The sequence below is a fragment of the Buteo buteo genome, chromosome 20 (genome assembly GCF_964188355.1).
Source record: "Buteo buteo chromosome 20, bButBut1.hap1.1, whole genome shotgun sequence".
In the NCBI taxonomy this organism is placed as follows: Eukaryota; Metazoa; Chordata; class Aves; order Accipitriformes; family Accipitridae; genus Buteo; species Buteo buteo.
Window position 1 is genome coordinate 7024337 of NC_134190.1, and position 72089 is coordinate 7096425.

Below are 72089 nucleotides of genomic sequence, written 5' to 3' on the forward strand. Positions count from 1 at the left end.
ATGGATGACAGCTTGCATTGATTCTTGTCTGTCTAATCTAAATTGATATAAGCCTGACTTCAAATGAACTAAGCCTATCTGAAGAGCATTATGCACTTGTTTAAGTTCATGAATTTAAAAGAAAACCTTTGACCAAAAGGTTGCAGGTTTCTCACAAAGACAAAACTCACAGCTCAATACTGATTTTGTCAGTTCTCTCATTAACCTTCACAACAGACAGCTGAGGAAAGTTATTTGGGGAGTGGAATGGTCAATACTTTGCCTAAGTAAATATATAGCACAGACAACCTAGAAAGAGATACTTATTTTGTGTGACAGCAATAAGAATGAGAAATAATGGGCCAAAGAATTCATCTAGATTACTTTCTTCATTCTAAGTAAGCTTTTCTATAGACAAAATGAACACCAAAGTAAGCCTAATGCTACATGAAAAGGCAAAGATATTACTTCTACCCACATTTTTTCACTGTTCTTAAACTCTTCAGAGCACCCAGTTCTGGCTCCTTTTAGAAACAAGTTGCTGAGCAGGACAGACCATTGATCTAACCCAGCACCGTCACACATCTGGGGCTGAGGGAACCATGCAGTGTTGAACCATACAAAGAGAACTACAGGAGAGAAGGAGAAAGTAAGCAAAGAGGAAATAGAAACACAGAGGACCAAGAGAGTGAGACTGCAGAGAAAGTCTTCTCAAGGGTTTGATAGGTATCTGATGTGCTTGCCTTGGGAGAAGAGAAGTTGGGAAATAACAAGGACCAAAAGCTGTGGTGCACAGAAGTTCACGTTCTGTGCAGTGCTTGTCTGCCAGTGTCCAGGCAGTGCCTGACACAGACGTCTCTGGGCATAGTCTGTTGTGTGTCCACACCTTCCACATTTTGGGAGAGCCTGAAGCAAGTGCCTCTGGCCCAGAAGCAATGTAGTCCAGTCAACTTGGGTTCAGCACCATGCTGTTCATCCAGCTGGTAAAGGAGATAGATTACTGCAAGCCTAGTTCTCCACTGCATCTTGCTGTGGTGACTGCAGTCCTACAGGGGCAATGTCCTCTAGGGTATGCAACATTTGCAGTTGCAGCAAAAACATTTCACCTGTTTCATTTCCTTCCGAAAAGCAGAAGGGCTGCTACGTGCGCGTGTCTGTGCAGATGGGAAAGCCAGCCAATTCAAAGTCACATGTGTATGTTTTTTAAAGGAAAATAACGAAGTTCACTTCTCTTTACAATTGTTTTTAATATTTTCCTTTCCAAGTGCTCATCGCGTGTGTTGGCTCAAGATCACATAATGCAAAATTTGCAAATTGTTTGCAGTGCTCAGCCTTCCATGCACATTTGTGAAGCACAGCCTGGTAAAATCCAACAACGAGCAGGAAAGAAATCTCGGGGAAAAAAATAATGTTTTCATACCTTAAAATTCCACTGGGGAGAGGGAAAAAACATCAAAAGTGCAAACAGCAAATCTTCCTGTTCACCACGGCTGTGTTCCAGCAGGCTGGTAGTTCCCACAGCTTCAAGAAGGGCATGTTAACCTGACAGAGAAAATGGCTACCATTTTCAGGTGCCAAATTACAACTGTCCTTGTGGTTTGAAAACCAGAAGCACAGTGCTTAGTTAAAGCAGGCAACTCTGCTCAAGCCTGGCAGAAGTGATAAAATACATAGTGGAACTTCAGAGAGTGAGCTCCTCTCTTTCTCTCCTACTCCCCTTTTTTGCTATATTTTTCCCCTGGTGGGTTGAGGTACCCAGTTGGAGCTCCCAAAATAGAGGAAATCCAGGCAGAAGTGCCTGTCCAAGTCTATCAGCAGCCTGCTGTGTTTCACTCCATCAGCGAAGCTTTGCCTCTGGGCTGAGATGTAAAAGTTCTTGGGGTTTTGCACTCCTTCCCGCCAGTCTTGGCCTGGTTTGTACTTTTGGAATAAATATAGAATAAAGAGCCTGTCCCTTTAATGCAGAGGCAGTGAGAAGGGCAAAACTGTTCCCAAGAAGTCAGTAAAAGTGGTAATGCCTATTAATGATTGCAGCAGAGTGCTTTTCAGTTGCCCTATTAAAGGAGCTCTTTGTCCTAATAAATACCAACGAAAAAGCTTGCTCTCAGAGCACCTTCCCTGTACTTTATTTATAATGAGTCTTCTAATGAGTACATAGTGTTTATGCTTCCTTGAGAGACTCATCACTCCCTCTCTCAGTCTGTTATTTAACATACAGTACTCCATGAAGGTGTCCCACTTCACCCCCAATGCCTCCCCACCCCCTCCCACACACAAACGTCCACGTACTGCTTGTTTCAAGGGCGTATGCAGCTCTGAAGGAAAAGTGAGCACTGGAAGAGAAGCGCACATCCCAAATGTTACGCACGACATGGCAGGAAGAGGAGCAGGCGACCCAAATTGTCAGTGTGGCAACGCGGGCCCACCAAGGACAGCTCTAAAGCAGTTCCTATGTGTATGTCTTCAGTCAGGAGTGTGCTTGCATCGGTATTTAAACAGGTCATACACCAGTCTGTTACACCTGGTAAAATACCTGGTAAACCACAGTAATCTGACTGTGTCGGCTGGGTATCCTAGCCCTTAGTACCTACTACTGACTAACAAGACCTAAAAGCACTCAGCCACTGAGATTCGTAGGTATCCTCCTGGTAGCAATATGAAAAAGCAAACCTGTTCCTCTTTGATGGTGGTTTTAGGGAGATTGTCGAGACAAAGAGCTCACTTGTCAAGTAGCATTTTTGCCAAAGCTCCTCATGGCTGTAATTTGCCACGGCACATTCTATATCTGGCTGTGTCCGGGTGTGACACGAGTTGAATTAATAACTCTGTGAGGCTTCACGTGGTTTTCTGTTGCCATTCGGAGTCATGCCTTGAGATTGTAGGATCCTACATGACACATCCCTAATGTGATCTTGTGACAGAATAGAAGTAATTTATGTTACCAGGGTGCCTGAGAAAAAAAAAGGAACCCATTATAAGGTTGTTACATTGCCTTAGGCCAGAAGATAGACTCTGAAGACTCTCTTTTATTCTCTGTGTTTTTCTTTTAAGCTTTGAAGCTAGGAGTAAAAGGGTTTCCCATCCTTAAGCATATCAATTCCCTATCCTCTTTCTAAGCCTCTGCAATGCCTGTTTCCACAGGAGACCAAAATTAGGCAGAAGAAGATTACATAAGGAGACTTGGTATCAATGTTTGACATTAAGATGAGTCTTATATTTGCTATCCATCATCAACAGAGCCCCATCAGCATAAAATCACACCAGCAGTATTTTTTGTGGTATCTAGCACTTTGGCATTTAGAAAGTCAAAATTGTGTTTGGGATTGAGTAATTCATGAGAATAAAGGGGCTCTTCGATCTGGAAGCATAAAAGAAAGATGCTCCTCAAAGATGCTTTTTCAGCGCTTCATGCAAGCAGGCAGACTCACGATTCACTTCATCTCCTCTGGAGGGTGCTCCACTACGTAGCTGGGCCCCAGTGGCAGGGAATGAGGGACTCCTAGTCCTCTCACACCTCATCTTGGGCTCTGAGATCTACACTGACCAGGAGAAAAAAGCTCCTGGATCAAACTGGGGTGTCCCATGTAGCAAAGGCTTGAACCTTTAGTTCTTCTGAAAATGAAGAAGCACTGGAAGCTGTCTTGGAATCAGTTAGGAAGAGATTTGAGCGCAGGCTTGAACCCTCCAGAAAGTGCACAACCAATTTCTATACCAGCCAAAACTTGCATACTGTGTTCACATTCAGCTTCGGATGTGACACAGCTCAATAATCCATCCTGGAGCTGACAAAAACCATCTGGTCCTTGTCTGGACCATGTTTCCAAGCAAGCAGAAGAGAAAATAAAGTACTCTGAGGAACAGATGATACCTTGCTGAGAAAAGAAAAAAATTATGTCTGTGAAGCATCTGCACTTCCCAGTGTCTGTTTACCCACCCTCTCTCTTCCCTTTTCTCTGGATGAGAAATAGGTTTCCAAAGAAACAGAACACCAGAGAGCTCACCTGGAGAGAAGGGAAGGTAACCAGATTTCTTCCTTTCTTATCACATAATTGGCCAGCATACCACCCAAAATAGGGCCCTGAATTTTTGTGAAGGACTGGTGAAGGACACCCACAGGATTCAACAAGGTGCGAGGGAGCAACCACAACTATGAGTCTCAAAACACAGCCACCCTGAGAGCTCTAGTGGCTCTTTCAAACTTAAAACGTGTGCTCCTTTTTATAACTGGCAATTACTGCTGACTCAGAAATCATGAGGACGAAATTAGAGATAAGATACACCTTCAGTCTGGGACCTTTCTTTCTTGCTTTTTGAGAGTTCTGATGCCCAGGGAGGCTTGGGTTTTACCCATTGCTGTATGAAAGTATGGCTCCAGGACAGCACTTGAGGTGCTTCAGTCCCTTCCCTTAGGAAACCAAGCGTGGCAAACAAGGCCCTGTGTGCTTTGAGAGATCCCAAACTACTGTTTTACTTGATGATATCACAGAGAGGTAGACACACAGCGAGCAAATAAATACACTTAAAGCAAAGTGTGTTTCCTATTCACTTTACAGTCAGACCTATCTAAGGGTCTAAGCCTTGACATTAAGTTTAGCCACTGACTAGCTTTTCAGTATGCATTGCACAGTAAGAGTTGTGCACTACCTTCAGAGCCCACTAAAAAGCTGTAAGCCCATTCCTATAATAGAGGACATTGAGATTTTGTTGTTAATTTCAACATAAGTAAAACTGTGCCCTAAACCAGTTGTAGGACAGCACTTGAGCATAATATATGCACAGTAAATGTATATACATTTTAATTATAAATCATACAAATGAGTTATGAGACTAAAAACAAATCTTTTTTTCTCAAGAATGAGAAGGGCACATTCATGGCTAATGTTTTGTTTGGCCATTATAAACAGCATTTGATGGTAGGCGTGTGCATACACACATGTGTGTTTCTGTGTGTAATGATACATTCTGAATCACTGAAATTGCATGGCCAAGTCTCCTACCTCCCAGCTTTTCCCCACAGCATGTTATCGCACAGTTCTGTGAAACTTGCCAAGTCCTGTGATTCTTGTATACTAGTTATTCTTTCATTACAAATACACTGCTTATAGCTAATGATTAGTTCGTATGAGTGAAGACTGTAACCAGTACCTAGCTCCCAGAATAGCAAGAAAAATTACTTTGGTGGGCTGCTTCCATCTGACAACATTTACAGTCTCTGCCCAGGAATATCTAAATTATTAGTAAAGCTAAATGCCTGAAAGAAGGTGGCTTGGATTATCTGCATTGAGCAGATCATGTGTTCACAACAGCAGAAGGGTGCTGCTTTCTTACAGCAGCTCTACCAAATGTCCAGTGAATCTTCTACACAGTAAATAAAATTCTTGATTGTAAAGATGGTGCTGGGAGGAGTTTATGCTCTCTGGCAATTGCATGTCAACTGTTCCAACTTATCAAAAGAAAAAAAAGCTGTCTTAATTGCTGTACTAGCTTACCCACGAGGAAAGCATCCATTTTAGCATCAATTTTTGCACAAAATCATCTACGGTGGTTCTTCAGGCCAAGATAAACTTTTATCTATCTAACTGCCACCAGAGGTTGTTTTTTTCCTATCAATTTACATCTGTTTCATCACCTATGCAAGCACTCAGTAGTTTGGGGTTTTTTTTTAAGGTATGGGTTTTGGCAGTGCCTTTCATTTTGTCTGGTTTTTTTGTATGAAACAGTAGTTTCTGCAGTTCCCCTGGAAGGAGGAGAAGGTAGTGGCTAATAGATGGAAAGGACACAACACCACCAATTTGATTTTCCTCCAGCAACATGAAGCTCTAGAAGTAACTATTCCAACTCTGTCTCTTTTCATTTCTTGCTGCTTGGGTGGTTGAGTGATAAGGGAGAGTTCTTGTTTTTTCCTCCTACTCCTATCTGCTGAAAGGGTTATATTTAAATAATGGATCCCTTAGTCCTGTCTGGTATGCAAGCTGATGCTTAAGTGGCTGCTTCTTTATTGTAAAGTTGATAACACAATTTTTAAATGCAGAGCCTTCACAGCAGGCAGCTGAATGGCTGGCCAGATGGTTGGGTTGTTATTTGGGAGTCCCTGAGCTAGCAACTCCTTAGTCATCAAGGTTCTCCAATTATTGTCATCTCCCACTTACATGTGTCTCCATTGATTCATATCAGTATCACAAAAGGCCATTTGTTGGACTTAACCCTAAGAAACAATGATGGCAAAAATGTATGGGGATAGCAATTCACGATGGCCAGAAGTGGCCTGTACCATTGGAACCAAGGTTTGCTGTTGGTTTTGTTGTTGTAGGTTCAGCAGTTCACAGTAAATGGCATTCAGCATCACTGGGGACCGAAAAAAAAAAAAAAAAAAAAAAGATATTTCAGCAGCAAGGCATTAGTACAGCCTTCTAAAAGCAAGACTGTCAGGGAACCACTTCTTAATCTCATTTGAATTCAAATGCAGCTTTACATGTGTTGGATGCATATGGTTTTTCACATTAAGATGTAAAGTTTATACAAATCCAAAGTGTGAATGGTTCCCCTGAGTGCTGATGACAAATATTCCAGTATCAACACTTAGCTGCTAAGCTTACCTTAAAACTTGCTGGGGTGATAAGCTGCTGGTAATTTCTCTGCCAGCGTTAGACAGGAAACAGCGGAGCTTCTGTGCACTTCTCACAGAGACTAACTGGAGCACAGGGCGTGTATGAACTATCCTTCTCCTGCTGTTCCAGCTGGCTGGTAATTCATGATTAAAGATCCACAACATGAGAAGTCAGAGCCCAGAATCATTGAAGGAAGTTGAAAACAAAAGGCTTGGAAGTACTGTGAGTAGACAGCAATGGTCTTAATGCAAAGGAACCATAAAAGTCAATTAATCCTTCTTGACTAGGAGTATAGATATCATTTTTTTTTTTTAATTACCCCACATATTCTGTCAGTAAGAGAAGTTCCGGCAAGATTTCTATAAAAGAAATGGCAAAAGAAGTGAGAAGGAGAAAAAAATATATATATAAACTTATCTCTACTTTTAAATGTCTCCTAGATATCTTGGTATTTCACTGATGGGCGTAGCAGAGATAAGAGAATGCCCAGTTTCCACAGATAACTTTATCTGGGGTAGTCACCACAGTGATCTCAGAGGAGACAAGGAGAATAAACAATTGAACTAATAGGGCTCTTCCCCCTGCAACTTCTTTAACTCCTGATGTTCCACAACACTTCATTGGGAATGACTGGGGCTTTTTATTAATGGAAATCTAAGACAGGTTTGTGGATGAAAACCTAGGGGATTTTAGCCAGAATCACAAGAGCCCAAATTATATCCCTGTATCAGGTTTCATTACAGGAAAGCTTAGGGAATTTTCCACAATGGAACCTAAAGGAATGAGTCCAAGCAACAGTTTAATACCAAAATAAGATAGTCAGTAGAAGAGGTATTAAAATACATCATCAAAATTAATAGTAAATCCCTACGTTCATGTGGTGTTACCCAAAAGTTCTGAAGAAACTCAAATATGGAAAACTGTTCTCCATCTCAGAGGTACAGAAAGTGCCAGAAGTGATGCCACTATTTAAAAAAAGGCTCTGCAGGTAAGGCAGTCCAGAAAACTAGAGACAATTTGTCTGATTTCCACACCAGATACATTACTTGCAACTGTGAAAAAGAAAGTAATTGGTTTACACATGGATAAATTCAATATAATGGCATCGTCAACAAAGCTTTTGAGAAAGAAAGTCACACCACAAAAATTTGTGAAGGTCGTCAGAGGATGAACAGATGGGAAAGGGTGATCTCACTGGTACAGTTTACTTGCATATCCAAAAAGTTTTTGATGAAGTCTTATAGCAAAAGATAAGATTCTCATGTGGAGTGGTAAATTGGTAAAAGATAGGAAGCAAAGGAATATATGAGCAGTTTTCATAGTGGAGGGAAGTCTAATGGAATCACACAGTGATGTGTACTGGGACTATATTCATAAAATAAGATGAAAAACTGGGTAAATAATGAAGTATGCTGATGATACTAAATAATTCAAGGCAGCAAAAATGCAATTTGTCTGCAAAGAGTTCAGAAATATCTCATGATATTGAGTGACTGGAAAATAACAGGGCAAAGTAAATTTGATTCTGACAGTTGTGAAATATCATACATTAAGAAAACAACATCTATGTGTGTATACATATACACAGTGTGTTCTGGCTGAGCTCTTGCCACTCAGGAAAGAAATATTGTGTCATGTGGACAAGGCTCTGAAAACAGCAGTTCAGCACCTATCATCTACTAAAGCAGCATATAAACTGTCAGGAATTACTGGGAAAGAAATGGAGGGCAAAAAAGAAAACATCATTATGCCATTGTATAAATGTTTTGTGTTGCTCCCACCACCACAAAGAGGAATTACTAGACTGAAATAAAGTACAGAGCAGGCAACTAGGATGACTGGGAGTTAGATAAAGCTTCCACGCAGGAGGAATGACGTCAAATCTACATTAGATAGTAATTGGGTGCTGAAGGGTGGACTGACAGATCAAAGCAATTGATGCTGAGAGCTCTACACCTGAAGGGAAAGCATTTCAGGCTCTATTTAGTTCAGTCACCTGGGCTGAATGTCCTTACCACACATGGGGTCCAAAGCTGACTGTGGAACCAGTTATTGGTTTGGACCCTTCGGTTTCTGGTAGGACTTGGAGCATGTTTACAGCAGCCCTGGAGCAGAGCTTCTAGTTTGGTACAGCCAAAAGCAACCAAGCAAGTAGTTGCTTCAGACCTCACATTGAACAAAAATGCTAATGTAGATACAGAGTGGTTGCATTTTTGCTTGGTTTTTTTTTTTTTTTTTAATTAGATAGGATTTTCTTGTTCAAAGCAGAAGGAAGGTGGTTGGAAATGGTTATAATAGAGGTCTATAAAATTAAAGATTACTTGGGAAAGGTAAAGAAGGAACAACGATTCCCTCTTTCTTCTAAAATAAGAAGTAAGGATACCAAATTAAATTATCAGGCAACAGGCTTAAAGCAAAAGGAAGTACTTTTTCACACACTCAATAATGAAATTGTGGAATACATTACACAGGATGCTTGCAAGGCCAAAACCATACATGAGTTCAAAAAGAAATTATACAAATTAATGGAAAAAAGGTCCATGACAGGTTAAACCTGGTGATGTAGATGCAATTTACAGGTCAGGAAGAGTCTCAGATTTTCTGAAGCTAGAACCACAGTGTGCATTGCTTATTCTCTCTCCATTACCAGCCACAGTCAGAGACATGATACTGCACTGGATCTTTTTTCTGGTCCTATATTCTTCTCAGGGAACTATATCCAAAAGTTGCTGTGAGCCTGGAAAACACAGTCTGCAAAGTTCAGCACAAAAATGTCAACAGATTTAAACCCTCACACGTTTGTGGTCTTCTAACAGCGATTCAGCTCTCCTCTTTGTGCCTTCTGATTTTAAGCTCTGTCTTACTATCACTGATGTGTATGCAACAGCTACTGTGTGCATGTTCACAGTGACTAACCCAGGCTTCACCTTGGCTGGAACACCCTTCAGATACCTCAATTCAGTTGAACTTTTTGAGCCTGAGAAGCAGTCTCTGAGAAGAGTGAAAATAGAGAAAAAATAGTAGCGAGCACCTTGGTTGTTCGGTAGCAAGTACTGTGGCTGAAAGAGCATCTGTAGAGTGGAATAAATGGTGCTGAGCATCCCATATCTGCACTATATGTGTTTGGCTGGGGGTTAATGTAAACTAGCTTGTTTGGTCCCAAGGATATGGATACTGCCACGCTAAGTGCACTGCTGGAGCACATACTGCAATTGAGTTTCATCCAAAAGGAATCCAGCTTGCATGGTCCAAGACCACTTCACAGTATGAACCAAAGAATAGTAGGAGTGTGGGGGCAGTCAGGAGATTTATTGCAGAAATGAATGCCTGATCCAAACTCAAATGCTAATGTGGTACACCCACGGACTACTACAAGAAGGCTTTGTAAGGGGCTATTGTCGATTTGCCGTAGGGTAGGAATTTAACGTACTGTGAACAATTAAAGTTTTCCAAATTATTTCCCTTCTTCTCCTTTCCCCTCCCTACAATTTACATTCTGATTGTGTCAACCCATTTATTTAGCAGTTAATTCATTGCTTGTAAGTCGAGAAATATGGCTCATTGAGCTTATAGACAATGTCATTTGTTTTCCCATTTTTTAAGCAAGGGCTTGAAATGTTTTGTCTTCATTTTAAATAAAGCTTCCTAGACATCATCAGGAAGTCATATGTGGTGGGGGCACACCCATGAGATTACATGATGCCACAACCACAACATGCAGCTCTTGACAACCTTTGTGCTAGACCCATAAAGCCCTGGGAGCTGAATGCTTGTATATCTTTACATTCAAAATGATGGCCTTGTCATGCAAGCTACTATATCTGTATATTACACAAGAATGTGTCTGGTTTCCAGAGTTATGAAGGTGGGGTGAGATAGGGAGTAAGCAGCCAGAGCTGAGATTCACCATATTCACTTCAGGGGCCAGTGTGTTTGCACTGGACAGAATTCAACCAGGTTTCTGTGGGTGACACTCTCATTGCTCATTAGCGACAGCAAACCTCAACAGAGGCTGATAAACCATTTGGAACCTGCCTTAATTTCAGGAGAGGTAAGTTAATGATATCAAGTTTTAGACCCTTCATCAGCAGCGTTTTATCTCTCTTTGCATGCACAAGCCAATATGCAATCTCTCTGCCCCAACATGGTCTTAGAAACAAAAAAAAATCCCATCACCAAACAGTAAAGCAAAATAAACACTAGCCTAGCACAATGTCTACATTTGATTCTAAATGCAATATAGAATAATTACCCCTGTATTTATTTTTTACTGAAGGCATAAGAAAAGCAGATATGCAGGTAAAGAAAGCATAATCCATTTTGATTTCAGTATCTCCTGGTTTGCAATATTTAATAATTCCTAGAAAAGGTAAGATGTGACCAACATGCCCATATGACATAAACAGTAGTGGGAACTATAGTTCTGTAATTCAGTACAAATGAGTCTAGTTTGGAGGCAATCGAAAGGCTGATGAGCTGCAGTTTACAGGGGAGAAGTCAGTGCAGCCAATGGTATTTAATAAAATATTCAAAAAAAGTACTTAACCTTGCTATGCCACCTCTTCATCTGAATGAAAACACATCCATATACAGAATTAAACCAATGTGCAGATCTTTATTGGTGAGATATACCACAATTCCTATTAGTCCCTCAGTAGTGCACCAGGATATGCAATCTGAAGGGAAGGCCAGAAGAGGGAAATTACTAATGATTGCATGCTAGAAGCATGCTATGAATGCACCTTTCCTCCCATTGAATGCTGAATTTTCTTTTAAGCTGCCAGCAGGTGAAGTAAATGACATTGCATTTACATTCTTGTGAAGACAAAAAATTATCTCTTTTAGCTTAAAAGTCATCACAGTTCTACTAAAATTTTCACAACAAATATAAAATCATTTGCTGTGTTAGTAATAATTCAAAGTTCTGACTGAATCTAATTTAAACTTTTCCTTGCAGCTATACTTCCAAGTTTCATACATTCACAGTTCATACTACCACATCAACCTACAATTCAGGTAAAACTAAAGTGGTGGAGCTCATGTGCAGCTAGTCTTCATTATTTCAAAAAAACCTCCAACTATCAATGATACCCAGGGAAAAAACTGTTGTGGTTTCAAAAAAAGGATGTTCCTCAAACTGTTTTTCAGGAGGTGCATTGGGTTGCAGCTTGACAACTTCTAGGACAATAAATAACAAAAAACCTGCTTTGTCCAACAGGATTTCAGAGCAAGTAACAGTATACCCATATTATTCAGGCACAGAGAACAAGAGCTTTCTGCCAAGATAATGTGTCCTGCTGTAATTTCACTTCCAACTGAATGCTGGATGTTTCTTGTTGTGGAAGGCAGCAGTAGCTTAGTGCACAGTGTTCACGATACTACGCTACTATTCCCAGTCACATATATGAGAGCTGTGAAGTTGAAAATCTGAATACTGTTTTGATAATACACTAAGGTCCTTAGGATGTTGTGATATTAAATTTACACTGAGAAGGAAAGCTGCTCTGAACCCAGGTTAGGGCTTAGCTGCTTCCACAATTTGCTTTCTCCTTTTTCAACCCCTCTCTACCCCAAACTTGCACCTTAAATGAAGGTCAAGTATTGAATCTGCAAAGATGAGACTGCTCTGTTTTCAGTCTCCTTTTGGAAGTAAATTCTCTTCTGTGTGATGTCTAAGTAGGTGGTACCATACTAAATGGCTTCGGCTTCATTAACATTATCTCCCTTCTCTTGTTATAGCCTGATCATAAACGTTCACAACAGTGCACTACAAAAAAGGTTGAGTTTTAATGACACTCTGAGGGTATGATATCTGATCACCAATCCCGCACTACATGTCTTTCTACAAAGAGCCTTGCAAATAGCCCCAGTGTTAAACATAAACTTTTTTATTAGAGCCCTATGTTCACCAATTCCTCATTGGAAGAAAAAGGCCCCAAAAAATCTTATAGAAGCAACACTCGGTAATATCCAGGATCTGACCTGGAGACAACATACATTTGTGAGATTCACTTAATTCCATGTTGCAAGTAATAGGAAGGGATGGTACCTACTCTTTCTCCCATTTCTAAATGCAAGTGCCCTCGTGGAAACAAGTAAATAAAATGGAGTCTTACTGAATACCTGCTGCTTCAATGACGGTTATCAATGTTACTCACCTTCCTATGCAGCCAGGTATTTATATGTTGTCAAAATGTAACTTTTTTTTTCCTGTGGATCCTATGGATCACCATTCAATTTATTTTTAAATTTAAAATTTAAAATTTACAAAGAGCAAAAAGATTATTTATTATCTTTGCACATCTGACTGATGAGGCTCTTATTATAACCCAAACCTTTAAACCTCTGAAGCAAAGTAACATCTTAAAAAAGGAAACAAAACCTCATCAGGATTCACATGCAAGAGTAGGAAGCTGATAGAGGCTGAATTTCTGAGTTGTATTCACAAAGCTGGCTGGAAGGAAATAGTTCTCTGCATTCTTTAGAAGATCAGCTCATGACAAATCCAAAGAGGAATGAACCTAGTGAGCTTGCTTCCTTTCTCATTTCTTATTTTTCATAATTGACTTCTATTAGATTGGATTATAAAGTAGACTCAAATTACTGACTCACCAATCCCAAGAAGGCAAGTCTTTAAAGTAATGAGATTAACAGCTGTTGATCAAAGAAAATCACCATAGATGCAAGGCTCTGCATTTGTTGGTGAAATATATTGTTTGAGAGTAACCGCACTGGCTGGATCAGTGTGTAGTTCAGGCTGGCCACCACAGACAGCTGCACACGGGAGGATTGCTCCTAAAGCAACAAAGGTCCCCCACAGGAGCTAACCCTCAGTGAAAGTTCAAAGTTTTCTTCATCCCTCTTTCAGGGATACTAGAAAATGTAGTAAAAATGGGAAAGGAACTTCCCATAATAGGCAGACTTCGCTCTATTAAACTAAGCTCATCCGAGTGTCCTTTATTATTCCAGAAGCTCTGCAAAAATCTCTGGGCCCCCTGAGAAGTTGCATGGTAATATGGCGGATTAAATGAAATGGTCTTTTGACGCTTTGATCCTTCCCAGACTTTCTGTCAAATGCCACAGGAAATGTGCCAGAGCATCCTTAGGAAAGGGTAGTGCGTGGGGTTCCCCAACACCAGTTCGGCTGCCTCCATAGGGAAGGAGACATGGAAACCTCCCTACCATCCTCCAGGCAAATGCCGACGTTTCATTTAAGTGTAAGAAAAAGAAGAGGATCAAGGTGGAATGGGTGCTCTTGGGGCTTACAGGAGGAGATAGGGAGCTGGAGGGAGATGAACAATAAACAAAGCAGCCAGGCAACATTATTTTGAACCTCTTCAGCTGGATGGTGATTAGATTGAATGCATTCTATCCACTTGGGCAAGAAGTCAATTTGTTGCTCCACATGGCTATTAGCAGGATAGATTAGCTTCACGGCAATAGAGGCTTTAAGGTTTGGGAGAAGCATTCCCAAATAAGGAAACCAAATACAGATAACCTTTCATGTTTCTATTCTCTTTCCATGGAAAACAAAGTTGGGCTTGCATGCTATAGGGATTGTGCTTGTCCATATACAGAACAGAGAAGAGCACAGACTTTTTCCCTCAGTCCTACTTGTATCCACTTTGAGATCTCTCAATGAAAAAGAAAAGTAGAGAAGAAATATAGTTCGAATCAAAACAAATAAAAAGATCAGGTCTGCTATCTAGGTGATTATTTTTACACTCAGTCTGCTTTGGCCCTTGATGATGGGACTGGTTCCTCACTTACCCCCTGTGAAGCTGAGCCTCAGGCAGCTGAATTGCCCTTGCCACAGATCACATTTCCCTATAGCTCAAAGATCAATTTCTGCTTTGCTTTTTGGTGTGCATCAAAATTCCCCTATTCTGATGAAACAGAAAAGATTTTGAGGGCAGACTATATCCAGAACTCCTCTGCAAGTATTTTTGATGGAGAAAGAAAGTAAAATAATGACATTGCAATCTTTCCCCTCACATCTATGCAGATCATCTAAATCACAGGAAGAGTGGCAGCCCTCACTAAATGGTATACCACAGAGATATTTATTTTATCCTGGCTCCCTCACACCCTGTGGAGCTGAGAATGGAGAAGAACTCTTAGCTCCAGATCTCAGACTGAAACTTAACTGAGTGCAAATCAAACTATTGATGGAGTTCAGAAGGGATTGTTGGTTCTTCTTACCATTCGCTTCTCATTTTCATCCTCCTCATTTCCATCTGGAAATAAAAATTTTTAAAAATCAGAATACTTCCTGGAGTGACCAACATTGGGAATATTGGGAATATAGACAACAAGTGACATCAAGACCAGTTTCTCAGACCAAAGCTGATCAAATGACTTGGATTTCTTTTGAATAAGCATTTAAAAAGCGAAACTCACTCTCTGCTTGCACCACTCAAAGGGTTTCAACCTAGATTAGCCTTGTAAAAGATACTTGAGAGTACTATTGGCATAACTAGTTCCTCCAGGAGCTGGACATTACACACTGAGGTTGATGGTGTTGGTACAGAGCGAAGGCAAGCAATCATGGTAGTATCATGTGCCGTTACCAAGAAGAAAGGCAGATCTTGACCATCTCTGAGAAATGCTACGTCCCAGCCTGGAACTGGCAATTCCTGGCTGGATAGTGCTCTCTAATTCTCCTATTAAGCTAATGCCCTTCATAATGCAGCCTCTCCTTCTTACACAGTGCTGCAGTACAGTGTGTACCCAGTGCACAGAGAGCGACTTGAACCCAAAGGCAAGAGTGCGGCTAATTGGGTCGTTATGATAGAGGCACTGAGAGCTCCCTTTCCTACCCAGTTCTCCTCTGTAAATCACAGGCACTGAGAATCTTTCACAAAGGATATCTGTTTTTCTGTCACGTTTGCAGTTATATTCACAGCATAAATCTTCCCTTGACCAAGCTACTCTTTGCTATTAAAGAGTTTAAAAGGCTTCAGGCTGTACCATTTTATATGTTTCAGCACAGCATGATCATGAAGGAAGCGACTTGAAGCAGGTGTGATTTCAGGATATGTCAGTTGACCTTAAAAGTAACCATGAATTTTAGCACAGTGGTTTCCACAGGCAAATATGCACATCTATCTACGTTCATGTCAAGAGAAAGATAGGAAGTAGAATCTCCAAATGTCAAGCTCATGAAAGTATAAAAAAAAACCCACATCAAGACCAATAGCAGAATCTCCCACTCCTGCCCCCACCCAAAGATGTGAACTCCAACAGGTGAAGCAGACAGACAAAAGGAAATATATTGACAGCACCAAGGAAGTAGTTGTGCAGCTTCAGTTGCAAGGATGCTAGGATATCCTGAATAAAACTCATCTGCTAAATTAAGAACTCGCATCTAGTAGGACTTGTGGCCTAAGAGCTCCAAAGAAAATGCCGTGTAATACTTACACTGAGATTTGCACCTATTCACACCTAGGCCTGGGCTTGACTTTAGCACATATGAGACCTCAGCAGAGAGATGCAGTAGTGTGCTTGGCTATTGGAGTAGTAAAGCTTGGTTTGCCAGAAAAAAAGCTACAGATTGCTTTTTCACCCTTTGTGTGATTCCTGCCCTGTCTCTTTAAATACAGTAGAGTGTCTTGGCCATAAGAAGAAAAAAAATAAATCCAAAGGATAAAAGTAGCCTCATAAGTGCAGCTGCAAAATAGAATCAAAGGAATAAAATTTTTCCAAAGAGCTGAAAATGAGGCCTGTGCACTGCGGAAAAGGGAAACAAGCCTAGGAATTCTGGAGTGGGAGGAGGAGTATGTGCAGGGACCTGCAGAAAGTTAAGAGATGATATGGAAACGTAAGTCACACTACTGCTGTATCAGACAGCCCTCTGACAGCATCAGCCCTGTTGATGGGACTACACATCAGAGCAAGGTTAGGTCCAGTTAGGCTCAGTGTCCCTGTTCCATACTGAAGCTTTCCAAAATGCTTTCTAAAAAATTGGTGGGATACTTAGTAAAAGGCAGGAAAACTCACCTAGAAATTAAGCATTTCATATCAGCGAATCAGCATGCACTTTATAAGTCACAAAACCTTGCTATAGTCAATGTGTGCACTCTCCAGGAGTTTAGCCTTCCTCACCCAGGGCAGAGGACAAGCTGTGGACTAAAGCTAAGAAGAATCTTCCTGAAAAGGGTGAAATGGGAAAAAAACCCCCAGATTCCAAATACATTTTTAATTTTGTATGACTACCTGCCTCCATGAGGCTTTGGCCAAGAAAATTAAAAAATGTCACCAGATTTGTACTTGATGGTCAGGATGTGACTGTTACTATGGGGAATTGCCTCATTAGTTTCAGCTGTTTCTGTTTAGCCAGTCTGAACACTAAATCCTGATTCAGCCTCAGAATTCAGCCTGACACTGAACCTCATGTGCCTGCTAGTACCACTGCCTCTGAGTACTCCTCCCAAAATACAATGGGGTCAAAGTACAAGACAACTCAGCTGAAAAACTGATGTGGAGCTCTGTGTGGGAAGTGAAAGCCTCCTGAAGACTGTAATTTTCTTCAATGATTTTGATGCTATTATATGCTCAATAGTATTTCTGCCAGAAGTTTGTGTTCTGGCAAGTTCCTAGCTAACAGTGTGAGAATTTCTTTTAAGGATTCATTTCCTGAATTATGCATCACTGAAGAACTTTATGACAAATTATTTTGCAGAGCATATTAAATAATATAAAAAAGGAGGTTCCAACACATGATCACAGATAATTATGTTAAGAGCAGCTTAACAAGTAACCCTTTCTCAATCTTGCTACTGTAATTCCCCATAAGGACCTAACCTGCCTACAGTGGAGAGGCAAAATGTACCATTTCATAGAATCATAGAATGGTTTGGGTTGGAAGGGACCTTAAAGATCATCTAGTTCTAACACCCCTGCCATGGGTAGGGACACCTTCCAGTAGACTAGGTCCCTCAAAGCCCCATCCAACCTGGCCTGGAACACTGCCAGGGATGGGGCATCCACAACCTCTCTGGGCAACCTGTTCCAGTGCCTCACCACCCTCACAGAGAAGAACTTATTCCTTACATCTAATCTAAATCTACCCTCTTTCAGTTTAAAGCCATTACCCCTTGTCCTATCACTACATGCTCTTGTAAAAAGTCCCTCTCCGGCTTTCTTGTAGGCTCCCTTTAGGTACTGGAAGGCTGCTATAAGGTCTCCCTGAAGCCTTCTCTTCTCCAGGCTGAACAACCCCAACTCTCTCAGCCTTTCCTCATAGGGGAAGAGCTCCAGCCCTCTGATCACCTTCGTGGCCCTCCTCTGGATTTTCTCCAACAGGTCCATGTCCTTCTCATGTTGGGGGCCCCAGAGCTGAATGCGGTACCCCAGGTGGGGTCTCTTGAGAGTGGAGTAGAGGGGCAGAATCCCCTCCCTCAACCTGCTGGTCACGCTTCTTTTGATGCAGCCCAGGATACGGTTGGCTTTCTGGGCTGTGAGTGCACATTGCTGGCTCATGTTGAGCTTTTCGTCAACCAACACCCCAAGTCCTTCTCCTCAGGACTGCTCTCAACCCACTCATCACCTGCCCTGTATTCGTGCTGGGATTGCCCCCACCCATGTGCAGGACCTTGCACTTGGCCTTGTAGAACTTCATAAGGTTCACATTGGCCCACCTCTCAAGCCTGTCAAGGTCCTTCTGGATGGCATCACTTCCCTCCAGCATGTCAACTGCACCACACAGCTTGGTGTCGTTGGCAAACTTGCTGAGGGTGCACTCAATCCCACTGTCCATGTCACCAGCAAAGATGTTAAACAGCACCAGTCGCAGTACCAACCCCTGAGGAATGCCACTCATCACTGGTCTCCACTTGGACATTGAGCCATTGACCGCAATGCTTTGAGTGCGACCATCCAGCCAATTCCTTATCCACGGAGCAGTCCGTCTGTCAAATCCATGTCTCTCCCATTTAGAGACAAGGATGTCATGCGGGACAGTATCAAATGCTTTGCACAAGTCCAGGTAGATGACATCAATTGCTCTTCCCTTACCCACCAACACTGTAACCCTGTCATAAAAGGCCACCAAATTTGTCAGGCACGATTTGCCCTTAGTGAAGCCACGCTGGCTGTCACCAATCACCTCCTTATTTTCCATATGCCTTAGCATAGTTTCCCAGACTATCCGCTCCATGGTCTTGCCAGGCACAGAGGTGAGACTGACTGGCTTGTAGTTCCCCATCTTTTCCTTTTTTCCCTTTTTAAAATGGGGGTTATGTTTCCCCTTTTCCAGTCAGTGGGAACTTCCCCAGACTGCCACAACTTCTCAGATATGATGGATAGTGGCTTAACCATTTCCTCTGCTGGTTCCCTCAGGACTCACAGATGCATCTCATCAGCTCCCATAGACTTGTGCACCTTCAGGTTCCTTAGATGGTCTTGGACCTGATCTTGTCCTATGGTGGGCCGTTCATTCTCCCAGTCCCTGCCTTTGCCTTCTGTGACTTGGGCAGTGTGGCTAGAGCACTTGCTGGTGAAGACTGAGGCAAAAAAGTCATTGAGTACCTCAGCCTTCTCCATGTCGCAGGTAACCAGGTCTCCCATTTCCTTCCAGAGAGGGCCCATAATTTCTCTAGTCTTCCTTTTATCACTGATGTACCTACAGAAGCTTTTCTTGTTGCCCTTGATGTCCCTGAACAGATTTAATTCTATCAGGGCTTTAGCTTTCCTAACCTGATCCCTGGCTGCTCGGACAATTTCCCTGTATTCCTCCTAGGCTACCTTGTTTCCACCCTCTGTAGGCTTCCTTTCTGTGTTTGAGTTTGTCCAGGAGCCCCTTGTTCATCCACGTAGGCCCCCTGGCATTTTTGCTGGACTTCCTCTTTGTTGGGATGCATCGCTCCTGAGCTTGGAGGAGGTGATCCTTGAATATTAACCAGTTTTCTTGGGCCCCTCTTCCCTCCAGGATTGTATCCCATGGTACTCTACCAAGCAGATCCCTGGAGAGGCCAAAGTCTGCTCTGCTGAAGTCCAGGGTAGCGAGCTTGCTGTGCGCCCTCCTTGCTGCCCTAAGGATCTCGAACTCCACCATTTCATGGTCACTGCAGCCAAGGCTGCCCTTGAGCTTCACATTCCCCACCAGCCCCTCCTTGTTGGTGAGAACCAGGTCCAGTGTAGCACCTCTCCTCGTTGGCTCCTCTATCACTTGGAGAAGAAAGTTGTCATCAACGTATTCCAGGAACCTCCTGGATTGCTTATGCCCTGCTGTGTTGTCCCTCCAACAGATACTCAGGTGGTTGAAGTCCCCCATGAGGACCAGGGCTTGTGAGTGTGAGGCTGCTCCTATCTGTCTATAGAGGGCCTCACCCGCTCAGCCTTCCTGGGCCAGTAGCAGACCCTCACGATAATGTCCCTGCCCTCCCTTTAATCCTGACCCATAAGCTCTCGGTTGGTTCCTCATCCATCCCCAGGTAGAGCTTCGTGCACTCCAGCTGGTCATTGACGTAGGGGGCAACACCCCCTCCTCGTCTCCCCTGCCTGTCCTTCCTAAAGAGCCTGTGTCCTTCTATTCCAACACTCCAGTCATAGGAGCCATCCCACCACGTCTCCGTGATGCCAATAAGGTTGAAGCCCTGCAGGCATGTGCACATCTCTAAGTCTTCTTGTTTATTTCCCATGCTATGTGCGTTTGCGTAGAGGCATTTAAGTCAGGCCCCTGATGAAGCTGACTTACTGGCTGCAGTAGCTGGAATTCCTTTGTGCTGCTCTTCAGGTGCTTTCCTGCTGACTTGTGATCCCTCTCCAGGCTCTGGGCATCTATTGCCGGCACTGGCATCAAACTGGTAGGAGTGGGATGGATTGAGGTTCCCCTCTCCCAGCAACTTCAGTTTAAAGCCCTCTTCACCAGCTTAGCAAGTCTATGACCAAAGATGTTCTTCCCCTTCTCTGACAGATGGACCCCATCAGCCCCCAGGAGACCAGGTGTCTCAAAGCAAGTCCCATGGTCCAAGCACCAAACCCCGGCTGTGGCACGAGTCCTGTAACCATTTATTGATTCACCAGATACAACTGGCCCTTTCAAACCCCTTCCCTTTGACTGGGAGGATTGATGAAAAAGCTACCTGCTCTCCAGAGTCCCTTACCACCACTCCCAGGGCTCTGTAATCCTTCTTGTTACTCCTCAGACTGCTCCTGGTGGTTTTCACTGGTGTCCACGTGAAACAACAGCAGCGGATAATACTCGGTGGACTGTACAAGGCTTGGTAGTCTCTCCTATCCCTGATAGGAACCCCCGGTAAGCAGCACACCTCTAGAGAATGTGACAGGTCAGCGGATGGGTGCCTCCGTACCTGTCAGAAGAGAATCACCTACTACTATCACCCATTGCCTTTTCTTAGCTGTGCTGGCTGTTCTACGGGGAGCAGATCGGGCTGTCTTGCTCCGCTCCAGCATGTCTCCTGGTGTGATGGGTCTTTCCTCCTCAGTCTGCAAAGCAGCGAGGTGGTTCTGCAAGGGCACTTCAGGGGAAGTCTCTTCCTGCTGGTTCTTGCCATTGCAAGCTTCCATTCTTCCACATTTTTGGTCCCCCTCCCTTCCATGTGTGCCGGTGAGGGGAATTTTGGGCTGTTTAAACATTTGCTTTAACTTAGGGTGTCAAGTCCCAATTTTCTGGAGAGAGCTGGCACTTTTACAGAGAATTCATCTGAAAAACAATTGAGACAGCATATTTTGTGTGCCAGCATAATTTCTACTGTTAAGTAAGAGAAGATCAAAAAAAAAAAAAAAGGAAAACCCACCCCTGACCTGGAATTTTTGGTGAACGCTGGAGTAACAAATAAGGGGCACATGTTGTTTTATGCAGTGAACAGAGGAGACGAGGGAGAAACTGGAGCTGCTGGGGAAGCAGAGGCAGAAGAGGGAAGGACAAAGGGAGAAGGTTGTAAGGACACAGGGCATAAATCCATAAAAACACAGGCTTCACTGATTTCTGCACTCACAGAGCAACTTGTTTTTCGAGGGGGAAGCCATTTCACTATTAGGTCCCATTGTGCTATTTTGAACAAGAAACCTACTTTTCATTACCAGGAACCAACATTAGCCCTCTTCATGTCTGTCAGACTGAATCTCAGATGTCTAGCAATTACTTGAAATTGAACTCAAAACAATACTGAGGTTTTATTGATAGCTTCTCATCAGTTGCTTGCTGTTTCTTGCCTTTCAACCGATAGCCTGGAGAGCATCCAATTCTCCTACACTGTGCCCAACAGGGTCAAATTTCAGCGAGGTTATTGATTGTGACTTGACATTTAAGGAACATATGACCACTGTGACATAAACAGCTTTTTACCAGCTCATAAATATTGCTAGGCTGAGACATCCCCTTTCTCATGCTGAAAACTGAAATATTATTTCCTTGTTTCTCTTGTGGCTCAGCATTTTAATACTGTAATTCGCAGTTTCCCTGGATTTCCAAACTGCACAGAGATAAATGGTGCTGTGAAGAGTTATTTCAGGTAGCCAGTCCTGGAGCCTCTGCCAGCTGGACTAAACAAAATCAGTCAAATCTTGTTTAGCAAGAATTTCAAAGAGAAGAAGCAATAGATATGTCAATACTTCATGGATTTTTAAATGAAATCTCTCAGCAACAGAAAAACTTTTTTTGTTGTTGTTTTTGTTATTGTGGTCAGGCTCTGGCTTTTTACTTTCTGGGAGGGATGGAGGGGCTCTGTCAAGAGAAGGTCAACATCTTGAAGATGTGATTTATTTGTGGTGAAACTGGCCTTTTCAAGGGCAAAACAGTGCTACTGTATTCCGCTGATTCCCTGATTTTAGAACTCCATTTAGATCAAAAGATAAATCTAATGGTCTGTTTACTGACGTGTTAAACCCTGAATTTCCCAGTGACTTGGAAATTATCTGCCTTCTTAAAATTAGACCCTAAATGAAAAGAGAAGAAAAACATGAATTTCACACACTTGTTTTCACTCAAATTCAACTCTCAGACTTTACTCGCTAGAAATCTGAGTTAAGTCCAGGACAACCCCAAAGGTAATGTCCCAAAAGAGGGCAGGGCTACTAGACATCTCTTGGCCCCAACTGTAAGCAGAAGTTAACAGTGATCCTGTGCAAGTTAAAATGGCTTTATATCATTGTTTCTAGAGAGTTTATTAATTACTGCAATATAAGGCAAATATGAGGCTTTCCCACCTCTTTTACACGCATCTCATCAAATTCATTCTGGAGCAGAGATCCCTGGACTTAACTAGTTCATTGGCTTGATATTTTTACAGCATGTATTTAAAGGATGTGATTTGGCTATAGTGCATAAAATCAACACTTTTTTTGCCACCTGCCTTACCATGATATTGGTATTACTGAAACACAGTAACTGGTCTGTGTAATTTAGATTCTTACAACTGAAATTCTGTTTTCCTAGAAGAAGTCTTCTTCCTATCCATTAAAGGTTATAAGTTGCATTCTTCTAAGATGCAGTAATAAGAGAGCTGATTAGAAGGACATCAGACATGCTCCTCCATCAGAGAATGGATTTTGTTAAAAAAAAAAATCCACACAAAATCCAATTACATTTCCAAAAGAAAAGTGTTGAAAAACATTTTGGCATTCTTGTGGGGTTTTTTTTTTTCAGTTATGATAGAACACGTTATTCCAAGAATGTAAAAGTATTTCATTTTGAGATTATTTTATTTTTCTCTCTGTTTTAGTGTATAGTATGTGTTATGTCCCTTATTCATTGAAAATGTACATATATCAAGCATCTATTCAGTTCTAACATCTCAATATTAAAAAAAATATATTTTAACCTTGGGAAAGAAAAGATTCAGTGTCTCAGTCAAGTAGAAACAAAACATTTTGATGTTTCCTATTTGCTGTCTTCACAGAATTCATTCCCTTGGAAATCTCAAAATTTTTACTTGGGATTCAAATTCAGAGGACTGACCAATTTGAAAAGGTTGCAGTTCCCTGAGGAAGAGAGATTATCTGCTGCATGTGGCTGTAGCTGTAACCTCTGCACAGAAAACTCCAACGCAAGGGATATCTCGCAGCCAGGTAAGAAAACTCATACGACAGGAATGGTGCTTCCCAGAAGCTTGGAGCTTTACCTGGACTCTAACCCTAACAGTCAGTGTGTGATCTGCACCACTACTATAAATGGGACGTGTAACCTTTAATCAGTGGTGAGACTTCTGAAATGAGCAAAAAAAAATAAATTACTCAACCATGAAAATAAGTAAATAAACACCAACCATGTGAAAAACTCAAGGTTACTGCAGTGCTAAATGTTTCTTCTTTATTTTAGCAGTGTAGCTACATGTTAATTATATATATTGCTAAACATTTCACTGTGTGGTAGAGCAAGTGCATGATTCTATTTTAAAAAATATTACTCAGTAAAAGCAGGAGTCTGACTCAGTTGAATTGAAGCTGAGATTTGGAGGGACCTGCAGTGTTATCACTTGAATCAGATGACTTACGTACCAGCCAGGTGAGAACTAGCAAGATCTAGATACAGGCAGCCAATTCTGAGACATTTGGTTTCACATAAAAATATAAATATGCTTTTCAGATGCTTTTTTTTCCACCCTTTGCAGTTTGTGGGAAACTGGAAGGACAAGAACTGCCTGAAAGCCAGAAAGCAGTTTCATTTCCAGCTCTTCCTTTCGGTCAGAAGACAGAAAAGAATGGATGTCCTCAGCCGTGCTGCCAAGGGCTGGTGGATGGGGCAGCAGCTGAAGCGGAAAGAAAAGGAAAGCTGACCAATCCTCAAACTACCCTGACCCTCAAAGCCAGAGAGCTGCTTCATGGGCGATTTCACAACTAAGCCATGAATGATCCAAAAAGCCTTTAAAGATTGTCTCCGACTTGTTTTGCTTGTTCATGAGAATATGTTGCTCCTGGGAAGTGATGTGGCCAGCATGTTGTGAGTCATGAATTGCACTGATTGCAAGCACAGCTGGGAATCCTCTTCAGCCATTCCCAATTGCTTCCTTTCTCTAGCTTATTTTATCATTTGATTTTTTACTGGCAGAAAAAAAAAGTTACATTAAAAATAGGGCTTTGTTGCTTTTTCTGGCCCCAGCACTCCTTGGCAACTGATTTCACTCTCTCTCTTTCCCTTTCTTTTCCTTTTTTAAAATCTTCATTTATTTGGAGAGCATCAGACCACCCTTCTCTGTCCAGAAAGTCTCTCTGCTCCTTGCTCATCTGGCCACTTTCTGTGGCGATTCTTGTTCACGGCAGGTTGCCCCTGTATCGCACCCCTTTCTTCTTTCCCATTCTGCCTCCTGCCCTGCTCTTGCTTGTCCACCCATTTTGTATACAGGCTCAGTGCTGGAAATATCTTTAGTTAAGACCTCTCACTGGCTTTCCGACAGAACTGGTAACTGAAACCCTGGCACTGTAACTCAGTAAAACCTTTTTGTGTTCTTCTTTGCTCCTTTTTATACAAAAGCCCAGAAATTTTCTCTGCAGGTTTGTAATTGTGCTGCCATTATAGGATAGCTCTTTTAAGCCAGTCATTTGAAATGCCCATCTTTCTGTGCTCTGCATTATTGTGTGTCAGAAAAAGCGAAACTCCCTCTCCTTGCTGTGCAGACATCCCGGTACAGAAATTAGGCTGTGCAAATCTATCTCCTCAAAATCTAAAATAAGAAATGAGCCTCGCACCAAAGTCAGTGAAAAATCTCACACTGGCTTCAGATGGCTTTGAGTCAGATCGTAAGGACAAAGCTGAGGTCTGTGCACCATTCGAGTTCCGCTTTAAACAAATTAATTTATGGGAATAGCTATTATTCATTACCAGGAGGAGAGCAGTAGCAACCTTGGAAGACTTCTCATTCTGGGAACTGCCCTGCACCAAGGGATTTGAACACTGAGCCCCGGTCCCTTCCCCCTCGCGCAGACGTACCCGACAGCCGCCTCTGGCAAAAGGAGTCCTGCACTAAGCACTGCCTTTCAGCTCAACAGTTATTTTGCCTGCAGCCCAAGCAATATTTGACACATATTGTATCCTGTTTCTGCTGTGTCAGCAGTGTTGTGTAAACACGTTAGCTCATCGAGGCATGAAATTCACAATTGTTTTCCCACTTGCAAAACAAACCACGTCCAATAAACCCAGGGGACGAGACGGTTATTCAGATTTCTACTAAAACAGCTCAACACAAGTGGTTAATAAAGTTACTACTCTCCTTTGCAATCCGTCAGCTGCCTCTGATACTGTGAAGTATTGCTGACATGGCAGGAATAGATGACATTGCCTTTCACCAGCCCCATCCTCTTCCCTCCGAGGGGACTAAGCAGGTTGAGAAGACTGACAGGTTCTCTTCTGATGGTAGCAGGGGTCTGGTTCCCTCTCTGTTCGGTGCACAGCAGAGGAAATAAAGCACAACAGCACTGCCTACAAACCCTGCCTAGCTGGGACTGACTGCTGCTAACCCTTGCTGGATCCCAGGCTTGGATGCTGGAGGGCTGATTTCATCTGGAGCATCTGGAGGTGAGGTTAGGCAGATAGGTGGAAGTAATCTGGGGAAGGAGTAAAAGATCTCTCAGCTCAGGGAACGTGCACAAAACAAACCCATTAGTTCATGCAGATCTGTTCGCTAGCAGAGCCCGCTCCAGCCAAACTCCCATACTTTTCTGAATGTTGAGGGATGGGAAGCAGCAGGAGCAGCCAGGAGATGTATTTACCGCTCTGCTATCTTAGGTTCACCACAGCAGACGCAGCATTTCAAAATACCTTTTAGCCCTGCTGGCAACGAGAGCACAGAGGCCTGAATTCATCCCACCTACCTGTGGGCACTGAACTCTTTCATGGACTTAGGAGGAATGGAGAGAGACAGACGGGCACCACTAGAACGCTGTGCAAATGTCGGGTGGGAAGAAGTGCCCTCTGCCAGTGCCTTCCTCTCCATGAACGGACTGAAGTTAGGCAGGGCATGTCGGAGGGGTTAAACATGTATTTTGTCCTCTGCACTGACTTCTTTGCTCCCAAATTCAATTCCAGGTTCTCATTTTCATTTATCACGTGCGGTCTCACCCAAGGTGCTGACAGCAGCATCCCCTTCGCTGCCCCCAGCTCTCTCACGGTTTGTGGTGAGGCCCCTCTGCACACCTTTGTATGTTTTTGTAAAACATAACGAAACAAAACCCTTCCCAAAGGGTCTTCGTAGTTAAAAGAGATACAGTCTTTGTGCAGATTCACCCAGGCTACACATCACCTGCTTTCCCAGTACTGTCACTTACTAAAAGTCTGGTGCTTCTGAAAGCCTATAGTAGAAAATATTCATCCTATGCTTGGTAGAGTTTAGGATGCATTAATTTGGGTCTTTGTTTTGGGGGAGGAGGAATGGGGAAACTTTTAACCTCTGACATTGTTCCTTTTGTTAAACCTTTTTTTTAAAATCAACATATATTCTCTTTTTCATATCAATAAATATCTTCATAGGTGAGCCAAGAATATTGAATTAATATCTCTCACCAAACCAATATGAAATATAGGTTAATAAGATCCATTGGATCTTTTCCCATTATAATAGTTTAAGCTCTGATACTATGAGCCACTGAGTTTTAAACAGCCTGTTTGCTAATTGGTATGTACGTCCGTCATTTAGCCCTGGCCTTGACCCTGCTACCTCAACTGTCTCACATGCTATTGCCTAATAATTCCTCGGGGATGGAGACAGAGGCTGCACCTGGTCGTTCTTTACTATCAAAAAGCACAGCCCTGGGGTCCAGCTGAAAAGGGGAATTACACTGAACTGTGACAATGTTGTGTATAGGCAAGCCGTGTTTTTCAGGACCTCTTACTATGCCTTCATCCTCCCACAGTAAAATATATGGCACACAGTTTATAGGCTTAGTGCTCCAAAGATTCAAGGAAAGTATAAAATCAGTTACATCCTGGGGAACAGTTATTTTAGATTCATTCTTGCTTTTATTAGGCATTATTATTTTTATGTCTGAATCTGCAAAGTATATAATTCCAAAAGTGGCTAGGTTTTGCACATGCCACAAAGAAATTGATGGCAAATGACTGAAACTCAGAGTAAAATATAAAAGTAAATGAAAATCTTCTCAACACTGAACTTTTCTAAGTTAATCTGTGAAGCTTTACACATGTTGGATGTGCAATAGAACTGGCAGTTCAGGATAACAGAATCGTATGTGGCCTGAATTTGACACATTTATAAAATTATTAATTCAACTGCTGCATAGACAGCAAAGTCCATCTGAACATGCCATCTTGTCCAGCCAAGGATCATGAACAAGTGGGAAAAAACATGAGGATTCACACTGATTTTAATTAGATTCAGAGTTTAACCCCATGGTTTTTTTGTTCACTGAAAGATACATGTTTTACTTAAATGCCCTTACAATAATGAGTAATAGTTCTCCCAGCAAATCTGCTAAAAATACACCAATGTGAATTTAAAGAAAATAAATGCTATGTTGCCCTGGCACATACAGTATGTTCTCTTTTCTCCTGTAAAGCAGTTTGAAGTCTGACTGCCTGAAGGAGACTAAAATGGGCCTAAAATGGCTGCTTTAAAGGTTTTTATATAGATGGTGTAAAGATGCTGCAGTGCCACTAAGAATCAGGTCCCCTACATTTGACAGTCAGATAATTAATAAATAATCTAGGGTGCCTTTTCCTTCTAACACCTGGTTTGGTGACTGAATCCTCCTGGAAAGCCACAGAACAGAATTATCCCATTGCACGAGGTAACTTTTAGTTGGGAATCTCAAGGTATGCTTCAGAAACGTCAGGGGGTTGAGCTTCAGGGGTTCAGCCTTTTACAGTGAGCTGCTGGGAAACAGAAACACGTTGCAGTCAAGTGGTAAATCCCAGATAAAGGTGCATGATTCTCTGCGATTTTGGTCTTATTCTTTTCACCTCAGGATCAACTTTTGCTTTTAGAAACACTAACAGTTAAAACCTATTGAATCTTGGATGAACATTTACAAGGAGAAGGGAGCATTTGTCCTTAAATACCAAAGGCTTTTGAAAAGCTCTGTCAGTTCTTTCAGATGATGGAAAACAGCATTTGTGGAAGAAATGCTATTCTCTAATGAGTGCCTGCTTTAGTCCAGAGCACACCAGAGGCTAAATAAACTGAGTGGGTTTAGCCAAATGTGCATACAGTTCACATAGACCTTGCTCAGGCTAATGGATCATTGTTATGCCAGGATATAATGGATAAATTGGCAAGTGTCTGTCCCTTGCATGTTTGATGCAGTCTCTGGATGAACACGTAAGGCCACATTTGCTTGCTTTCTATAGTATTCTTTCTTACAGTCAAAACTTAATTTGTATTCTCAAAATGGCATAAAAAGTTCCAGAAATAATTCAAAGTAATTAAAAATAAAAGGGCAGGAATCCTGTGCCAGGGAGGGGAACGTTTTCTCTTTTAGCCTCTTTTTGTGGATCCCATTGTGCCAAGACAGAAAACAGTGAGATGTTCAAATATTAATAAAGTGGTAGCACAGCCAAATTAAAATGCCCCAATTCTCATAAGTAATGTTTCCAGCAGAGCACAAAAGAATATTCAAGCCCCCAAACTAGTGAAGGAGAATTTATGACCCACCATCTGAGCTGCCAAGAACTCCCCACATGCCGGCATTGAGGATGGCATGGAATTGCTCTGCCTTTAAACTTCACCCAACTCTGTGCTACGGAAACAATGCGGCACCACTCCTGGCCGTGGAAAGTCTTCTGCTGGCTTCTTGAGGTGATCGGTCCCTGCTCAGCACATACCTCCGTACCTGCACAAGGACATGCAGCACGGTTCTCTTTAAAGCAGCAACTCTCAGAATATGAGAAGCGACAGGAGTTGCATTTAATGTGCAATCCCATGTGATGATTAAGGGAAAACTACCAGGTCCTGGAGCAATCAAAAGTGAAGCTGGACACTGAAATTAGTGCAGCAGTAGGGAAAATGGGATTTGGTTTTGCTATTTTTGTTTGGTTTGTTAACAGCAGATTCAAGAGACTGCAAATTTCTTGAAAGTGCTATTTAAGCAAACCATCCCAGATGAAAGAACTTAGATACTGACCTACGCGTGTTGTATGTACTCATCCTGTGTGTTGTAGACACCTGGGGCACTGCACTATGTCTGGACTGGCCTTTTCCTATCGTTCAGGCTACCCTTTAAGTTTATGTGCTACGGTATCATAAAGCATTTTGTGGGCTGTAGCATGAAGTGAGGAAACAAAACCCCAAACTGCCTTTCTAATACAGCTCTTCTCTGTGCTACTCCTCTCCCCTTTCTACACGTTAGGGCATTAAGACAAATTGAGCTAACTGGCAGACATCATGGTCACCTTATTCCACAACTCTAATGAATTTGAAACATGACAGTTTTCTTTCCATGCTCTTCCTCTGTCATGTATTCTGGTTCACCTCAACTTCTCACAATGGCATACCAAAGTTTTGTTTAAATACCTTTTCTTATTATGTTCACCAGTCAGACAAACCTGTCTCTGTACTGGTTTTCCAATCTAAAACCTGTTGCAGCATACATTTCAGCTGTGATTTTGGCCCAGTCTCTGACTAGATATAGAAATGTTTCCTGTTATCAAGCATCCTAATGAAAATTTTGAAAGGCAGCACCTATCATTTTATCCCTAATCTACCCCTTGACAGACTTTTCTACCAAAGATTTGATCTCTGATCTCTCTATCTAAGGTAGAGTCTCCCTTTTCCCAGAATTTTTCCTAGTGCTCAAGATACGTATTATCCATCATTTTTCACCTTGCATTATTGACACATGTATAACCTGTAGGTCTCTATGCTTCTCTATCTGTTCACATAGAAAAGGAAATTTCAAAGAATCAGAGGAAATGGACCTAAATCCATTTCTAGAAATGTAGATTTAGATTCTTCTATTCACTCTTACGAGTCACTGGTACTAACTATGGAATTAGATGCCTCCCCAGCTGAAAAAGGGTTAATGCAGAAGGGGAACAGATAATTTGCTGGGTCATTCTGATACTCACAATATTGCCAGCCACTGATGTATCCAGCATTCAAACAGTCACAGGTAAAAGACTCTTGAGTGATCTCACACAAATATACCTACTCTCTCCCTCAAGGACTTCCTAGACTTGTAGGAATGGTCAAGTTCCTCCTCCTCTTGCACATTTGATCCTGGCCCTCTGCTGCTGTGAGACCGCATTTCTACAAGTGGAGCTTGAAAACAGATATGTTTGAGAGTGCCCTTCTTTCAGTGTTTAAACATATAGCTCTTATGTGCACCCCTGCCATGGGAAGTAGTAGGAGACTACTACACGCAGTCCCAGGCAGACTCTCTGCTAACTAAACTGTACGTACCTGAGCTCTCCATGTCAGGTACTTATCTTCTGCTCACCGTGCTGGAGTCTACCACAAGCTTCACCATCTCCTACTCCGGTCTCATTATGCTATGTGCCAGTCTTATATAGGTATATGTCACTCGCTGAAAGTCACACATATTTAGTAACCTCCCTGTGTATGTGGTTTTAATGCATCTCGTTGTGATGAGATTCCATGAGTTAAATGTGCACCATGTACAAAAGGAAACAGTTTCAGCCCATACTTCTGTCCCTAGCACATTCAAGGGCAATACTCCATAGCTGATTAAAACTAGAAAAAGAGAGACTTTAAGAATTAGTTCAGGTTTGCATGTTCCAATTCAGGCAGACAGCCTTGGTACCTTCATGACAGCAAAATCAGTGCTGACACAGCCATACATGGGCAACATTTACAGAAATGTAAAAAGAAAGGTTCCTGGCCTAAGATTCCAGCCTGATTGAGCCAAACACAATAAACATGATAATTATTCCTTCTCACAGTGAAGTGAACAATTCAATTTGGAAGGAAAGACATGCCATTGCTATTCCCCAGTCCTGCTGTTATTTTCTTTTATATGCACTGTTACTGCTTATCCCAGAGATTTTCTGCATTTAGTTAGGGAATACCTTTGCCAGAGAGTTCAAATTACAGTCTAAACTCGGGTCAATGTGGCTTCTGAGGGCTTGCCTACACAGGGAAGTTAAAGTGCTATAATGGAAGCTGTTAATTTCTGTCACTAAGCCTTTCTGGACACTCTGGCCTGGGCGCAGACCAGCACATGTTGACTCGCTAGAGCTTGAGCTGGCCGGGCTTGAGAGCGCTCTGGTTCGACAGCTGTATATAGCTGCACGAGCGCAGCGCTCCTCCCGAGCTCCGCGAGAAATCTGGCTGCGTCACCCCCGACTTGGCACTCCCGGGCAAGAGACCGTCATCTTCTGGGAGAGCCATCGGGCCAGCCCTGCTGCATGGATGGCAGTCCCTGCCACCCCTCCGACCGCTTTGGAGGCTGCTGATTCCAGCCGGGAAAAAACGCACCCGCCTCATCGCGTCCCGGCTCCCTGGGCGGACAAGCCCACCACACATCAGCCTCATTGCAGAGCTCGCTGGGGAGGTCCCCAAAAGTCTGCCACCCTTTCCAGATGCTGCTTTTGAATGATTACAACTATTGCAAAAGCAAAAGGTCCCAGTCCACTGCGCGCATTTGATGTGGATGGTGCCAGCTCTACCTGCCCAGCTGTCTACAAAGAAGTACCAAACTGGGGGCTGTGTTGCTGCACTGTATTTCTTCACACTACAATGCAGAAGTGCTCCAGCCTAAAAAATACAGGTCATACTTTATCTACCTCCTCACCTCCACTTAGCTCCAAAGAGTACCACTTCCAAATTTCTTGCAACGTTACACATCAGTCACCAGGTTAGAAGAAGGAAAAGGTGGTAAAAGGCTTTTCTCCCACAAGAAATTTAAGCTTTTTTTGTTAAAATTTGTACAGTGCTTGCTTACTTCTGTGTCCTGGCCTTTGTTTCTTGCTTGAAAGCAATAGCTCTGTCTATATGGGTCTGAAAAAGTGGCTGCTTATGTTTTTTTTGTCAGGGAGGGTGCTTCTACTTACCTGCCGTCCTCTAGCCTCCCACGCGTGGGCCAGCCTTGCATGCACTGCTGGAAGGGAGCCAAGCTCAACCGGCAACACACATTCAGGGCTGCTCTGAGTAAAAAAAAAAAAAAAACAAACCAAAAAAAAACCCAAACAGAATAAACAATGATGAAAGAAGGCAGATGCACAGAAAATGTTTATCCTATCACCTCAGCGCAGAGTCAGCTCTGGTGCCTCCCCTGATGGGAGAGAGCACGCGTAGGGCTTCAGCATAGACCAAATATCTTGATACAGCATGGACAAGTCAGGCATAGCTGAGCGTACCACAGGCTAGTCCACGAGTAGATATCCTGAACTTCACCTCTCCCAAGCACAACACAAACTTTGGGTGGATTAAGTGCCATCATTGCAGGTGGAAAGGCCTTTTGAGCGTGCAGCTCATTTCACTATGCAGAAATACCCGCAGGCACCATCTTTTTTGCCCCATTGGGTTTCTTAACTACACTAACTAGGTGGTAAATTTTACATCAAAGGGAAGTTATCGCAGAGGTGAGAATGCTACTCACATTTGTATTATATCAAAGCTGAATGTGAGAGTGTTGTTAGTAGTTAATACTTGACCAGCTCCCAGTTTTTGAGGAAGACTGAGATCTGTTGTGGAAGGAAGTGACTAAATGAACTGCAGGTGTAACAAGGTAGTTAAATAAATTGGGCCCAGAAAATTGGAGTTTCTCTAAAGGAAAGTTAATAGTTGGCCTGGAAAACAGGCACTAAAGGAGAATAAGTGTGTGCATACATGTGACAAAGAGGAAAAAAAAGACTGTCTTACAAACCTTCTTTTATATCTCTGCACCAAAATATCTGTGTTGCCTCTCTGATTCAACTAGGACAGAAAATTCCACAAAAACCACAGTAAGTGCCTCCCCAAAAGACTGCTGATCAGTTATACATCCATGAAACCTTTGCCTTTTGTTTTGTAAAGGCAAGGGACAGGAGGAAGCTTCACTTTAAACAGTTGAACTCTTTGAGTGAAAGCGGAGAACCCATGCTAAAAACTGCATGTAGGTTATGCATATGAAGAGTGGTTAAAATGAGAATAAATGCTGCCCAAAAGATGGTATAATACCTTGTTTTATCGCACTGGGGGACCTAGAGTGCGAATAAACACTACACCCAAGGGCAATGTCTTCTCTCTCCTGGAGTCCCTCTTGGCTGTGGCCCAACATGGGGCTGCTCTCAGCATGCCTGCCCCCACCCCAAAAGCCTACAGCAAAACTGACGCCGTCATTGTCACGGACCTTGAGTAAAAGAGGAAAGGAAGGAAATAAGGTTTGGTAATATTCCTACCCAAACCAGACTTAGCAGAGTCCGAGTGCCTGCTGTGCGCAGGAGCCAGCTTCAGTGGTGGAGCTACCTCAGACTGTGGATCCCCCATCCTTGAACCACCTGGGAATCAGGATATACCTCCCTCCTCCAAGGTGGAAACAGCCTCAGCTGTGCTAAACTGCTTTAGGTTTACTCATTCCCTTTTATTGCACGCAAACTTCGGTAAAGGAGATTTAGGTGTTAGCTGTGTATTTATAGCATAGTTTTATGTATTTTTCTGTACATTTGCCATTGAGATAAATTGAGAAGAAATGCAGCATTCAGCATCACAAGTGCTTTCTGCTTTGCCTTTTCTTTCTCATAGCTCAGGTGTCCGAGGGCTTCGAGGGATATGCATTTCATATGTCACAAGGAAATACAGGACGTGAACTCGACATCATCAGCTCCATTGTGTTTTGAGCTGATACTGTGCTTGTAGGAAGAAGTCTCTCTGTACGGGATGAGTTTTCATCAAATCTTGTGGAGGCTTTTTGTTGGTATTCTCATCCTAGACAAATCATACTGCAATCTATCACAATTCATTGAATGCTTAGCATACTTGCCAGGTTGCTTCATAGTTTTACCATGCTTAGAGGTGCTGATGAAAACATATTTTTCTTCTGTTTGCTATTACAGTAATTGCCCTTATTAAGCTATACCTTTTTCACAGTTAGTATGGAAGAAGGCAAAGAAAAAATCCTTCCTTCAGTCACTGACAACTCAGCTGTTTTGACTGCAGCAATTGAGTCCAACAGATTTTTCATTCGAAAATGTGAGTGAAAGTTGTGTTTGGCAGAAAAGGGCACAGCCATTTTGAGACATGCAAGATCCATTCCCTTTTAGTCACAAATTCACAAGCTGTGGCTGCTCCAATTTTCAAACATGCTTATTACAGTTAGCTCAGATCCCAAGTGCTCTGGCGTATATAATTCCTGAGAAAGCAGTTCTTCTGGCAGATTAAGGGAACAGTTTGCTTTTGCCTCAGGCCATTAACATTTTAATAAAATGGTCGTCAACTGTGATAACAATTTATCTTTAGGGGACTTTATCTATTGTTAACCTTATTAAGTAACAAGTTTATTTTTGCTGACATATAGATTTTCCAATCCTCATCAAGACTGATTCCATTTTTTCCTTTTAATTTCATGTTCCATTATGCTGTGTTCCTTTGCTAAAAGTGTGTTTTGTGAGTTTGTTTGGTTTGCTTTTCCACTGATTTTTCAATGCTTTCCAACTTCTCAGAGTTAGGAGAAATACATGATCACATCAGAAGTGGTTAGAAAAAGTCTTTTACTCCTGTCTATCAGTCATTTTTGTATAGGTAAAACTCCAGCTCTTCACATCCTGATTTCTCAGGCACTGGGTTATCTGAAAATTATTTCTGTCCCCTAAAATCAAAATTCAGAGAAGAACTAAAATTTGTTTAGCAGAAGCTATAATTATCCAAGGTTTCAGATGTCTGCCAAGATACCAGGGTTACCATTATTCAGTGTAATTAATGCTTTCACCAATTTAGAAGACTGTACAAACATCATGGCCTCATGCTACTAGACAATGAGTGCTTTCTATGAGATGATAAATGCCTTTGCCTCCTATAGATTTATCAGCATCTTGCAGGTTCAGGATCCATGCTGGTCACGTATAGGAAAGGCTGAACCAGTTAAGAAAAAAAGCAGCTTTCAGCCCCAACTCTCCAATGTGCCAGCTGACTAGAAACCACAGTCTATTACTGGAAGTGAACACAACCCCGATTTTTTTTTTTTTTTTTTTTTTTTTTAAGTTTTCAAAGAGTTTAAATAAGGGTTTGCTTCATCCCTTCTTTCTGTATACCCTCACATATCCATGTTATTGCTGAGCTTGCAACAGAACGCTCTGGGAATTTTGCAAGGAAGAAAAGTCCAAATGTACGTTGTGAGCTAAAAATTACTTGCTAAACTTCAGAGTGTTTATCTGCATATACGTCACGTTATTTCTAGCTCATTGACAACTACTGCTTCTAATTGCAGCAAACGTGGAAAAAATGGACCTTGTCTGTGTCTCTGCTGTAATCTCAAATGTGACTGCGGTGTAGGGTGGAGACATTTGATCTAATCTTAAGTTAGTTTGTTTGGGAGGCAGGCTGGCTGCAGCTGTGCTGGACTTGGCGTCGGCAGGCTTACCCCCTTCCTTGGCTGGTTTACAGCCAGTTGGATGCACTGCACTGGAGTCACGGATGCTGCCCGGCAGGCTTGGGTATCCTGGGTGGAATTCTACACTGTCCGTAATAGGTCTCTGTGCTCCGTAGTGGAGCCTGTGGTGTAAACCAAGCAGGCCCTCTGTCATGGCAAAAAAGGTAAAAAATCATGAGCTTGTGAACAAAATCCTCTCTCCTATGCCATTTTGAATTTTGAAAACCTATCTAATAGTATCCCATGAACCAACAACAGTGGAATGAACAAAAACAGCGAACAGGTTCCTCCCCAGGTTATAAATAGAGATCAGTTTGAAAAGATTTATGGAGGATTCTGGGCTTAATAATTCACAATAATAATGATTTGTTATTAAAAAGCCATAAACTGTGACAAATACACAGGAAGCTCATTCAAACACATTCCTTTCAAATCACTCTGCATGAATCACTGACTTTGCAGAAGATGGCCTCCTGAGTCAGTAATAAAAGTCTGAAGACTGGGATGGCATTCCTAACTCCACCACAAAATATGTTTCTGGCACTAGTTAAAAATTGCTCTGTGGGCTTCCTCATCCATCAGTGTAGGGTGAATAAAGTCTCTGCCAACACTTTTATAAGAATATTAGTTCATTCATGTCACCAAGACCTGATCTAAAAAGTGATCCCTGAATGAAAAACATTTGTGATAGTCCTAAAAACCCAAATTAAAACCTAAAATCTTTTCCTCTGAAAAGATTCCTGGAACCGTTTAAGTCTGAACATATGCCTCTTCCTTCTCAATCTAGCAAGGCAAGCCATGCATGAGATCCATGTCAGCCATGAACTATCAAGAAATGCAGGTCTATAAGCAAGCCTCATGGGCTATCAAAACTGTCTATTTCAGTTCTACTATAAAATTACCAAAAATGAAGAGTCTTCAGGGTCCTCTGTATGAGGACAATTTAGCTGACAGCCCTTCTCTTGGCAGCGCCGTTCCCTAGGAACGTCCTCGAATGGAAGCTGTTGAGACTTGAGTGCTTGGCCTGCCTCAGGAGAGCGACGAGCGGAAGACCTCGCTGCCAATACGCTTCCAGCCGCAATTGCTAATTGTGTTATTTTTCCCTTTAAAATGCAATACCAGTGAAGCTGTCCTCACCACCACAAGCAGGCAGAATCACCCACGTCTAATTTACCTCCTACTTTACTGCCCATTGAAAGAATGCAGGTTGCCCAAGTGGCATACAACAGGTGGCTGTGAGACAGCAACCATCCATTTCTACACAGCATACAAGTTTGATCTCGTTTGGCTAATTATCCCATTAACCTGTACCTAAAGATCCAATTACTGCAGCTGTGGGTGACTGAATAAAGGGCAGCAGCAGTGGGCCTGGAGTGTGGGATTTGTGTTAACCTTTTTTGTTTCTGTCTGCCTGAGCTAAATCATCCTGTAAGAGACCGAGCAAAATTTGGATTTTTATGATGATGATGAACAAATAGCATTTTCTCTCTCTCTTTTTTTTTTTTTTTAAAAGCAAATATTGGATTAGTGTTGAAGAATTCAAAAGGCCTGAATTCAAAACCAGTCACAACTGGTGTGTGAGCATGACCTGAACGGCTTTGTGGCAGGATCCATTTGCCAATGCAACTGGAAGAACTCCTGGAGGACCAGAGCTCAAGCTATATTAAACCTGTCAGCGTTTGCACTAGGGGCATGTGAATTGACTTCATGCAAGAACACGGGTGTCAAGCCTGTTCCTTTCAACCACACAAACCTTGACTTCGTTCCTACTTGGACAAGCAATGGTGGACATGCAGCTTTCAGAATAGCATTGATGCCGCTGGTACAGTAGACGTTGCTCCAATCACTCAAATAGAGGAACGGGAATTAAAATACAATAAAACCACCATGTCTTTCTTCTCACACCAAGTTCTAAAAGGAAGGTGGAAGGGAACACAGCTGCAAAATACATGCACAATGATATATAAAAAAGTCATAAACCTAACCAGTACTCAAACCTAATCAGTACAAAAGTTAAGATGAGGAGACAAAGGGACTGTGAAATTAATGATAAGGAGCAATTGTGTTGAACAATGCTAGAAATTATATAGAAATAAAATAAGAAAAAAAGAAATTATACTAACTAGAATCTTTAAGTTCCTTAGGGAGGGAAAGGTTGATGAACATCCAACATTACCTATAAGGTCCTCTGAACCAGAAAGGAACAAGGCTGGTGGAAATGTACTCTTGGGGCGTGCTTAAAGAAAAAATTTATGATCTTTCAGGAAATATCTTCAACTGAGTAAAGAATATTTTGAGACAAGGATTGCCGTTTCTCCTGATAGTGTTCTCTGTTGCAAAGGATATTTATGTAATCCATTCAGTCAGAGATTATCACTACCAAAAACTTAACAAGTGATTCTGGGAAGTACAGCATGGGTATTCGGAATTTGGTGGAGATTTCTTATTTGGCAGTCAGCCTACAAAGATCAAATAATTTATCCTGCCCTATTCTTAAAAGCAGAGAATGAAATCCAGACGGAAAGCAGCCTTCTCCGTGAGAAATAGTTTCCCTCCTTACACTGGGAAATACTGCCTAAATAGGGAACAGCAAGGACCCAGAAAGCTACACGCCAGCAAGCAGCTCTTTTAATTAGACTTCTCTTCTGAATATCCTTTTGCATTACTTTCCAGAAAACTTAGCAGACAGTGTTTTTCATTACTGGTACTCTCCCCATCTGTCTTCATGTACAGGATATCTGTGCATGAAAAGAATTTGCAAAGCTGAAGCCAGAGTGGAGCCTGCTTGGAGATCATTATATCGGTGACTGTGGACAAAAGAGTGGTATCATTCCCTTCTATAGGATGAGAGTTATCTGCTGGTTGCCCAGCAACAGTTTGATCGACTGATTTTATTTTTCTTTTGGTAATGTTTGGTGTAATTTGTGGGCGGTGTTTCTAATCTCACATGGTCACAGGTTGGTAATTTTCATTCCTGAGTTTCATTTCTTGTGCCTAGAGGCCACAATGCCGGGCATGGGTTATATTGCAAAACAGCTGAGAAACAGGATTCACAAACTAAACCTCACCTGCTATACCTTTCATCTGGGTGCTTTTTGTTACATGTGGTTGGGGTACACGCCGTGTTTTTGTATCAGCAGCAGTGATACGGCAACCACATACGACCAGCATTGCTGTCTGCCAGGGGCTTCCTGCAAACACAGGTATCGTATTTTCCACTCTCACACTCACTTTCTGTCCTTTGCTGATGACTGCTCAAGGTGTCGGTGATAACCCTGAGTTTTTCAGAGCCTGCTGTAGGAAGGACACCACCTTTGTCTATACATCTGCCATTTTTCCCCTCCAGCCTTCGCAGATAACTGCAGTTTAGTAGCTCTCGCTGTCAGTCCCCGGAGCTATCAGGCTCAGAGGCAGCGCTTTCTTAGGCAAGGACTTTTGTCTGGAAACTCTCCCTTTGATACGCCTATTGATGCACATCTTCCATGAGCTTCAGTGGGTATTGTAAGAGGAGCTCGTTTGGTTTAGATATTGGTGGTTCTGCAGGGACTTCAGTTGTTTGGTTTTTAATTTGTCTGAATGTAAAGCTGGCAAAAGGGTGACAATTTTAACTGTATCCATTGCAGGTGGTGAGGTTTTGCGCTTTATTATTTTTACGTGAAGTGTTAACATGCAACTACCTGCTATGTCAACAGGCACTCCAAATCCATAAATAACAATGCAGCAAAATATCCAGGTTTCAAAAGCACCTGTCTCTTTCTGTTTAGAAGACGTTGTTATATTGCACAGTGTACCAGGGAATATCACATCCTATGATATGAATTCATTTGACCTAACGTCATAGACGCTGAGTGGCATCATGTGTGAGCCAGCGTGAAAAATTATATGGGAAATTCTGAGCAGTGCAGAGGTCCCTGGTCCTGTAAGTATTTAAATATATATATGATAGGCGATAGATTAGCAAATTTGCCAAGTTACTCAGCTATTGCTTTAAAATGCAACTACTATAGTTTGCCATGTCATTCCTCCTTTATCACTGACAAAAGAAAACATGGTATAGTTTGTAACATAGAAGCTATTTCCACGCAGGACAAAAGAGAAGCCTTTTTGCTCATGCATTTATATCTGACAGTACCTTGAACTTTGCTGATCTGGGTAAACCAGAAGTAGGAATGATCTTTGGTTTTGTTTCCATCAAACTGTAACCCTTAATTGATACAGTTATGCTGAACTGCAGTTTAGTCTTATTCATTATCTATATTCTCCCTGGGGCCAAACGCATGTCTTTAATATTTTTTTTCCAATTTAATATTGCTTGCTGGTGCAAGGCATACAATAGCACTTCCATGAAACAGCTCATACAATGGTTACGAAAACAATTTACAAGCCCAGAAATATCAACTACAAGGGGACAAGCCCTGCTTAAGCTGAAGCTACTGGAAAGGTTGATCTCAGCTAAGAGAAGGTTGCTATTGTGAAGCAGCAAATTCCTGCAGGAAAACAGCATGCCACATTGTGCCCATGCGCTCACAATCCTCACCATGTGTGTGCTTCCATACCCAGGTCCCCTCTGTTCTTTGCTAGGATCATGGAAAGGGCTGTGGAAACAAGCTTGGGGGAATAGGGGAAGCCCCACACCTCCCTTTCCCCACGCGCTCCCCAAAAACCTTCTTAACTCACACACTTTTTTCATCCTTTAATGTCATGGTGCAATCACACAGATTAAGAGTCTCATTCTCATTTACCTGGAGACTTTTTCTAGGCTCCCCAGCCCAAAGCCAAAATGTTGTCTATTTCAAACAATTAAAAACAAAATCCACTTTGATGGAATATGGATTTTGGTTCAAATTGCGAGACATCTTGGGTAAACGTTTGCACTTTCATATCTACCATGTAAAATACCCTTCCACAGTTCACTAATGAAATAACAATATATATAGTGTTTTAGGAACTGACAACAGACACGCTATTATGCCAGGAGTTGGTACTGAACCATGTAAACAGACACCAGTATGTGCAGCGTCAGACAATTTCCTACTTAATGGTACAGGCAACTGATCTGTTGGACATCTTCAAGTTTTCATCTATTTGGACCCGGGCCATTGGGTTCAGGTAGCCTTGTTAAAAAGGGATTTGCAGGTCTTTGCGATGTTACAGCCCTGCCAAGCTGGAAGTTATAGACAAGGTCAGTGTCTAGGACTCTCTTGTATTAAATGAGCAAGTAAGCTTATATGCATTGCAGATTCCCTGCCCATGAGATCTCTTGTCTAAAGCAATCTGCTGAAAGGTGATAGGGTTGAAGTGTAGGCTAGACAACATGCATATGGCAGAGGGTTTGTAATATTCTAAATAGCATCCACTGTGTTTTCTTGGGTCAACATACAAAGGGTGTTGGTAAATCAATAGTTTAATCCAAGTGTGACAAGACAATTTATCAAACCTCTTACAAAAATTCTTCTGTACAAGACAAAAGCAGGTTTGCAGCACTGCTGGCAGAAGCCATTTTGCACCACATGGCATAACACAGTTATAGCCAGGGAGAGGTGCCTACAGCCTGGCCTTCCTGTGCGGAGGGAAGACGAGCTGGGCAATCCTAGTATTTGTGCTTGGGAAACACTATTAAGCACACAGTGACATCTTGCATTATAATACTATAACACAGAAGGGGTGGAAATAATGACTGTGGGTTCCACCTTAATTACAAGGGGGGATTTGTTTTGCTTTTGGTTGAAGAACAGGAGCTGTTGCTCTACTGGACGTTATAAAGACACAACTTACTGGTCTGAAAGACTTCAGCTCTTTCAAAGGCATGGTTAGGATGCTGTTACAAGAAAAGGGAGGGATATCGCTATGTTACGGTAACACCTACAACAGAGAGTAAAAGAACAGGACTCTTCATTTTGCCATTTGGTAACTTTGTGTGAACCAAGGGCAGCATTTGCAAAGCCTGGGTTCCTCCAGTTTGGTCCTGAACAGCATATTCAGACATTAAATTCCCTCAGCTTCTGAAATCAAAAGGAACAATAGGTACGTGCACAAATTAGCAAATGTGTGTGATCACAAGCGTAAGGCCTGCAGGTTTGAATGATTCAGGCTGAGACTTTGCAGACGTTCATCTCCACACATCAAATAGAGGTGCCCTTCTAAATTCCCAGATTCAAAAATATGCTTAGAGCCCCACTAGGATACATATATTAAATGTAAAAATTCTTTGACCTAAGGTCTGAATAAAGCAAATGAAATTAAAGCCAAAGGAAAAGAACAGTAGGGGGAAAAAACCCTGTCCCTTCCAAAAAAAATGTACAGTCAGACAGAAGCCAAAGATTTTATTCTTGCCTATGTAATATTTAATGAGAATTCTTGAAAACAGTTGTGTGTATATCAAAAAGGGGTTATACCTTGTGTACATATAGGATATTCTTGTTATAAGACAGCTGCTATAACACAGAAAACTGAGCAAAATTTTTTTGTAAGGCCATTAGAGCCTTACAGCTACTTTAAACCCACGTATAATTGCTCACAGGATAAGAGCCTCTATTCATATTACTCAAATGCCTTGCCTCAGCTGGAGACAGTTGAAATGAGTACAGTGTGCAACAAGATAGAGTGAATGAGCTCTAACCTTTCTTCACTAAAGCAGGTACCAAAAGATACCAGGCTTGTTTCACTCTGTGGATAATGAACACAGTTCAGCCTCTCATTCACTTATGTTCCTCATAGTCCAGGCTATGCGTCGTTGTGCAAAGGCTGATTTTTTAATTTTTATTAATTCGTTTTTCACTTTTTCCCTCAGAGAGACTTATGGATGAGAAGGAGGGAACTCCATCTAGGAGAATGCCTTGTTCTTGGCTCCTCCTGGTCCTCCTGGTGTGCTCTTTACCACAGTTACTATCTACATTTTTCTAGCTGGTTAAATCCTAACAACACAATACATAAAAGTTCATAATGGTGAGTCAATTGGGAATGATTAGGAAAAAAAAATCCAGGATAGAAAAAGAAAATACGTTGCCTTAATTTTTTCATTGAAATTGAAACATTCCATGTAGCCAGTTGTGATCATCGTGACTCTATACAGGCCATGGAAATGGAAGCAGAGTCTTAGTCTTGGTCAAAAGGTTATTAAAAGCTTTAAAAATAGCTGTTTTCTGCTGCATGTAAAAGTTTTTGCTCTCCCTTTTAGCTCACAGGCTTGCATGGAAATAGCCTCTTATTTATTTCACAATCAAATTCTACTTGGAAAAGAACTTTCTTTTCCCCATTGCTTGCTAAACTACACAGTTCAGCTTGGAGCAGAGGTCAGCTGATGATCACTTTCATGCTTTTATGTATTTCCTCTACAAAACCAATGCAATATTCATGGATAATTCACACAGTAGTGTAGAACAGCATGCAGGAATTGTCCTTTACTGAAATCAACTGGCCAGATATATTCAGTACTTATTTTTGTGCATGTCACATGTCTACCACATTAAAGAAACATCATTCCCCAACAACCTTCCCCCAGAGATATTTCCATTAGGAAACAACTTTATAGGCAATTTCTGATTGTTTCTTAATGAACCTAAATATATAAGTTTGGCCATACTGCATTTAGCGTTCACTGTCCTTGGGGATGTGCAGAAAGAACCCAAATTAAAAGCATCAAGAAATGGACACATTTAATTTTTGTAATTCCTAGCACATTCAGTATGATGGAGCAAGTGTTCAAATGGGAAGTTATCAGATTCTCATCCCAGTTGTAAAAATGGAAACAAAAAAATAGGCAGGAGAAAAAGAGAAAAAGAAATAATGAGAAATGAAAAGGCAGCATGAGCAAATAAAGGAAGGTAAATAGGGAGAGAAGGAAAAAATGTGACACCAAGGGAGCATCCTGTGAAATGGCAGGTGGAATTTTACATACTGACCTCAGACACGAGCAGCTCCTGAGGACATTCCTGGGGTGTGATTCTTCACCACCTCCCTTCTACTGTGGTCTCCTGATAACGCGGTTAGCGGAAGAGTCGATTCCTGTCATTTTTATTTAGTAGTTTTCCAACTCAGTTTGTACGCAGCTGCACCAAAGAACAAAATTGAGTATGAATGGTTTTCCTGAGTCTATGCAAAGGTCATCACTGCAGAAAGGCAGACGGGGTTTTTTGAGGACTTAATTAATTTTATTTAGTTTAAGTCTCCATTTTTGGCAATATCTTCCACCCGCTGGGTAAGGTTTCCAAAAGAAACCGGAAAGTTTTACACACAGCTGCTAATGCTACTACACAGCTAACAGAAACAGCACCAGCCACCTAAAAAAGTCTTATTCTTGATGAGGAGGTGGTTGGAGAGGAAACTGCACCAAGGTAAACCATTCTGTCATATCACTCCTGAGAAAAAGGGCTGCACCTATGGAGTGGTAAAAACAAGAGCAACGCTCCATCAGTAATGACACAGAGCAAAATGCTTTCAAGAGTGTGTGAAACAGCAAAAGAGGAGACAAGACAAGTACTGACCTGTGTCCCTCTAATAGCTATGGAGAAGTAGGTCTTTTTTTAAGGAATAAAATAATTCCTGAAAGTATTTTTCCGGCGTGAGGTTGCAGTAAACATAAGTAGAAATTCACCAATTTTTCACTGAGCTTGTTAAGCAGGGCAGATATTTTTCCCTCCCTGAGCCCTAAATGCGATGCACAGATTCAGCCCCCATGCCTTCCAGCTCCAGAAGCAGTTACTCTGAGCATGGGATGTGCTAGAAGCCAAGGTCATCAGCAGTGAAAGCCTGCATCTTCGCACTCCCTCGTGCGTGTCCCTCCGGCTCCTGCAGTTTCCTTTCCTGGCAGCAGCTGCTCCTGCTCTTCATCCTGCTTTTAAAAGCAGTAAGGAATGGGAAAGTGAGGGTAATAGTGAGTGAACAGCAACAGCGTAATCTTGCAAATGAGCCATCACAACATGTCCAGCTAGCATGTTCTATGTAGGTCCATGTTTGGGATGTCACATCTAACAAACAAACTCGAATACCTAGAAATACCTAGAAACTGCTACTCTTATGTAAAATTTGCTTGAAATGAGCAAAAGTTATTGGAGATAGGGATGCACGGACAGATAGACAGATGGAACATGGTCCTATACATTCTGTTTATACAGAAACGTGAATAAAAAGAGTATTATTGTGGAGCTGTTGAAAGGCACTGGGTTTGTTAAAGAAATTCAGCTGGGCAGCCCCAAGTCCAGCTTTCCATACACATCAGTGTGACAGCGTGATCAGTGCCAATGTTTTCTTTCAGAGGCAGCTCAGCATCCCATGCAGTTCTTCTCCTCCTAGCTCACCCTGAAAGCGAGCACAAGACATGGCAGGTTTTTCTCCAGGAGGCTACAGCTGAGACAACCTTCCCCACCCTCCAAACTAACCTCATCCCAGACTCTTCAAATGAGTTGAGGGCAACCTGAAGCGGTTCTTCCTAGAGGGCCGAGCTGACCTGAAATCCGCGATGTACCTGTATGACCCGCCAGTAATGACTCACCCCACTCTGCTAGTTATAGCTCATGCTTCGCCTCTGGGGAGGAGGTGTTAGAGATAAGGCTGCAGGATAAGATAGGATCTAACTCTGGACTTTTTTCAGCCTAAATAGTGCAGTCTGTGCGATGCCCGGTTCTCTACACATACTCCTCAAATCTTTCAAACAAGAGCTCCTGCAAAGATACAGCGTTCCTTAGCCTGTGCAATACATAATACACACAGGAGAGTGAGTGGGGAAAAAAAAGACAATCTCCATGAGAGTTAAAGCTGCACTGCCAAGTTCCTGGAATTTATAGCTGAACATCCTGAAGACTATTAAGACGGTGGCTTGGTAGCACTTAGTATAAAATAGAACATTTCTGTTGGAAGAAACCTACAATGATCATCTAGCCCATTTCCTCCGAGTGAATTTCACATGAAGAATGCAGTTTCCACAACGCTGAAATTTTTCTAGATTATTTTGTTCTTATTTTTGTCAAAATTTTCTCCCCCCCTTTTTTTTGTCCCCCATCACAGGCGTCATCATTAAAGGCTTTCTGTGGCTCAGACTTGTTCCAAATTAGAATTCCTCAGACTGCTGGACTGACCTAAGCCATTCATTCTGCAGCAGTTCCAGCTTAAACCCAATTGCCTTTTAGTGGCACATTGCCTCCCAGGACCCCATGCCTCCTGTGATGCCCTGCAGTCTCCTCCTTCAGGGAGAGGATTTGCCGTGGGCACTGTGTCCCTACAGATGCATTATGAGAGTTGGAGAGTTGTAGCCCAAACAGGGAATTAGGCGTTTGTGGGAAAAGTGGGAGCGTAATGCTCCCCATCTTCAACTTCACTGTACCATGATCAGAAAATATGCTTTTCTGGTGACCCAGTGTGTTTTGGATCAGTTTAATTTATCTCTCAGTTTATTTCATGCTGATATAAAAAATGCCACAAAAGCACATTTCCAAGATGATGCTTTTGGACTTTTGATCCCTAAAAAACTCAATTTCCTAATTTTTTTGTTCTCAATTTTCAACAATCACAACTATTAATATCAGAATTTTCTTGCAGGTTATAAATTCCTTTTTTTCCTGCAATTCTTACTACCTGTAACACTTTCTTGCTATCTTCCTATATACTGGCCTTTCTGTAATTACATACGATAAAATATTTTTCCCATGTGAATTATCACTAGGACCTAATCCCAGATCCCCAAATCCCATAGTAAAGATCTGGTCTCTCCAAGCTGACACAACAGTAGGCAATTCATTGAGCACAGACAGACACATCTTTTCCATGAACGCTTTTAGCATCATTGCTAAAACTGTCTTGCTAGCAATTTCAGCTAATAAGAAAATGAAGTTAGCGCAAAGCTTCTGAAAATAAATCCTGCGGAAGACGTCTCTCTGCTTTAATAGAGATTGAATGCAGTCCATTTCTCTTTCCCCATGTCCCAAACAACACATCAAAACAATGTTTAGCAAGTGAGCTACATTTCACAACACACTCGCATCATAGATGGACATAAAATAAGTTGCTTGGCAGCATAAATCCCCGGGACAGAGGAAAGTTGGTTGGTTTGGGGTTTTTTTCTGTCCAGCCTGGTTTCTCCCAGTACTTTAGGATTGCCCAAGATTATTCCATTATCTCATTTGTGTCTCCGGTGGCTGTTAACCCTCTGCGCTGCTTAAGAAGTGCTGCCACCAGAAGCCTTTTCCCCTGCCCCTTGAATTCACATTGCAGAAGTGTTGGGCAGCGCTGCTGTTAATTCCCAGCATATCCCACCTAAGTTAGACTCAAACACCATGAAATCACAGGTGGGAGAGAAGGAGAGAGGTGCTTTAAAAAACAAGTACTCCAAGTTCTGTTTAACCAAGCAAGGGGAAAAGAGCTGGAGACATCATCCAGAGTGGGTCATCGATTTGCTGATTTTCCCCAATTTTTCAGTCTCAAAGATACTATTTTTGCAAGTGCACTGGTGGCTAAACAGTATGTGGAAAATGTTCTATAACTTGAGATTTTCTCTTCAAATTATGTGACCTCCACAAAGTGGGTCTTGCTAAGTTCTCCCTGTGCTCCTTGGCAGGAGTAAATGTAGGCCAGGTCCCAGCATCTTCAGTATGGCCCATGGGGATTAATCTCAGAAAATTTGGCCCATAAAACTCCTTCTCAGATTTCCCGACTTCTCTGCCCAAGAATATTAGGAACGCGGCACTTGAAGTCCATTTTCCCGAAACATTTGGTCTAGTCAAGTGCCTTCACACAATGTATGTGGCAAGCAGCTGCAATGGGGTCACAAACACTGCCGAGACAAATGCTTGACAATTCGGCAGAGGACGTGTGGTTTTTTTGTTATTGCCTGCTGTTAGACAACTTCGTACACTGCTGGTAATTACTGTATCTGGGTTTTTTTTGTTTGTCTGCTCATGCCTTACCCAGTAGCTTTGTTCATGGCAATAAAAATATTCCAAACAGCTTGGAAAACTTCCTTTGCTCTGACTTGAAAAGGCTGAATTCAGTTCCCAGGGAACTCAGTGGGAGCTGGATTAAGCTCTGTGGCAAAATCCTTTACCTCTTACCGTGCTGCCGCTGCGGCAGGTGCTGAATTTCCTTTTATTGATTGGTTAATTTATCCTTTTGTGGTAGCAATGTACCAAAATCCCCTGATTTTCTTCCCTTATGTAGTGTTTTTCTAAGCTCCTGTGACAGAAGAGACCCAGACCTTCTGCTCCTTCTCCAGCCTCCAGCCAGCTGAGAACCCCAAAGCTTCAGCTTTCCTAGGATTTGTCCTGTACCACAGTTCTCTGTGCCAGTCAAGGAGATTTGCATTATTTCTTACTCTTTTTTTCACATACTCCATCTCTGGAGTACACCTATACATTTATGCTTACTCCAGAGTATCTTGCCTATCCAAATTACAGTTCTGGGTAGAACTGGAAACAAGGACATGCATGTCCTCTTACACCCTAAGGGGGAAGAGGAGGGACAAGGACTTTACAGGTAAAGTTTTTTTGTGAAATCTAAAAAAGAAATGGTATATTTACCTTAACTAGTATCCATTCAAAGTTTGATACATAGGTACAATTATCCCCAGGACATAGGCTAGCAGACATCGGTTAAAAAGAAATAGAAGTATAGCATTTCTTCCTTCATAAGGAGTTCTGCCAGTCTTTGTTTTCCTGTCTTTCTTTGGTGCCCCTCAAACCCATTAGTTTGGTATCTTTGAAGATTTTTTAAAAAACAGCCTTCCATTTTGAAAAAACATGTCAAATTGAGAAGAAGGTAAAGCAACAGGGCTACCCAGAAAGAGAGCACTGTTTCTACAGAAATAACTCTGAAGAATTCTACATAAATCACTAAATAAAAATCCTGTAAGATAATTAGAATGCCAAGGAATGGCAGCTCCTCTGCTGAATTTTCAGATCAACCAATACAATTTAATAATTACATCCACATTGAAGATCTCTAACATTCATTTGAAAGATAATCTTCGTATGCCATGTGGTGGAGTTCCATAAGACATGCTTGTTAAATGTGCTTGGGTTTGTTATTCTTTGCAGAACGTGGTGGTTAATTTAACTCTTGTTTGATATGTGCTGAAGTACCTACATTCAGGCACACCAACGATTCCTACCCTCTGATAATAAGATGTGAGACAAAGCATCATGATATTATTTGCAAATTGTGAAAGGTACAGGTGTCTGATCACACCCAGCAATTGTTATTGAACTGATTTTGGTAGGGTTACTCTTGATTTATGCCTGTACATGTTAAGAAAGAAAACCATAATTTTCAGACAAATTTACCATCAAAAATGGCAATATAGCTTTGAGCAGAGCAGTTAGAATCTGTGTTTTGGACTTTCTTTGTTTTACAGTACCTTTAATGAATAGCATCTAACCACAGCAGCTGTAGATCTAGTCCTATAAAGCATGCCAAAATAATTAAAAGAAAAAAAGAAAAGTGCACATGTTCCCAAGTTTTGCCATTTTCCCACCACTGGAGAAAGAATTTTTAAAACAAGCCTTCCATAATCTTTTCAATGCTGAAATACCACAGGGCTGAAACAGAAGCTGTAAGCAGGCACCATGCCTCACAATAAAATAAAAATGTTCTGTTCAAACTGGAAGAAAAAAAACCAAACCAAAACAAAAAACAAAATAGCAAAGGCACTTTCACTCTGTGTTATTGTAAATTAATTTTAGAGATGGACGCAAACCATAAAACACAGATTCAGACATAAACCTGGGAGCATACGGCTCAAAATAAAGCTGGATCATTGTATCCAGACCACCGTGGTTGCTGGCAAACAGGTAATAACTGATTAATTAGCAAAGCCCACAGAACATCTATTCCATACGTCCCCTATCTCACAGTATATTTCCCGGTACACTACATCACTTTACATCCTGTACTGGTGCACCACAGACATTTCTAACACTTTAGGTCCCCGTGAGAGGTGTAAAAATTTTTTTAAAACAAGAGATATTCTTAAAGAACATAGCTGAGATAAAATTTTCACCGCAAAATTTGAGCCTCGTTTATGGAATCTCCTACAAATCCATCTCATTTAGTGAAAGACAAATTCTAGTTAAAAGTCTAGCAAGAAAGAACATTCAAATAGAGCAACTCACCTAAAATATGACCCAAATCTGAATCTTTATGTTCACCAATTCCTGGCAGTTTCAGTTTAGTCTGGGACTAGAAACAGAAGCAGACAAATATATAAATACATGGGACTTTTTCTGAATGCATTCATACTGGACAAAACTGAAGAAATGCAGAAGATACGGTCATGTTTTTCATTTTAAGAAGTAGTTTATTAAAGATAATCATTCAGCTAATCTAATGTGTTGCCAATATTTGTTATTTGATACCAAGGAAATAAAAAGACTCAATAGAGCAACTCACATGATGGCAAGTAATAGGGAGCTAGGTCCTAGACACCCATATTGCCTCCTAAACCATAACAGTTCCTACATTGTTTAAAATATAAATCACACAAAGTGGTCAAAATCCAGCTTTAATTCTCAGTCTAATGATTACATTGGTCGATTTCCAAGACCACAGCTAAAGGCCATGAGAACTTTTAAAATATTTTCCCACCCATATATATATTGTCCCAAGCACTAAAAAAAAAAGAAAAGAGAGAAAAAAAAAAAAAAGGGGGAAAAAGCAAGCAACCAAGAAAGAAAAAGAACAACAACCATACAGAAAGCACAGTACTGAATTAAAACATTCAACATGGACTTACTGATCTGCAAGTGAGCTTTGAAATTACCAGAACACATGATGATTTTGATTTAGCATCCCACTGAATTCTCAGAACTGTTCTGGAAGGTGGAAGGGGCTGCATGTAGTGCCTTGGACCTCTTTACTATGGGTTTGAGGAGTTTCTGATTTCTTTCTTTTCTTTTTTTTTTTTTTTTGCTTTCCTGTGTGAAACAGATTGTTCACAGAAGATTATTTCAAGAGCTTTCCTTTCACTTTCCTGTGCAGAGATACAACAGACTACTATTAGCAGCTGGTTCTGCATATGCCTAGAAGCCCATTCATTTCAAGCTACTTCCAGAATCAGGGCCTTGACATACAACAATTCCCTACAAATTCTGATATGTGTTTTTTTCTTCAAATGTACTTTAAATTTCAAAATACCCCCAAATCCCTGCAAGTCTTCTCTCAGGAGGATAACTTTCTGGGGAATCATGACATTCTTCATAGCGTTCTGATAAAGCAGCAGCATGGCAAATACTTAGTCTGATGAAAAAGCTGAATAATATCGAAATAAAAATATGAATACAAATTTACGAGCTGTATCAGTCATAATTAACCAGTCAGGAGAAATGTCAGTGTATACAGATCTGCTATGTGAAAAGTACTGAATATTTTAGCAATTCTTTAGGAAGGTACTGAACTTTTCTTGCAATTAATTATTCATCCATAAAACTTTCCTTTCCTTATTTCCTCCTCAAATTATTGCAGAACTTTCTTCTCCTCAGTGAGATCAGGAGTGTAATCACATGCATGCATACAGTACACAGACAAAAACACATACCCATAAAAAAAAGCTGCAACAGATACCACCCCCAACTTCCCCCAGTTGTACATTTAATGCTTGCTGGTGCCATTAAGCAAACACAAAACAACAGCAAGCGCATTCTGTTGAAATGTTTAGCTAAATGGAACCAAAACAGTCACAGTTCACAATTTCATAAATACATTAATTAGAAGTGTCTCCAAATAGCATGTGATTTTGAATTATTAACATAAAACACTGCATTATAAATGACTGCAAATTGCATTCCTTAGTGCTCTCCATGCTTAATTTATTATGCCGTAGGAAAATTTGCAAATTACTTCACTGTTTTATATTTAATGGATAGTTTTATATGTATATTGTTTCATTAAGATAAAATTAAACCACAGTGTACATATTATATGCCTTTCCAGTGACATAAATGTCACTAGAGACCCTCAGACTTTGTCAGGAGGGGAGCGTGCTTCTGTCATCTCCTAGATTTAATAAAGAAGTGAAGAGCAGGTTTGAGTTTCTGCCCTTTCCGTGCCCATCCATAATCTCTCCTTCCAGCCAGCCCATTTCCGAGGCTTGCGAAGGGTGCTGCAGAAAAGTTTCCTGCCCTTTGAAAGTACGGAGAGGGGCGGCGGAGCAGCCCTCCCTTCTCTGCCTCCCTGGTTTGAAGCCAAAAGAGGTTTTTTCCGCAGCGGCCTCTGCTGCTAGGGCGATGCAGTCGTCGTGCCGCCTGTGTTTTGTGGGTGAGAAAGAAGGTAGCGAGCCAGGTGAGCCTCCTGACCTGAACCCCATGAGCAAAGATACCTCTGGAAAACCGTTTCAGTCTCCCAGGAAGAGGAAAAAAGGGCTGGCATGGGCTGGCATGCTACACTGCCAAGGTTTTCGCTGTCACATCTTCCTGCGGTGGGGAAAGGATGGAAATAAAACGTGCTAGGGAATGCTGGTGCGGCTAGGTGGGGGATAGACGTCTGGAGAAACACCGGGGAGAAGGGGGTGAAGGACATTGTACATAAAAGGAAAATCCATTAAAAATGTAACTATAAAGACATTCATCTTTGACAACTTCTTTGCATGTTGTCTGTTCTTAGCCATTTGTCTTCTCTATTTGTAAATTCCTCAGAAGAGGAATTGCCTCTAACTACGTGTTTGTAGAGTGCACGTTACAATGGGGACTCAACTTCCCTGAAAACCTGAAATGCAAATAGAGCATAAATAATAGATATTATTTATGATACATAAATAAATAACACTGGGCCATGAAGAGGCATGCTAGATGTGTTTAAATAGGCTGTCCAATTCCCTGTTTTCTGAGAACTAATAATATCCCTTTGGTGGATGTGATAGATGTTGCTTTGAACTCACTTTCAGGCCTTTTTATAAGATAGAAAAGGTACTGGTTACCTGTCTGCACAGGTTCCACGTAGTTTTCAGGTGTGTTTTCATTTAATAAAAATATAGCACAATAAAATATTGCAGGATGGGTAGGAGGTGGAGAGATGGCACATTTGGGGAAAGCTATAAATTCTGCTTTAAGTTAAAATTGTATTAATGAAATTGAAGCTACAAGAAGATGCGTGCAAGAGAGAGACACAGCCCTCTGAGCTATTCTTTTCAAGTAATGAAGATGAGACTCTGTCAGAGATTGAGGTGTCAAAACTGGAAGTGCTGGAACAAATTCACAAATTAAAGAGCAACAAGTCACCATGACCAGATGGCATACATCTGAGAGCTCTGAAGGAACTTAAGAATTAAGTGGTTGAGCTGCTAACAGAAAAATATGCAGCCTTTCATTAAACTGCTAGCATGCCAGAGGACAGGAGGTAACAAATACCTCGTCTCACAAAATCTGGAAGATGTGTTCCTGCGAGCTTGATTAAAGCTGTAGATTGCTTTTCTCCTTTAATCATCTTGGCTTCAGAGAGAAGTTCAGCACATCCAGCAGAAAGAGCTAGCCTCAGCCGATCGGGAGCCCCTGGTGAAGGCGAGCACGAGGGTTTTGCTGACTCATCATACGCTGGTGACCATTAACCTGGATATGGCTGGGGGGCCTTGCAAGGACTGACTTCAGTGATAATTAAAAACCAACTGCCCTAATTACCCCCTGCCTTCTTAAACATGGTTTAGCTTCCGCAAGTACCTATCCCTGGCAGTGTTTTCAGGATAGCTTAACTCTTTCCTTGGCACATTTATGAATGGCATGAGAAGACAAAGCTATTGTCTTTATAACCCAGGAATTTCCTTCTGGTTTTATGTCCTCCTTGCATTTCCTTATCATCCAAATAAGAAGCTCGCCGTGGTAGCATACAGAGGAGAAGGCATGGAGAGGAAAAAAATAGCTGAACACCTACCTGTGCAGCACTAACCATATACTTCTATCATGGCATAGATTTTAAGGTGAGTGTTTGATCATCTAGTCCTGCGGTGCTGTGCTGTTACTTCGTGTGCACGCCAGCACGCGGTCCGGCTGATGCGCACGAAGCAGCGCGGACTCGTCCCCGCAGCCTCCGAGACACCCGGCATTCACGGATCAGCAGTGCGGGGCACCGGCAGCACGTCCCTGCCTTTTCCTGCCACGTACGCGTGGAGAACCCTGCCTCCCCAAAGGCAAGGCTGAGGGATGCAGACATCTCTGATCCCATCTTCTGGGTGTTAACAGAGCAGAGAGAGGTTTTGCATTATTATCCTCGTATCAGATTGACTAAAGCATATCTTCCTGCTAGATACTTAGCCTGGGACAGACGATATCAGGATTTGGGAAAGTCATCTCTACCGGTGAAGGTCTCTGCCAGTCACTGGCACTATTAGAAATATACTCCTTGCTTCTAAATTGAATACACCTGGCTTTCATGCCCAGCCACTTGTTCTTGTTGCATTCTTATGGTTAATGAAAGCCCTCAGGAAACAAGTTATCACTTTGAAGATTACAAATAGATTTCAAACTATCAAAACAAAAGCTGTGGGAGAACATTTTAGCCATCCCAAAAAACATTTTGAGATTTAAAACAAAAATACAGAAAAAAGAGGATGGGGTCCTTCCTCCACAGCAGAATCAATCCATGCCTTGTAAAAGCTTTCATTTGCGACAACTAGAGGCTCTCCTGCCATTTCAAAATATTCAGAATTGGAGAACTGTTATCTAGGATGCACAGAAGAGGAGGGCAAATATCCACTTGAGAATAACCAGTCATTTGGTGCTTCAGACACATTTCCAACATGTAAGAGCGAGACATGCCACTGCTTTGAGTGAACACCTCAAGCTATTATTTGGGGTGAAAGAGGCTCTCTTTCTAGTTTGGATGAAAAGTTCTATCTATGTTGAAAATAAAACATACACACATGCAGGAGGTTTTAGGTTTTACAAATATCTTTTTCCCACAAATTAAATGCTTTGTAAGAGAAAAACCCTGGCCATGAACACTTGCTTGCTTAGGGGCTTCACAGCATTCTGAAGTGACTTCTCCTGCAGCAGAGGATAGCTGTAAAGCAGATGTTGAGAACTCCTGATTTAGATGCATGGGCTGGGGCCAGCTCTTACCTTGCCAGTATTGTTCAGTCTTGCAGTCAGACTGGAGGTACAAATGCTGATGGATTCCTTGCTGAATGCAGGAGCATGAAGTGCGGGGTTTTTTTCTCTGAAGTGGGTGGTCTAGAGAGTGAACCCTTTTCTTCCACAGATGCAACAGAGGAGTGATGGTTACATCAACTGTACACAATAACAACTTTGGGACTATGATGCTTTTTAACCCTGGATTGTCTTCCTAGCTAGAGTTGATGGACTGGCATGAAGAAGGAGGAGGACTGCTGCTGTCTTCTGATAACTGTTGATAAACCTGTTTTCTCCTTCCCATGCATATACACTTACATTTTAAAGGAAAACATGGGCATTTCTTCAGCGGGGGATAAAAAAAAAAAAGAAAAAAGAGAAAAAATAACAGAGAGTGGTTTAAACTTTAGCTTCAGTTCTGGATATTCCTAGCACATGCATTTATGAGTGAGCAGTGGGGCATAAGCAGAAGTCCAAATCCTGCTAGTAGCAGGATGAATGGGCTAGAGTAGACCATCACCTTTCATGTTTTCTCCCTCTGATGGATCTGCTGGAAAAGATGGCATATTTTTCATGATGTCTCAAAAGTCCTCACTTTTCTTTCATTATTAGCAAAGAGTGCTTTCTCCCTTATCCTTGCCTCAGTTTCCACCTTCAGAAAGGTAAGTTCTAGTAGATACATCCAAGAGATCTGGATGGTCAAAGTCACTCAGTCTTCTCCTGGAATTGGCAGTTATGATCACAAGTAGTGTTCTTTACCCTTCCAGTTGCAGGGAATGATGAGGGAAGAAACAGTAAGAGCCAGCAGATCAATACCTGGCTCCGAGCCTGGTGTCACAGGTAGAATTTGGGGGGTTTTAATCATGGGTCAGTTTTCATGACACCAGGCCTGCTGGCAACAGACAGGGTACACCGGTCTCAAAGGGGGAAAAGATCTTTGCACAGGAGTTAACAGGGCTCATTGAAAGAGCTTTAAACTAGATTTGAAGGGGGAAAGAGATAAAACCCGGCTCACTACAGATAAGCCTAGGGGCAGCATGTCAAAGTTTGAGGGATGGTGTACTAGCGAAGTCCTTTGGTCTGCCATCTCAGCAGAGGTAGGGGATGGAGATCCATGCAGCAGCAAAGATGCAAGGGTTATTGGTGTGTTAGAAATCATGGAAGCGTCTGAAAATGGACACGTAAGAATTAGGGCTTCTCCCCTCAAAAAGGTGTCAGGATCAATAGCCCAACTGAAGTGTGTCTACACGAATGCACACAGCATGGGCAACAAACAGGAGGAGCTGGAAGCCATTGTGAGCAGGAAAACTGTGATGTATTTGCCATCACAGAAACATGGTGGTATGACTCGCACAACCAGAGTGCTGAGATGGATGGCTATAAACTCTTCAGAAGGGCTAGGCAAGGAAGGAGAGGTGGTGGGGTAGTCCTGTGTGTTAGGGAGTGTTTTGATCGTCTAGAACTTAATGATGCTGATGGTAGGGTTGAGTGTTTATGGGTGAGAATCAGGGAGAAGGTCAAGAAGGCAGAAATCATGATGGCAGTCTGTTATAGACCACCCAACCAAGATGAAGAGGCAGATGACGTATTCTATAAGCAGCTGGGAGAAGTCTCACAATTGCTAGACCTTGTTGTCATGGGGGACTTTAACTTACCAGATGTCTGCTAGAAATACAATACAGCAGAGAGGAAACAGTGTAGGAGGTTCCTGGAGCATGTGGAAGATAACCTCCTGACAGAGCTGGTGAGGGAGCCAACTAGGGAAGGCGCCCCGCTGGACCTGTTGTTTGCAGAGAAGGACTTGTGGGTGATGTGATGGATGGAGTCCATCTTGGACACAGGGATCATGAAATGATGGGGCTTTCGGTTCTTGGAGAAGTAAGGAGGGGGTTAGCAGAACTGCCACCTTGGACTTCCAGTGAGCAGACTATGGCCTGTTTAGGGGCCAGGTTGACAGAGTCCCTTGGGAGGCAATCCTGAAGGGCAAAGGAGTCCAGGAAGGCTGGACATTCTTCAAGAAGGAAAACTGAAAGGTGCAGGAGCAGGCCATCCCCATGTGCAGAAGACGAGCCAGCAGGGAAGAAGACCGGCCTGGCTGAACAGAGAGCTTTGGCTGGAACTCAGTAAAAAAAGGAGAGTTTATGACCTTTGGAAGAAGGGGCAGGCAACTCAGAAGGGCTACAGGGATGTTGTGAGGTTACGCAGGGACAAAATTTGCAGGGCCAAAGCCCAACTAGAACTTAATCTGGTTACTGCTGTAAAAGACGACAAAAAATGTTTCTATAAATACATTAACAACAAGGGAGGGCTAAAGAGAATCTCCATCCTTTATTGGATATGGGGGGAAACATAGTGACAAAGGATAAGGAAAAGGCTGAGGTACTTAATTAATGCCTTCTTTGTCTCAGGCTTTAATGGTAAGACCAGTTGTTCTCCGGGTGCCCAGCCCCCTGATCTAGAAGACAGGGACGAGGAGCAGAATGAAGCCCCCATAATCCAAGGGGAAATGGTTAGTGACCTGCTACACCACTTAGACACACATGAGTCTATAGGGCCAGATGGGATCCACCCAAGGGCACTAAGGGAGCTGGTGGAAGTGCTCACCAAGTCCCTTTCAATCATTTATCAGTAGTCCTGGCCAACCAGGGAGGTCCCAGTTGACTGGAAGTTAGCAAATGTAACGCTCATCTACAAGAAGGGCTGGAAGGAGGATCTGGGGAACTACAGGCCTGTCAGGCTGACCTCAGTGCCGGGGCAGGTTATGGAGCAGATCATCTTGTGTGCCATCACGCGACACGTACAGGACAACCAGGTGATCAGGCCCAGTCAGCGTGGGTTTATGAAAGGCAGGTCCTGCTTGACTGACACGATCTCCTTCTATGACAAGGTGACCCACTTAGTGGATGAGGGAAGGGCTGTGGGTGTTGTCTACCTAGACTTTAGTAAAGCCTTTGACACCATTTCCCACAGCATTCTCCTGGAGAAACTGGCTGCTCATGGCTTGGACAGGCGTACTCTTCACTTGGTTAAAAACTGGCTGGATGGCCAGGCCCAAAGAGTGGCGGTGAATGGAGCTAAATCCAGTTGGCGGCAGGTCACAAGTGGTGTTCCCCAGGGCTCAGTATTGGGGCCAGTTCTGTTTAATATCTATATCAATGATCTGGATGAGGAGATCGAGTGCACCCTCAGCGAGTTTGCAGATGACACCAAGTTGGGAGGGATGGTTGATCTGCTGGAGGGTAGGAAGGCTCTACAGAGGGATCTGGACAGGCTGGATCGATGGGCCGAGGCCAATTGTATGAGGTTCAACAAGGCCAAGTGCCAGGTCCTGCACTTGGGTCACACCAACCCCATGCAGCACTACAGGCTTGGGGAAGAGTGGCTGGAAAGCTGCCTGGCAGAGAAAGACCTGGGGGTGCTGGTCGACAGCCGGCTGAATATGAGCCAGCAGTGTGCCCAGGTGGCCAAGAAGGCCAACGGCATCCTGGTCTGTATCAGAAATAGTGTGGCCAGCAGGAGCAGGGAGGTGATTGTCCCCCTTTACTTGGCACTGGTGAGGCCGCACCTCAAGTCCTGTGTTCAGTTTTGGGCCCCTCACTACAAGACAGACACTGAGGTGCTGGAGTGTGTCTAGAGAAGGGCAACGAAGCTGGTGAAGGGTCTAGAGAACAAGTCTTAGGAGGAGCAGCTGAGGGAACTGGGGTCGTTTAGTCTGGAGAAAAGGAGACTGAGGGGAGACCTTATCGCTCTCTACAACTACCTGAAAGGAGGGTGTAGTGAGGTGGGTGTCAGTCTCTTCTCCCAGGTAACAAGCAATAGGACCAGAGGAAATGGTCTCAAGTTGCACCAGGGGAGGTTTAGATTGGATATTAGGAAAAATGTCTTCACCAAAAGGGTTGTCAAGCACTGGAACAGGCTGCCCAGGAAACTGATTGTGACACCATCCCTGGAGGTATTTAGAAGATGCATAGATGGGGTGCTTAGGGACATGGTTTAGTGGTGGACTTGGGAGTGCTAGGTTAATGGTTGGACTTGATGATATTAAAGGTCCTTTCCAATCTAAACGATTCTATGATTCTATGATTCTAATCCTAGGTTTTAGGTCACAATGGAAAGTCCCATCATGAGTGACTTTTGTATTTTCAAAATCCACTGGAGGAACCGCAAACAGATGTTCTTGCAGAAATGTGAAAAACAGGATATGTGTGGGAGTCCTCACTGGGAAGAATGGTGGCAGTCCTGCAGATTAAGTAATGGCCATAGGACTCACGCTCAGCAGAAATCAATGGCTTAAAAATAGCTAACCCTCCCAACATATTCCCTGTGCATTCTTTTCATGGTGGTCACTTCCTTACCCTAAATCAGGCAATAAATATGGACAAATTCACAACTTGCTCTAATGACTTTTAACATAGAAATACAAGCTGCTTTTATGTTTTATCACAAGTGAATTCCATGCATGATTATGAAAACCCAAGTTTTCCCATGCTTGACTCAAAAAAGGCCTATGCCAACATTTTTGCAATCCCTAGGCTGGAGTAGTGCAGCTTATGCTTCATGAAGCTGTCACTGGAAAACTCCACACGGTTCAGAAAATAGATGTCTATCTTTTAAACGCTCTGCAGTAGTCACTGGCTGCTTTCAAATGAAGCTTGTGGTGCTGACTAAGACTGCTAGCTTTCTCCATAGTCGGGGACCCACTTTGCAAAGAGATGGCTGTTTTCTTTATGTCCCATTGCAGCCACCGTGCTCTGCGGGCTTCTTGCAGCCCTTGATGCTCTCTCAGCAGAGGGTCTCAGCTAGTTGCACATCCCTCTGGCTGCATCTGCTGGATGTTTCAGAGTCGGTTCCGTCTCTACACTCTTTTGGAACCACCAGAAGCTCAATTTGATAAGCTTCAAGTTGGCCTGAATCATCTATCTGTTTTTCAAATCTCTAATTGGCTTTTGGCAAAATTTACCTCAGGCTCTATTTTTTACAGCATCTTTACTGTTAGCATTATTTCCTTCTGGTTAAAACCAGTGGAAGGCGGGCAAGCGGCACAAATGCATGAAACTGTCAGAAAGCAGACAGATACTCAATGAAACTGAAATTATTTCTTTTGTGTAGTTAAAAGAGAATCAAATAATCAAACCAAGTTGAACCTGAGTGAAAATCAAGCTTGGTTTCTTGGCTCGTGAGCTGAAGTGTCTTCAGGACTTTCAGCCATGAGCCTACTGAACCAAAAGCACGTCCTTTGTAACACCCGGTGGAGCCAGGTATCCCTTGATATCCTCTTTCCCTAACACCATTTGGACACAGAGACCTGGACACCTGGGCTGTGGGCCCAGGCAGGCAATAAGAAAGAGGGTTTGGAAAAACCAGCGTAATTTGTGTGTGCTCACCGCTGGGACAGCTCCCACTTGCTGGAGTTAATGGAGGCGGCAGCTCCAGTCTGGTGCTGGGCTTCTCCCCAACTCGCTTTCCTTCTCAATTCAGCTGAAACAGTGCAACTGGAAATTTGGGGGTATGCTGGGATCAGCCTAAAGCACTCCTCCAGCCAATGCAAGAGACTTCCACAGCGGATAGATAAGCTTGCTTCTGTTTGACATTGCACAGCACTTAGGGTAAGGTCGTTAACTTTTTCAGGCTGTAATTTCTTTCATTTTCTGGAAGTCTCAAGTCCCTGAGCTTTGCTCAAGACCCACAATCTAATGTCTTTGTCTGTTTTCTCCCTGACAAGTCTCAGAGATATTAAAAATCAAAAGAAGACTCTAAGGAGCAAATAAAGCCTCTTTAAAGTACTATTTCACTTTTGTGTTAACTCACAGAAGCTTTTTGCTCTCTCTGCCTGGCCCCAGTCAGATCTTGCATAAAAGGGAAAAAATGCACTTAAAAGTGCTGTTTCCTTTCCACTTCCCCCTGCGCTTCAAATCATTAGTCTTTCTGCGTTTCTCTTTTATTCCCAGACTGGCTTGTGCCGAATCAGATTATAATACATTAAACCGCCAAGAAACACAAAGCTCTCCAAAGTGCTCTTTGGGGTCTCCGTACATGTCTTCTCTCGCTCTTTCCTGCAATAATTACTGCCATCTCAGGGTCAGCTCCTGTGTGCAGGTCCCACTCAGGCACGCTCAGCCTCACCTCCCATCGCTGCAAAATGAATTCAGGATGGGGCTTGCCTGCGCATCGCCTGTGCTTTCATGTGCCGAAGCAAGGGAATTGCCTTGTCTGCAAGGATACCCTGCCCTACTTTTCCAGGCTCGGTCCCCTTTTGCAGAAAGGGGCTTCTGCAGCTTCTTTAGAGAAATAGGGATAGTGGCCTTCCAAGCAACTTCTCTGGACATATCTTAATTCCCTCTACTAAAGGCAGGGCTGTCAAATCACAGTCCTGGCCTGATTGACATCTATGCCGAGGCTCCCCTGATTTCAGCCCCTGTGCAGTCTTGAGTGAATGCAGCCAGTGCTGGGAGCAGTTCAACAGTATTTGTGCTTTCAGAAGGAAACAGTGCCCTTAGCTTGGCCTTTAACTTGAGCAGGAAGAAGGCTGTATAGGGCTATCACCACTGGAAAGAACAGCCTCATCCGAAGGCAGCACAGTGCGTAGAGTTGAAGATAAGGCTATTGCCAACCACATCAACGTCAGTCAGAAAGCACACAGAGATAATTCACAGCAAGGCACTACCCCGACTGTGGTTTGACTCATTACTCACAAGTTATTGGAGAGCAGTAGCTCTGGTCTCCCCAAGTAGTACTTCCAGCTCTCCATAGGAGGGTCGTGAGGAGCTCCGGGAGGGACTCAAGGGTGCAAACAGCCCTCATCTGCAGTGGTCAGGGCTGCTGTATCAGGCGGCTGCTAAAGCTCCTGCGAGATCTGCTGCTGCTGAGGAGGCCAAGTGAAAGAGGAACGATCCACAGCCCTGGGTGAGCTCTGCAGCTGGAAGCACCTGGGTGCCACTTCTGCCCACTCAACGCCGTATGGCTCAGCATACAAGAGTGGTTCTGAAACAAATAAGTCATAACAAGTTCTGCAGAGAATTTATTACTGGGGAAAAAAAAAAAAGAGAGAGAACAACCTGAACACTTGACATCCAAAGAAACATCAATGTGCACTGAAGCCATGCTAGCAGCATTTTTTTGGCATCTGCAGGGGCAGAATGCACCAAAATCCTTGGTGTTATCAAGATTGGCCATGTGCTTTTTGGTCAGGCCCTACTCCCAGAATAAATTTGCAAGGAAAGGAAAATATTTGTCTTTAAGCTACCACCACTGTCCCTTTCTTTCTTCTGGAGAAGGTGAGCCTACATTTCTTCTGAGAGTGAATGGATAGCAACAGTGAACTAAGAGGCACATGCTTCTACTACAGCTTTGTTAGCAAACTTGAATTCCCTCCTGAAGCGCTACTCTCCTCCCAGTCCTGATCTCTTCTTCTGAAATGAAGCCTGCTCTCACATTTTTGTGGTGGTTTAATAATGTGGAAAAATGGGTCTATGATGGAAAGAGGGAAGTTTAAAATCCAATTCTGCTCTTGCCCTAAGCAGGAAATGAGCAGATAACCAGGCTTTCAGTTTGGGAGGTATCTAGCCTGCTGCAATGCCATGCCAATAAAGAAGCCTTTTTTCTATTTAAAGAAGTAATATAATAAAATATTGGTTCATTTCATTATAATAGCTAGGAAGGATTTGCTAGTTTCACAGCATAAATTTAGATTAATTTTTTAGATTTGACAACGTTATAAAAATTATATTGATTCTGAAATTATAATTTTAGATTGGTTCTGTCATTTTAGCCTATTAGCAGTCTTTAAATGAAGTGATCCAATGTTACAATCAATCTTATCTTCCATTATGCACTTCCTGGTGCTAAAAAGTGAGATCGATTCTAATTAACTACACTGGTTCAGTCATTTGGGTGGTTTGTTCAGAAAAAAAAAAGTTACTGCCCTAAAATCACTAAACAATTTATTATACATTCATGTACTGAATTTATATCCAAAATGAATGTTACTCCTATGGTAAAAACAATACAGTTGCAGCTCTCTAAAATATTAGGATGGCAACAGTAGTGCTATTGCTTTAGCCAGTGCAGCACATGAAATATTTTCAGTGTCCACTTGAGCTTTAAGCAGCAAAGCAGGATCAGCAAAAAATACTTCCTCTGCAGCACAGGCTATAAATCTATATGTACATTGAAAGCAACTTGGAAAATGGCATTTCCAATGTGCAGCTGTGGGCTAAGAGTACAGGTTTAAATGCTGCCTAAGAAGCCATGATGCTGAAAATAATGCTATGAAGCAAGCTGATGTGATTTAAATATGAATCAGCTCAAACTTACTTATTTCTTCCTGCACTTCCTAGCTTCAGCTTGCACTGATGTGCTGAGACTCCAGGGTCTGCTGGCAGAGACCTTAATACCCACCTCGCTCTGTGTCAGGGTCAAACTCTGTAGACCGCTGGCCTTCAAATGAACTGCAGATGGTGTCATAGGTGCAAGGCAGTGGGGGACCAATATACTGTGATCCTACCTGAAACGAACCTGGAAGTCTGATGCACACCTGGAGAGAAAGGTGGAAGCCAGAAAGGCCTGCACCCCAATTTTAAAATAAAGACAGCAAAGGCTGACCTCAGATAAAACTTGGGGGAAATTGTACGTCACTTGAATTTTATTTCTTAGTATGCTTAAATTATTCTTTTAAGTCAAACAAACACTATTACCTCAAGTACCAATCTGTTACTTTTCTCATCTATAATGCTCGTGCCTGGAGTCCTTTCTAACTTATTCCTTGCTTTTTCCTGCTACAGCTTTAAAGAAATGGAGCATATACACCCTCACCACTAAATCAGCTCATCTATCTGTCACTCAGTGCAACTTAGAAACGATCTGCAGTTCAAGGGATGCTACACTTGCTTTTCCAATCACTGCCACTGCATCCTTTCGTGTGGAGTAACGTGTTGGGGAATGAGTCAAGAATAAGAAATCTGAGCCTGGCATCCTGCAGCAGCATATTTCTTGACCTCCCTCTCTTCATACGCCCTCACACATGCTTTGTTCCTATCCTTCTAATGGCATCGTCTTACTAAGAAGCCAAATTGCTGAAAAGAACTGTGAAAGGGAGCGGTAGCTTTAAAATGCTTCACTTTTATTCTTGTTTCTTTGTTGCTTTTCTTTAAGATCTCGTCCTTGGGCATTCAATGGAAAAAAGATCTGAAAATTACTATAAGCCTCCGTGTCTGTCCCCTTTGAGCTGAAAAAGCATCTTGCCAAGGGGAAGAGAAGTCCTGCAGAGATAGGGAAAACTGGATGGCAGGTGGACCGGCACTGTACTTTCCTGTAGGCCCTCAAGTATTGCTGCCAGTCATCATGAAACTTGACAATAATTCTTAGGAAGGGGAAATCTTAGAACCTCATTTCTTGATGGGCTCCTTTTATTCCTTCCCTGAACATGTCTCAGTACTGAAGATGTTCTGGCTCAAAAGATTGACTTTGGATCCTGTGGAAAACCACTGCATAAAACTACCTTAGAAGCTGCTGGAAACTTTTCTACGGGAATCTCCAGTTTAAAAACTGGTGGTTTGTTAGTTCAGTGACAGAAAACTGTTTTACAGGTAAAAGTCTTTATTTCACTGTTACTGCTATTGCACTTGCGTTACACACTATCATTATTTATTTGCCATCTTGTAAGAAGCCCTCGGGAGCCTGTCTCCACTGCCTCACACCTCGTGTAATCATTTACATCGGCGCAAAGCAAGTGCAAAACACTATCGCGTGGCTGCAAGCAGAGGTCTGACTCGGGCTGCGCTCCACCGCCCTCTTCCACAAGACAGAGCAGTGGAAGATGAGATTGAAAAGTTTCAAAGAGGGTCTGAGGGTACGGACACACACCACTCTTGTTTGCACAAGGCAAACGGCATTGGTTCACCTTTTTGCCTTTGACTGAAGGATGCCTTCTTGCAGGCTGGTTGGTAGGGAAATCTTATTATGTCTGCAAAGCAGCGTTAGCGTTCGGTGCTGTGCAAGGCAGGAGAAGACGCTGCTGTGGTTGAAGACCAGCCGGGGGAGACTCAGGTGTGACTCCTCTTCTATTCAGGTCACCTATGATGATGACAAGCCAGACCCACACTTGCAGCAGCAGAGCCTACACCGTTACGTACCTGCTGAGATGGTGGTGGGACGCAGAGCCTGGCCCCGCTTGACAGTCCCCTGAAGTTTCCTGAATCTCACCACCAGCTGCACAAGGTGCTACAGACGTTTTGTCGGTAATGTGAGGCTGCCACAGACAATAATGCGAGGGGGATGTACCCTGCCCATGGCCCTTTGTGGGGTGGCAGGGCTTCCCTGCTGCTACAGCCCTGGGGAGCTACTGGGCTGTGCTGGGTCCCCTTCCATGCCCAGATTTCCTCCCAGCGGAGCAAGGCACCCCTCACCAGCTGGATTTCTAGGCACAAGGATGGTGTACTGAGGTGGGCATCGCTAGCGGGGTTGTGGATGGGGAAAGACCAGGTCCCGGGGCACCTGAAGGAGAAGATGGCTGGGGATGACATGGAAGGAGACGACACCGCGGGGTCAATGTCACCTGGAAAACAAAGGATGTGGGAGCAGGACGAGGTGAGAGATACTGCAAAAGAGAGGAGATGACATTTGTGCAGAAAAAATGCTTTTCTTTCTTTCCCATTTCACAGGCAGTGTGTCTATTAAATGTGGCTTTTGCTGCCAAAGGACTTGTCATATTACATTAGGTTTAGCAACTTCTGCTGTGGCAAAGTGTGCAGCGTCTCCCTTCACATAAAGAAAATATTTTCACAAGTCTGTTCAACCTGCTAACTGTGATTACAGACAGTTGGCCCCTGACATGACATCTATTGCTCCAGCTTCCAAGTAAGAGCCTCACAGCATTGCCCAGCCAGCTACCTGAAGAGCACATATGTGTGTGGAGACCTTAAACAAGTTTCTGCTAATGACTTCATTTTGTACCCTTTTAGTAGGTCTTTAGCAGCTTGATAGCAAAGATGCTACAGTAAAGTAGTAAAAATAAGAACTTAAAGAGTATGTGCAAGCTAAGACTTAACGTTGCCAAACCTCCTCTTTCTCTGCTCACCTTGAAATGTATATTATAATTTATTATATCCATTCTCTGCCACGAGTGCTCTTTGCATGGATATTTCTACACAGCTCAGCAATTTTAATCATAACTGGGAATTACTGGAGGGGGGGAAGAGCTAAAAAAGCCATTGTCTACCTCCGTTTGTGAGACAATCTCACGCTGAGTGAAAAGGCAAGAGGGTGAGAAATGACACCAAAACTAGGGACAGTGCAACAGGGCAAGGTGTGTTGATGACAGCCACAAAGAAGAGGTTGACCTAGCTGGGTCTCCACATCAAGGAGTCCAAGAGAAGACTGGCCAGAGGGAAGTTTGCCAAGAAATGAAAACAAATTAACCTTAAAAAACCCAAAGCAGAGTATATGAGCAAAGCATATACTTCCCTGTTCCCTGCAGGAGATGGTGATCATGGTCACAACATCTACTGGAAACAACTGCTGAGAGACTGATTTCTCCATTGCTGCACCCAGTAACTGCTCAGGCTACTGCAAGACATACCTATCTGTTTTCCCAGCACTTGGGAAGACAGGAAGGATAACGAAGGCTTTGTCAGGACAAGAGAATATCATCTGGCAATTATTTGGTTATTGATTGTTATGTGAAGGGGGAATGTGTTGTTTTAAATTGGATTTGCTATTTTAAATATTTTGTACGACTTGCAATCATTTAAAAATGTGTTAAATAGCCTGGCTTTTAGCCTTCACTTGCCTTTCCCACACAAGACGTTTGTAGGGTCTGAATTCTTACATGACTTGGCCTATGCTGTCTTACTTTTTGGCAGGTCACTTTGCTCTATTCTTTTCCAAACAGAAATTAAGCTTTGGCCGAGGGAGAAGCAGAGCAGAATGCAGCCTGCTGCAACAGCTTGTAGTGAGTTGGAAAGAACTCTGTGTTATAGATGAGAGCTGAGCAAATACCCTTTTTTTTTTGGTTAATATCACTGTCTTATTTTTAAACTTGCATGTGCATCTGCCAGCAGCACTGCATCTTGTTATAATATTCCTATTAAGCAGGTGGATGTATCGTGAGCAGAGAGAATTTAGTTCCATTTCAGTTAAGGGTATGGTCTTCAGTGATAGTGATTAAGTTTCTTCCATTTCTTCTGTTGGATTGGGAATTAAACTGATTCTGCAGCATCAGTCTGAACAGCCTCCCTCACAATTTTGTCTTCTATCGTGGCAGAAAATTATTTACAAAAAGCCATATAAGATTCAATGGTGGGTCCTAATAATTTCTTTTGCCAGAGTTGTACCCCACCTTGACAATAAAATAATTCGTGCCCAGAAAGGTTACATAAGAGCTGTGCAGCTCTATTCTGCCTTCCTCGTTCGCTCTCTTATTTTTAAAAAAACATCCCCGTTGTTCTCTGCTTGTATTGACAACAGCTGAAGCAGGGCTGGATAAGCAACAAGAGGTGGGTGTCGATATGTAGAGATTGAGAGCTCGCACTCTGAAACAAAACCATTTCCCCTTCTTCTTCTCTCCCCATGGTTCAATCCAAAGAAATCATCTCAGAGCCTCCCCTGATGCCAAGATCCTTTCCTGGAGACTTCTAATATGCTGCAGTAAGAACCGTTTCCCAAGACCCTCCATAAGTCCCCAGGGATTTTTCATGGTCCGGTCTTGGTTAAAATAAAAAGTGTATTCAGGGGGAATGACTAATCCCCTGCCTGAATGTGACATGCCTTTTGGAAAGTTTGTGATCTGGTACACTAACTCTCTGATTTGTTTGGCCATGTGAAAACCTTTTAAGCTGGCTCTGGAAATTCACCCCCGAAGCCTCTTCTGGGGCTTGTATTTTTTATTTTTCTCCCATTTCCTCAAATCTTTCCCTTGTTTCTAAAGAGTGCCATCGTCCGTTCCTGAGCCCTCAAATCCAATTACCAAACAATGTACAAATATATGGCTGAGCATGGTCTATGGGAACAGCTGCAAAATTGCTAATATTAGGTCTAATTTAGCTACAATAAATTAGCAAGTGTGTGGAAGCAAAATGATGACAGCATAATTATAACAAAAGTCGATGTGTTGAAGTATATGGATGACAATACATACTAATTTTAGCGAAAAAACGCACCAAATGAAATGCATGCAATGAACAGACGGGACTAATAGCTCAGACACATATACTTAATGTGACCAGTCAGTGTAAAAACAAAAAGATAGATGAAGCTGTTCAGAATCTAGTGCTAACAAGCAGTGTAGTCTGAAACCATTAACTGTCAGGGGTAATAACACTCAAAGTACTGAAGTGCAGTAAAACAGCAGCACTTTTCTCGGGATGATGTGCTGATGTACAAGCACACACCTGTGAAGAGGGTACTAAATCTATCCTTGCGTTTATTACTATGGAGGGAGGAAAAACAACACTAATAATGTAAAGTATAAACGAAAATAGCAGACAGCAGAGAGTGACATTTGCATGGTCCCAGTCAGCTTGTTAGCTGAAGTGGGTTTTAATTAGCTATTTTCCAGCAAGCAAACGAGCAAATTAGTGGCAGCCATAAACAAGCAGAGACAATCAGGCCCAAAGAAAAAAAAAAAGATCGGACCTTTTTCTGTGTGTTTTCCTTTTGGAAATACAATGCCTTCATGCTTCAGTTAAATATTTCTATTAACCAAAAGAATGTGGCAAAGCGAAGACCTTGGCAATGGTGTGAGTTCCCAAAGTGCCTCAAAACACGATGCTAACAGTACAGCAGGGACAAAAAGCCCTGCTCTGAAGAAACCTACGCCCTGCATCGAGGGCTAAACCGTGGCCCTCCTGCGCAGAGCCTCAGGGCTTCGGCGTACCCCGGCTCCGGTGCCCGCCGCCCTCCCGCCGAAGTTGCCCACCGCTCCTCCGCTCCGGGGACCGCTGGGCTCCAGTGCCGTCCCTCAGCCCCGCTCTGGGTGCGGGACAACAGGCGCTTCAGAAAGCGCAAGCGCGGGGCGTAGGTGGGCTGCCGTCCACCTTCGCCTTTGCACTGCGACGGGCATGAGGCGAGCGATGGCTGTGTGGGGCCAAAGGGGTCCCCGAGACTGCCCGCTGCTGCTGCTGCTGAGGGATATGGGTCTGCAAAGGCTGCGGGAGGCAGAAACCACCGGGGGGAGTGTGAGGAGGGAAGAGCGGTGAGCAGCAGAGGACAACCACCGGTGCTCATCTATCTTGCTAAGAGAAGCTGCCTATCTGTGTAGGACGCAGCCCTTGGCAGATAACACGGATTCCGGCAGTAATGAACAAACCTGCTTTTGGTGCTTCTTTCATTACCAGAGTACTACTGGCTGCATAATGAAAACTGCCCCGCTGTTACAGTAACATGAACGTGGGATGAGGATCCTTCAGAGGTTGGTCAAGCAAGGCCCAAGGTTAAGCAATTCGCTGCAGTACTTTTGCTACGGAACTGATTATATTAATAATCAGCCGTAATGAAAAACATGGCAAGCTTATCCCTTGAGTCAGTCATGTTTACCCTCCCGTTCCTTCTGAATTTAAGAAATGCTGATGTTGTGAAGATAAGAAACCCAATACAGAGAACAGATCGCCTCAAGTGTTACACTTTATACCTGAAGGACTTAGGTATGTTCAGCATAAGATACAAGTGTGCAAAGTCAGGGAGCAGTAAACAACTACTAGAGGTAGTTGCTGGGCAGGAGGGTTTGGTGGTTTGAGCACTAATCTAGACCTTGGGAAACTTGAGTTCATGTTTCACTCTATCGGAGACTTCTCCCATGACCATGGGAGACACAGACGGTCTGTCTGGGGATAAGTAGTACTTCTGCCTCAGGAGTTTTCTGCAAAATGCTCATTAAATACTGTGTAGGGCTCAGATATTGTGGAGAAGGGGCTAATTTGTTGGAAGGAAGGGAAAATGCCTAACAAAAATTAATCTTATTTATGCATCACTATTGGTACATGTGGCACTAGAGAAAGGCATTGCAGCAGGCTTTCAGTTGGTATAAATTATCAGAGAGCTGCAGGAGAGACTCTCTTGCATCCCTGTCCTTGTCTTGTGCCAAGGGTATTACAGTCTAATTAATACAGATAACATGAGTGCAGACGCCTACCTGTTGGGCGCAGTTGGAATACTAACACAAGGGGAGGGCTGGGGGAAGGCTCTTGAAGAACGCTTATTTTATTTACTTCATTTGTTTAGTAATGTTTTGACGGTCAGAAAACCCTGGCAATGAGTAGAGCCCAAGAGGCAATTAGTAATGGGGCAGAAAATGTAATGAGCCAAAAAATGAATTAACTTGAGCAGAATAGGCGCAGACACAAGGGGCCAATGCTTTTTGCTAGTTTATAACCCCTGCCCCTCAACTGAATTCAGAAAAGTAGGAGGAGGTGTGATTTAACATAGAAACAGCCCGCAGGACATTTCCTACCGCACCCGGGGTAGCTCTTCGCCACGCAAAGCACCGGCCGATGCGGCCGCAGGCAGGCAGCCTGTATCAGCTCTTGCCTAAAGCGAGCCTCTCCCCGTAAAGTTCCCTGCCATCACCACCACTGCTGCAGAGGGCAGAGAACCGAGAGAAGCAGCACCCGGCAGATCGCTGCCATGCCCAGGAAAAGGGGGCAGCCGCGGTACCCCGACAGACACGAGCTCCCAGCGTTGCCCCCGCCAAGCAAGCGGGGCCGGCAACAGCAGGAGTGGGGTTTGTGCCCTACAATGAGCCGTCTTTGGCTGATATTTTGCTCTCTTTGCCTCTTTTGAGTTTCTTTTGGTCCTCTGTTGTTTTTTTCCTTTGATGGCTTTTAGGTTTTGCCATTAGCAAACATACATGCTTTGAATTAGGATTTGGTCTTTTGTTCTGAGTCATGGGCTGATATTGTTTTCAGCTTATACAAAATCATAAGCTCTTTCACCAATTCAAACTGTTTACACATTTTTTTATAATAAACTTGTTTCCCTGTCTCTGACAGCTGTACATGAACACCAGAGGGGAGAAAAAAATAGGCAATTGCTCTTGCAGGCACACACGTATGGTAACTATCTAGCATTCACACGAGGATGCAAGAGGTAACTATCACCCAAATTGTCACTCTGGCCATCATGTTAGCCATTAGAATCAAAGATAATGATTCCTAGTTTAGGGAGCTGCTTGACTGAATCACAGAAAAACACAACTGCCCCCAAGTGTGTGCTAGGATGATTTTCAACGCATGCTGCAGTTCTGCAATGCTCAGTCCTATACAGCCCATAGGCTTTGTCCTGAGGGAGTTAATTCCAGCAAAAAACTAAAGTTGTTATGTGGAGCTCAGGAAGGGAAACTTTGAGGAGAAAAAAACCCAAAGATGTTCACATCATTTTAATTCTCTTCTCGCATGGATAGTTCAATGCCAAATGAAAGCACAGGAAAGCCACAAAGCACATACACACTTCAACACTGCTCCTTTCTTCCTGGGTCATACCCAATGCTATTTCATCATGGCTAGGGGACTTTGGGGGAAGTGGCAGCAGAAGGGAAAAAAGAAAGATGATCTTTAAAAGAACAGAACTGTTGAAAATTCAGAGTAAAGGAGTCAATTCATAGCTTTATCAGCATATAGCAAGTGGAAAAGCAAGATATTCCTCTTCAAAGAGGAAAGTCCCCAAATGCATAAAGGTTAAGATAAAGGGGCATAATTTCTGCCTGGCTCTGTGCAGCTTACAGCTGCTCTGACATTGGCTGGATCTTTGGTCTTTTTCGGGTGAAGTATCACTGAGCATAGGAAAGTCATGACCAGCTCCCTGAGCATCCCAGCGGAAAAAAAGCAAGGGGTCTAATCCAAACCCTTGACACGTTATATCAACAACTGTAAATCTTTGCCTCGGCTCCTGCCAGCCTCAGAAGTTAAACGGACAGCACTGTTCATTCCTTATGCCTACACTACTCCATTGCTTTTAGTGAAGTTGCAGGTTGTAATTGAAAGTCTGGTAAAGATCCCTTTTTCACTGAGTGATGTTACTATCTTCCTCGCTGGAAATCTTT